The 72,089-nt window shown below is 33.5% G+C and overlaps 1 non-coding gene across 1 annotated transcript; it reads left to right on the top strand.

Annotated features, from left to right (window-relative positions):
• The first annotated feature begins 54,288 nt into the window (after window positions 1-54,288).
• LOC126002970 (small nucleolar RNA U3) lies at window positions 54,289-54,501 on the top strand. Its single transcript, XR_007493538.1, has one exon. It is a non-coding gene; the product is annotated as a small nucleolar RNA U3 (small nucleolar RNA).
• The last annotated feature ends 17,588 nt before the right edge of the window (window positions 54,502-72,089 follow it).

Below are 72,089 nucleotides of genomic sequence, written 5' to 3'. Positions count from 1 at the left end.
CTTTCATCAGAATATATCATGTTAGGGCTTAAATTTCAGTCCCTACATACGTGGTTGCCAGAAGACTTGAATATTATACTCATGTGAACAAACATGATTCTATGTAGAATATCACCAAAATGATTCTTTTCCCATAATCCCATAGTCCTATAGTACCTTTCCCAAACGAACACTTATATATTATTTAATAACATTATGATTAACAAACCCATTCTGAAAGTCATATTACCACATTTACAACAACGTTAGTTCATGTATATTTTGTGCTTTATAAGAGGCTTAGATTTTAAAAATACAGCAAACAAATAAAAATCCTTCAATTATCAAAATATTTAAAATGCATTGAAATCAATTTTAAGCCCCCTATTCTGTTGGGTTGTTGTGAGGGTGAGCATGTAGAGAGATGATTAAAATAGTTTTCTTCATTTATCCTTCATTTACAATCTGGGTTTTCAAAATATGCAATTATAGCACTTCTCTAAGGGAAGAATTAAACTTCATTCATAAACTTGTGGAGAAGTAGAAAAAACAGATAAAAGTAAGTTCTTTGATTACAAAATACTATATTTTCTTTTTTAAGATACTTTTTATTGTGAATTATGAATCTTTCACAGTAATATTTAAGGTACATACTGACAATGAATCAGAGCCATTCCCACCATGAATATTGTCCTTATCCTTATCCACCCCTGTTCAAGGCATGCATCCCATATCTCCCACATTTGCATCCTGGACTGTTAGTGTAACTGCTCCTCTCTGTGAATAGTTTGTTGTAGATTGAGTATCGATTCTGTTGTCATTGACTTTTGGTTTGGTGTTTAAGTTTGATCATTTTTTATTTCCACTTAATGTTCATATGACTGTTTGATCCTGGTACCCTTGATTTTTTCGCCCCTCAATCCATGAGACAGATGATTCAAGTTATGTTGTTATGTTGAAAAAAAAAAGCTGGGAGGATTTTGTCTAGAGGTTATAAATATGAATTTAAAAGAAGAAAGGGAAAATAGAAGAAAAACCAAACCAAACCAAACCAAAACAGAAACTACAATAAAAGCAACCAGCTACCAAAAACAACCACCATCATATAATAAGCACAAGAACAAAGGAAAAAATTAGAAAAAATAGAAAAAAGAAGGTAAATAAAAAATAAATAAAAAGAAGAAAAAAACACCAAAAAATGAAGGAAGGAGGCTGGTGTGGCAAAGTTTTGTGCTTCTTCTTTTTCTTTCTTCTTTCTTTCTTTCTTTCTTTCTTTCTTTCTTTCTTTCTTTCTTTCTTTCTTTCTTTCTTTCTTTCTTTCTTTCTTTCTTTCTTTCTTTCTTTCTTCTTTCTTTCTTTCTTTCTTTCTTTCTTTCTTTCTTTCTTTCTTTCTTTCTTTCTTTCTTCTTTCTTTCTTTCTTTCTTTCTTTCTTTCTTTCTTTCTTTCTTTTTCTTTCTTTCTGTCTTTCTTTCTTTCTTTCTCTTCTTTCTTTCTTTCTTTCCTTTCTTTCTTTCTTTCTTTCTTTCTTTCTTTCTTTCTTTCTTTCTTTCTTTCTTTCTTTCTTTCTTTCTTTCTTTCTTTTTTTCTTTCTTTCTTTCTTTCTTTTTGCATATGCAGAGTAAGTATTGAGGAAATTAGAAAGGAAATATCCTTGGCCTAAGAGATACAGGGTTTCTCCAACCTTGAAGCATATTGTCATGGGAACAACTACTAGCTCCATACACGCTCATTTTCATATCCCAAGGTCTTTTTATGGTGACAGAAAAATTTCCGCTCAGTTGTGGATAATAAAATCAGGCCTCTGTAGCTTGACATCTTGGTATTTGTACAGATCATAGGATCAATCCTAGGATAGAGTCTCTATGGTTCTAGAAGCTCTGTTCCATCACTCTTGTTGTAATCAGTCTCCTATAATTAGTGGACTTGGTTTTTGCTCAGATCCTAGGACAAAGCCTAGGATGCAGTCTTTCATTATGACTCCAAAAGTTCTGCTCTGCCGTAGTTGTCATAGTCAGACCTCTGGAATTAGAGATATTGGTTTTTGTACAAATCCTAGGCCAAAGCCTAGGCTAGTATCGTTCTTATTAGTTCCATGATAAGTTTTACCCAGTCATGGTTGTCAAAGTCAGTCTTATGTAATTAGTGAACTTGGTTTTTGCACAGAGCAAAGGACGACTTGTCTTCGATTTCATCTTATGGTTAGGTGATGAGATAGGGCATCCTGCTCTTAGATCAAGTTGTTCCTGTTTCCTCATTGTAATGATGTCATATCAAAACTAGTGGAAATTGGTGCCAGAGCAGTATTATTAATTCACAGGGGGGATTTGGTTCCTGGTGCTTTTGCAGGGAACTGTGTCGGTTCTACATCTTGGATCTGGGGCATAGTTCTGGAGTCTAAGTTGGGTCCACATGACACATGTTCTGGGTGGTAGGTGCTCCTGTATTATAAAATGTATGACTTCTTATCCCTAGTAGATAAGAACTTGTTTCTGTTCATAAGATTTCCCCTTTTTTAGAGTGCTTATGCAGAAGGGAGGGTGACACATTATATTTCTGGTGCATTTGGGAGTAAGAATGACAGGCTACACAATTTCTGTGCCCTGGTTTTGACCTGAGCTTTTATCCCAGACAAGACTTTTTCTTACAGGTTTTTGTATCAAGCAGAACCAAAACAGGTGAAGTTAAAGAAAGAAAATATATATAAAATATATAATACATACATAAAAATAAATTAAAAAAAGTAATTTAATAAAATAAGTGATGGGGAAACTACATTTACATTTGGGAATAAATTCACTAGGAGGTATTACTATAAAGGTATTAAACATACATAAAAAAATATAGGCATCCCCATTAAGTCTTTTGAGATATCCTTGTAAGGAGGTGAAATCCAGGGCACATTTTCATCCCACACTGTGGTCTTGTTGAGTTTGAGAAATGATTTGCAGTAGTAAGGGATCAGGTAGTGTCCTTGAGCTGGCAATACTTCTGGTGCTGAATTTGGTAGCATGCAACAGGTATCATGTTGGGGGAAGGTGTGAAATAAAGCCAACATGAATGAGTCAGCAGGAGTGTTGGTTGTAGTTTCTCACCAGGGCATGAGATGTGGGACTGAGAGGGTGTCCTTTCACTTCAGGAGCTGTGTGGTGATTTATTTGGGCAGGAGGTGGTCTTGGTACCTAATAGGTTAAGAAATGAGGGCAAAGAGGTTTAAATAAGGAGAGATAATTTGGATTAGGATTGGGGAATAAGAGGATAGAAGAATTTAAGATGGGGAGAAGTATAATATATAAAAAGGGCTATATACACTATACACTATAGGCATGGATTGTTTACAATTTAGTTTGGCAATCAGAAAGGAGTCCACTGTATACAAATTCATGTCCATCCACATATAGACAAATATTAGAGATCTATTCTTAAGTTGTTGTTGGAGGCCTGATCCTCATAGGATGGGTCTGAGCTCTTAAGAAATACTTAAAATAAGAAAAGATAAATAATTAGTAAAGATATAGAGTAGGAGAGAAAAAAAAGGGAAAACAGAAGAGAAAAGAGAAAAGAAAGATAAGCAAATACAGTAAAAAATAAGTTAAAAAATATATTGGGCCAGTGCGCTGGAGTTGAAAGCTTTTCCAATTTCTAAGCACTTCATCAATGCTGGTGGTGGACTTTGCTAAGTGAAGATTTAAGGGTTAGATAGTGGCTGGAGCATTTTAGGATTGTATAGTTTTCACATCTAAAGTACTAAGCAATATGATAGTGAGCACTATAAGAGTTGGCTACCTATAAAGTGTAGTCCACTGCATCTTATGTATCAAGGTTCCTTTACTAAAGAGAAACTTCCAATGTGGGCTTTATTTAACATATACTGAATTTATGAAGAAGGAAGGAGAAAAGAAAATATGAAGTAGGAAGAGAAAAAACAAGAGAGCAAAGCAAAAAACAAAAAGGAAACGGTAATTTGAAGAAACATTTGATAAGTAGGACTTGTAACTTGTAACTGTGGTGTGCTGTTGACTGTTTCAGTGGTCTGAATATGTTTTAGATGCTAAGAGAAGATATAAAACAAAAGGAAATGGTTAAGTTGGAGTATTTTATGGAGACATTTTCATAATGAGAACTGTATATGGTATCCAGTATGATTGAGCACTGAGGCATAAAATAGGGTGTCTGCCCTATGTTTTCAAGAAGCTGAATGGTTAACTTTATATCTGATAAAATTAAGGCATTAAAATGTATTGCTAGTAATCACTGCAGCAGGAGGCCCTGGCTTCCAATCATATTCTGCACCTGGTTCTGTGGATAAATACATTAGGATATTATTAAGGCCTTTGTAGTTAGAGGTTGGTTGTATACCTGTTCACTATACACCACTATTTCCATTGTTGCTGGTTTCTTTATGTTATAATGGATAGTGGAGACTTTGTGTTGCCCCTCTTGCGCTTGATTTGAACACGTTTTCTTACTATATGTAGACACCTATTGTATTTGAAGTTTCTACCCTTTAGACCATTATGATTCTTCATGGAGTATTATGTGTATATATGGTATATATTCTAAATACCTCAGATAAGTGCTATCATTCTGTATTTACCTTTTTTCTTTAGACTTACTTTATTTAACATAATATTTTCTAGATCCATCCATGTTGCTGCAAAATCCATGATTGTATAATTTCTAACTGATATGTAATATTCCATTGTGTATAAGTTCAACATCTTCATGATCCACTCATCTGTTGTTGGACTTCGAGGTTGATTCCAAATTTTGGCTATTGTGCTGAGTGCTGCTATTAATAATTGAGTGCATACATACTTTGGGATGAATGTCTTTCTGTCTTGGAGATAGATACCCAGGAGTGCAATTGTGGGGTCATACAGCAGCTCAATTCTGAGTTTACTGAGCACCTTCCATACTGTTTTCCATAGAGGTTGGACCAGGCAGCATTCCCACTAGCAGTGAATGAGAGTTCCTTTCTTACCTCATCCCTGCCAACAGGGTGTGTGCCATCCTCACTAGTGTAAGGTGGTACCTCATTATTGTCTTGATTTGAATTTCTCTAATGATGAGTGATGGTAGGCATGTTTTCATGTGGTCTTCCTCACAGAAGTGTCTATTCATTTATTCTCACAATTTTTCTATGGATTTCTTAGGTTTTGTGGAGCTAACAGTTTTTCATCACTAAGAATAATGTTGGCTGTAGGATTCTTATATATAACTATAACTATCTTGAGGAAGGTTCCTTCCACCCCTATTTTGCTAAGTGTTTTCATCATGAAGGGGTGTTGGATTTTGTCAAATGCCTTCTCTGCATCAATTGATATGATCATGTAATTTTTGTCTTTCTTGTTGTTGATGTGGTGTATAATGTTTATTTATTTGCATATGTTGAACCATCCTTGCATCCCTCAGATTAAACCCATTGGTCATGGTGTATAATCTTTTTGATGTATTTTTGGATTCGTTTTTCTAGGATTTTTTTGAGGATATTTTTATCCATGTTTATTAGTGAAATAGGACTGTAGTTTGATTTTTGGTGGTGTTTTTGTCAGCTTTGGGTATGAGTTTGATATTAGCATTATAAGAAGAATTAGGGAGGAACCCTGTCTTTTCAATATTTTGGAAGAGCTTGAGGATCAATGGTAATACTTCTCAGAATATTTGATAGAATTCACCTGTAAAACCATATGGTCCTGGACTTTTGTTCTTGGGAAGTTTCTTAATTATTTCAATTTCCTTAGTCTGTTTAGGGTATCTACATCCTCCTTATCATGTCTTGGAAACAATATTTTTCCAGAAACCTGTAAATTTCTTCTGGGTTCTTTAAGTTAACTGAGTACAATTTTTTATAATAAGCCCCCATGATGTCTTCAATTTCTTGAGTTTCTGTTGTAATATCTCCCCTTTCATTTGTGATCTGATTTTTTTTGAATGTTTTCCTTTTTTGCTGTTGTTGTTGTTTGGTGAGTCTTGCCAAATGTTTGTCAATCTTGTTTATTCTTTTGAAGAGCCAGCTCCTGGTCGCATTGGTTTTTTTGTATTGTTTTCTTTTTTCTATATTGTTCATTTTGCTCTGGTTTTTATTATTTCTTGTGTTCTTCCTGTGTTTTGTTTCATTGCTTCTGTTTTCTCAGGTCCTTACAGTGTCCCTTTAAGCTGTTAATTTTGTAATTTTTGCTCTTTCCTAACATAGGCCTGTATTGCTATATACTTTCCCCTAATTACTGCTTTTGCATACCCCACAAATTTTGACAATTTCTTCATTGTCAAGAATGTTATATTCTCTTATCAATTAACTCTACCATACTTAAAAGCTCCTAACCCAATTTTACCAACATGTTTACCTGTTACCCAGCATCTATTACCACTGCAGTTAATTTAGTTTTTAGTTATTATTAAAATAAGCTATTTAAATGAAAGTGACTTATAGGTAGATAGGTTTTCATTACTCCAATTAGAATTATATTTCTACAATATTATGAGCTATATCATAAGCTCCACCATTTCTACTGTAGTTTATATATTTTAGAAATTAAATATTAACATGTTTTAATACTTATAATATTAAAATATAGCTTTTATATTATATTTCTGTTTGAAACAGAAAGTATCTGGCAGTATTGTTTACATATAGAACATTTTTTTTGTTAATCTTGCAACTTTGAATCTTTTTTTCTTTTGGCAACAATGAGAAATAATCACAATTCATGTCAGGTTTTGAGAAACATTTGGGAAACAATAAACATTCTCTCCTCTGTGCATTATTGTAGTCTCAAAACACATCGCTGATATTTATAAAGTTGTTATAAGAAGAGCACCACAAAAAACTGAAAAATATGAAAAAGATAAATATATTAAGTATAGCTTATATTTTATTGGTATCATTGTGGTAGATTCCTCCTATAATACTTCAAACTTGAGTTTTGTTATACTAGATTCCTTTATTTAGATTCAAGAGCTATTGTCAGTATATGTATTTTATTATTATTTTTTTGAGCCAGCGCTTTCTCCTTTCTCTGGGTTCAAGAAGCATTCCTGATGATACTAAATTGTTTTCTCCTGTAGGGATCAAACCTGGCCCAGCCACATGCAAGTTAAATGCCCTACTTGCTATACTATTTTTGTGTCCTAGTAGATTTCCTTTAAATTAAATCTATGCCAATTAAGTTCTTTTTAAATGCTTTAGAGCTTTTTATATTCTGTTGCAAATTGTCATATCCGAGGCTGTCACTATAATGCTTTCCAGGATGTTCAACATTTCTCACTTTTTGGTATGTTGCAAGTTCATGCTGAGTTCACATTTCTGGTCCATGCTCCTATTGTTCATATTGATTGTTCTTTCCTTGGTATCTTCCCAAAAAGTGACCCTGACACATTCCATGGTTATAATAGTATCTAGTTTGAAAATGTCTGCATCTTTAGATTCATATTAAAATTTCAGTACTAACATATTAAGAAATTGATTCACATCAAACATATTAATGTATATCAATGGCATTGAATCTGCTTTTCAAATGTCAGATTGACTACAGGTAATCTATTAATTTTTCTGTAACAGTGGGCAAAGGTAAAGAGTCTGTATTCTCTGTTTGTGTATAGAATCTGTCCTTTATTCAAAACAGGAATTCCATAGTGGTCTTTACTCTGTTCTGTGGGAATGACACTTCTTAATATTCTTCAAAACTTGTTTCTTTTTAAAATTTAACTTAGTTATTGTTGAGATAACATGTTTACATTAATGTTAATATGGATTCATTTGGCATATAAAATTATTGCACCGCTAAAACTCTAGTGGGAAAAATCTACCTTCCTTATTCCTGCTTTTCTTTTAATTGGCCCCACTGCTCCAACTCCACCCACACCTCTGCTTAGTCACTGAAGTTCTTTAGGCAGTGTCCAAGGGTTTGTCTTTATTTCACACAGCTCATTATCTTGTTTGGGATTTTTTCATTCTAATTCACTAAATTTGTTTTTTGTTGACTTATCATATTTACATATCATATTTTTACTGTGATCAATAGAACAATTGAGTTGTGTTACTGGGAGTGATAGGGAATAATGATGGAAATATAATATCAGTCTTGTATTGGCCCTGGTTTAATAGCACTAGAATTAATCAAGGCCTTTATGGACATAGCCCTGTAATATCAGTCATTTAAGGTTTGAACAGCATCCATTTTGCAACTTCATTTCTCCTTCATTTAGCTAAGATCTCCAATTTAGTTGCAGAATTTTTCTCTTTCAAATTGTATTTCAGATTCATTACTTGATCCTTGATCAAAGGATGTTTTTACTTTGATTGTCCACTTATGTGGGGATTCATCTTATAAAGTGATAATATGGTAGCAGTAAATATAATATAGCATTAGAACTATAGTTTCCCTTCTGATTTTCTTGTTGAAAAACCCCCTATATTTTTATATAAAAATTCAGTAAAATATACACATATGTCATCCAGAATATGTGAATATAGTTAGTTATATTATTTAGCTTTCTGATATATAACATCTCTTATGAGTTAAGAGGTGTTTTGTGGTATTTAATTCCCATAGCTCCTTATTTTTTAAGTATCATATATATTTAAAATATTTTTCAAATACATTGCAACTTTATTGATGAGCAATGAATGAGTGTCACTCAATATAAGGCCAATTTCCTATACTGAGGTTGATAATTGTGGTGTTTTCAATTTTTAAAAGACCAGAAACATGGAGGGTTGGCACAGCCTCTGGCTGCCAATTTAGAAGCACAGTTATGATAGTAATTCAATAAATTGTAAAATTTATCACGAAGTTATTAACTGCTGTGAAGTGTTAGTTTAATATTCAAATATGAATAGCACTAAATTTGCAATAACTACATTAGTAGTAGCTGTAGATTATTTTGTGGTTTTCAAAATTTTTGTACAACATAAGAAGAATACAATTGCAATGTCGATTATAATTACTTGTAATATTTACTTGGTACTAATTATGTGCTAAATACTCTCCTATTGCTTTCATTCTATGTCCATTACTCACCACAATATTATTTAAAGAATGTTTTTATAATCCCCACACTCAGTTAAATAAACTGAGAAAAAAAAAGATATGAAAGTAGAAGATGAAGTTATTTAGTTGTGACTGCAACTTGACCATTTGGTGATTAATTAATATATAATAATAGATAGTTTTATATCAAATATATTATCTTTTTGAACATTCAGGTGTTTTACCACCACTGCCTGTCCTGCTTAGCAGTCGACTAATCCTGGGCCCACAGTGCACATATGTGGGATGTGCCACCACATTCTTTGACTTCCCTCCTTTTCTGTCTCTTGACTCCTCACAATCTCAGGAAAAGGTCCTCAAATTATAGATGACCAAAAGCAAGTCCATAATTTCTATTAAAATACTAGTAAGCTTATTAATATAGCTTTACATGTTTATTTTTAATATTATTCTTTTTTTTTTACTTTAAACAAGATATATGAAGTGTTCATAGGAATTTGTTCATGTTTTTTTGGTGGGGGCCATACCCATTTGACGCTCAGGGGTTACTCCTGGCTATGAGCTCAGAGAACGCTCCTGGCTTGGGGGGACCATATGGGACGCCGGGGGATCGAATGGGACTCCGGGGAATCGAATGGGACGCCGGGGATTGAACCACCCGTCCGTCCTACGCTAGCGCTTGCAAGGCAGACACCTTACCTCTAGCACCACCTTCCTGGCCCCTGTTCTTGGCTGTTTTTTAAACTATAGTCCAGCTGTCCAATGAGGGACAGTGAATGGTGCCTGTTTAAAAAGTTGAGGACTCCTGCTTTTGAGTATGAATTATGTTTTCCTTGTTTATGGCAGAAGCCTCCCAATGTTTTGAGTTCAGGCATCTCTCTTGGTGATACTGTAAATGGCTGATGGTGGATTCTGAGATGACTTTTTTTTCAAGCCCTGAACTCTCAGAATTCATCATAGCTACCCATCTCACTAACCATTACAGCTATCATATGCTGGACATGGGAGACTTAAGCACTCTGCCTACAAATGTTTGTGAGAACATATTTTGGCTAAAATCAAACCAGGATCCCACTCATGCAATGCTTGTGTTCTAATTCTATGTTGTCTTCTTAGCCCCCAATACAAATAATATAAATATGAAATAATATTGGATGTAATGCTCATTTATTAGAAATATTGATCGAAGTAAATCAATCCCAGATTATGGAATTCAGCTGGCAAAATGGTACTACATAATTTCATTTCATTAGATTATTCACTATTCCATTACTAATGATATATTAAAGATAAGAAAATATAATCGTTGTTACATTTAAATTGAGCAAATTGACTTATTGGCTGTATGGGTTATTTTCCATATAATGGTTTCATTAATAAATTCAATATTATTTATTGACTTTTTAAAATACAAATAGCATTCTTTAGTGAAAAAGCTATTGACTTTGAACAATATACCAGACCAAAAAAAGTAGTGGAAATAGTATTTTTCAGAGATTGTTTGGGACATTTTCTTTTTTTCCTTTTTCTTTTTTTAGCTTTTCTGTACATAAATGGCTTTCAACCCACCCAATGTCAGATTGTCTTCTGTGGTGAATATTCTGACTGTGAGAGTTTTCAAAGCATAAAACCAGGCATAGTAGCATTTAGACGGGGGCGTTACTGTCCACCAGAGGAGGTTAGCATTCTTTGTGTTTGCCTGACATAAATCTCTGTGCAACAACAAATGAGTCTCTTTCCCTGCTGTTTTTCAAATGCAAGCTTTGTTCCCCTTTGCTATTTCTAAGGCAGATGTATCACATGAGGGGGTGGAAAGAATGGGTGAAACCTCCAAAACACATTCTTCGAGTAAATATTACTTATGCTGAGACAGACACCACAGCTATATTGAGACAGTAATTCGAATTTTCCTGACTTTTCATAAGATTCATGAGTCAAGAAATAGAACAGCTTACTAAAAGCTAATTTGAAACTCCACACTGATAAACATCATTTTAGTCATCTATTTCAGAAAGTTACATTTAACTGTGTTTTATTTTTTTTCTTAAATAGCAAATCATGTAAAAATGGTCCTAAGTTTTTATTTTCTATTTGGTATTGGATCTTTCTTATCACTGATATAAAATGTCTGATATGTATATATGCACATATACATGTGGTAAAAATACATGATTATAATTATTTGATTATTGGATTAAAACTTTAATTTGAAACAGAAATTGAGCAATGTACAAACATTTATTACTCTAGTATTTGGTTGCATTTTAAACTAATTTATTTAATTATTTTTTTTAATATTTTCTTCTTTGATTTTTCTAAAGCATAATTTTTGTGCTTTCTTGCCCTCTATATTTTCATATATATTTTTTTATTTTTTTGTTTTTATTGGCTTGGGCCTGGCTATGTTTAGGGATTACTCCTGGTTCTGTCAGAGTTCTCTTCTTAGGGCTTATTTTATCTTATGGGGGCATGAGTTAGTGACATGTAACACAAGTGTCCTATCCAATGTATTATCTCTCCTCAGGAATTTTCAATATGCTTTACAAAATTTTCTTAAATAATATTTGATTATAAACTGGGGCTAGAGAAATAGTACAATGGTAGGGCATTTGCCTTGCATTCAGCAGATCCAGGACTGATGGTGGTTTGATTCCCGGCATCCCATATAGTCCCCTGAGCCTGCCTGGAGTTATTTCTGAGTGTAGAGCCAGGATTAACCCCTGAGCTCCACAAGGTGTGACCCAAAAACCAATACACACACACGCGTGCGCGCGCATGAGCACACACACACACACATTGCATTGATATATATTTAATGGAAAAAGTTAAAAATATACTTTGAGGCATATAACTGCAATTGTATTTTTTTTGTTTGTTCGCTTCTTTGGGTCACACCTGGCAGCGCTCAGGGGTTACTCCTGGCTCTACGCTCAGAAATCGGCCCTGGCAGGCTCGGGGGACCATATGGGATGCTGGGATTCAAACCACCATCCCTCTGTATGCAAGGCAAATGTACATCTTCCATGCTGTCTCTCCGGCCCCTGCAATAGTATTTTTTAATTAACAAGATTATTTAGCTATATTTTTATAGAAAATTCTAGAATTGGGTTTTAAAATCTTTTTTGGGGGGGGGATCATGCCTGCCAGTTCTTAGGGCTAATTCCTGGCTCTGAGCTCAGTGATCACTTCTGGCATGAGTAGGGAGACCATATGCGGTGCAGAGGACAAACTCAGGTAAACTCATAAAAGGCAAATACACAACACACTGTGTTCCAACCCTTCAAATTTATTTTAATGAAAACTAAAACAATTATTTCAAACTTATTTTAAGCTCAAATTACATTTTTATCATATAGTCTGTTGTTCTTATGAGTTACCTGACTACTTACCTACTCATATCTTGACTTTAATGATAGTCGAAATTGTACTGTGCTATTAAATTCTATGCATTTTCCCTGAAAAATCTAGTTAGTGCTTTAATTAAAAAATTCTATTAAAATTTTATTTCTGGCACAAAAGAGCATTCAAAAAATAATACACTTTATAGAAAAAGAATGAACCCTGCACTTCTTTGCTAATTGTGTTTCTATGAAATGGGTAAACTGCATTGTCCAAATTCTAGAAAAAGTGGTTTTATGATTTTTTGTTTGTTTGTTTGTTTGTTTTTTGGGCCAGTCAGTGGCTCTCAGGAGTTATGACTGGCTCAGTGCTCAGAAATTACTCCTGGCAGGCTCGGGAACCATATGGAATGGCAGGAATCAAACCCGGGTCAGTCACGGGAAGGTTATAAGCAAGACAAATGCCATACCACTGTGCTATCTCTCCAACGCAGATTTATGATTTTAAATAGCAAAAGAAAAAATGATGAAGTGTGTTTCTAAAACAAAATAAAAAATATCAAAAATAATAAAATATAAATAAATATAATAAATAAAATAAAATAAAATAAATATAATAAAATAAAAACTGTCAAGTTAACAAATGGTATATCAGACATTGTTGTGCATAGAATATTTTGTAAAGTGGTAACTTTCAAAAAAGGTGGGCATAATTAAGGTAGATATTAATCTTTATAATTAGTACTTATTTAAATTTGGATTATCAAACAGAAATAAAATAATCTTTATAATTAGTATTTATTTAAATTTGGATTATCAGGCAGGAATAAAATAAAATTTGTGATCTCATTGTACTTTTTAGAAAGATCATTTATATTGCTTCTCATATCAGATGTATTTGTGTAGACTAAATTAAAATGAATTTATGTATTTAAACTAGACTATTTTTAATTTTGATAACATTTGGGACTTGGGGTTTGAGGTTATTGATTGTGTCAAGCTGGGCAATATACTCAATACTGATTCATACTCTGTGCTCAGGAATGACCCCTGGTGATACTCAGGACACTATATAGCACCAGAGATTTGAACCAAGCTGTGTCTGATGCAACCACAAGCAAAGCCAGTGCCTTAATTCTTGTACTTTCCTTTCATTCCTTGTTTAGATGCTTTAAATGGTATTATCTTTAGTGCATATTTCAGCTTTTAATAAAGTTTGCATTTAATTTTAACATCTACTTAATTTTTTGATAATATCTCATCAAAATAAGGTATGGACACCTGGATCAACTGGTATAGTTGTAATTTTTTAGTTTCTACCATTTATATTCTAGAACCCTAAACTCTAGTAGATATACACAGTCTTCACTTCACATTGTAGAGAAATTGTTAAAAATTCAAACCCCCAACAAATCAAGATATCATATTATACAAATGTATATTTTAAAACAATTTTCTTAACATCATGTCACTGGTTACACAAATATCATCAAATTGACAAATAAAGTCTCCAAAGTAACATGAATTCACAATATTTTTTTTTACTTATGCAATCATTCATTTTCTAACATGTGTGTTCTAGTTCAAGATTATAGATGTTTAAAGCCAATTCTGAAAGCTCAGAGATAAAGGTAGTACACAAATCCTGGAGGAGACACTCTATCTTATTTGGGTTAAATCACACTCGACTCTGACTTGAAAAATTAAAACACTCCAATTAAACTAACATGATGAAAATGTTCTAGAAACCTAAGGCCCTACCAAAATTCCAGGTAAGCATAAGGAGAAATTAAAATTTTCAATTGATCACTGTATAGTCATAAGTCAATTGTTGATAAAATGTTAATAAAATGGGAAGAGGGTGAATCAATAAACATGTTAAGGAGGAAATCTTTAATGACTCATCACAAGATGAATGTATCTTTAGAAATACATCCAGCCAACACAAGCAGAAAAATTTCAGAATTATTCACAAATCACACAAAATATATGACACAAAGAATGATGATCAGATTAAATACTAATAACTGTTCAATATTGGGTTGCTGAGATACATATCATTAAATTACTCACAAATCAGCTTTTAGAAACATAGATTCTTGCAAATATATCGATTCCAAAATAGACATTTTACAATAGAAATTTAAGTAAATCAAGTATGAAATATTAGGTTATTTTTATTTACATTTTTACATACATTTTATAAAGGAATTAGTACATTTTTATTAGTCAAAACCTACAATGAAGATGATATTTTTATTAAAATTGTCACTTTATATTTCTATCTTATTTGAACTTGTTTAACAATGTATTAAAGTAAATAAATACATAAATAATTTTTCATCTATCATTAATATTTACTTATCAGTGTTTAAAAAAAACATTAAAGGTAGGGACTATGATTATGGCATCACACAGTCCTCTATAGTATGTGCTTCTCTCCAGCATTGTTCCATTGCTTCCCTCATTCTGTTTTTCCCAGTTCCAACCCATCATGCTTCAAATAGCAAATCATTGGAGTATCAAGGGATTATATGTGGTGCTTAGACTGGGTTACTGTATTTAAGACAACTATCTTATCTGTTACAGGATCTCTTTGGTCAACGCTTCTTTATAGTCAACGCATAAGAGGGACCATTCTGTGTTTTTTTCACTTAATTTCATTCTTCATATTCTCTAGATCCATCTTTTATTCATTCAAATGACGTTAATATATGTTTAATTATAAGTTAGAATAGAATTTTATGGGTATGTTATTGGTGGAAATGGAACTAAAACATTGAAGACAAAAGAGTTTTAAATAGCTGCAAGTAACTGTGAATTAATATAAATTGTGATGAGCTTGATTTTATTTAGCTTTTTTTTTTGTAAGTTTGCAAATGAAAAACATGCTGATGGATATAGAATGGCTAAGTAAATGTCTAACATCATTTGACCTTAAGAATTAATTAGTGTATGGTGGGAATTGAAGTTTAGTGGTGAGCATTTGACCTTCACTGAGTGAGTTTCTGAGTTTAATCTAAGGTACTGAAAAACAAATGAGAGACTAAATATTTAAATATTTTAAGTTACAACAGTATTTGTATCTAGTTCTCATCAAGTCAAAAACAATTACAAAAAAGTGTTTCTGAGCTACAATGTTAGAAGAAAAATATTTTGACTATAAATGCATGGACTCTTTGTCATGTAATAAACATATTTTTGAAGTTTTCACACACAAATCCTCAGACTCTCTTTCAAAAAATAACCATGTATTTATGTATTTTACAGCTATAGATTAGAATAATACTTTGTTTCAGAAACATAAAAATACATATACTGTAGAATGGAACAGAATAAAATTTACTGCATCTTATAAGCTTTGTAATTCTTCATTAAACTCTTGTCCAGAGTTTACTCTATATGGGCTATCTGTATACTTGTTAGGCAATGAATTTCAAAATAAAATGCTTGATTCACTCTGTATTGTAATTGAATTTTGGAAATATATTGATTTAATCAGATTTCCTGTGCCAATATATCCAACACAATAAATTATATTAATTTTGTTTGTGTATATAAAATTACAAGATTCTTCGAAAAGGAATTTTATTTATTGTTTGGTTTAGGAAGTGTGTGTGTATATAGATATAGATATAGATATAGATATAGATATAGATATAGATATAGATATAGATATAGATATAGATATAGATATAGATATAGATATAGATATACAGTTACATACACACATATATTTTTTTGAGGAGAGGCATACCCAGTGGTGCTCAGGATTTATTCTATACTCTGTGATCAGAAATTACCCCTGGCAGACTTGGGGGAACATATGGGATGTCAGTGATTAATTCGGGGTTGGCTGCATGCAAGGCAAATGCCCTATCTTCTATTCTAATAAGTGGTTCCAGGAATGTGGATTTTTAAATTAATGAATAAATTTTTTGATCATTCAATATTTTATAAGGAAGAGAATATTTTTTATTTTTTTAATTATGAGAACAAAGATGAAAAGAAAGAGGACAAGGTAAAGGTACAGTGGAAGAACTCACCCATAAACAGAATTCTCAGAAGAAGTCCCCTTGCTGATATATTAACATTGAACTTTCAGCCAGATAAATAAAACAGAACCCACTTTGTCCCTCAAGTCCCCAGATTGTAATATTTTATAATATTTCTTAGTGGCACAAAAAGCAATCTAAAGCCATAAAACTTATGTAATTCCTTAAACATTAAAGGCATAGTTTTTTTTTACATTTCCATGCACATGCATGATAGTTTAAGTTAACATCAAAAGTTTAAGTGGGTTTTTTTTAAGGATTAAAGTCAAAGGAGCACAGTAAAAATGGTGTTAGAGTGGCAATTATTGTTTGCATAGGCCCACCAAAATATGAGGGACATGGAAAAGAAAAACCTTGGCCTAATACAAGGAGACCCTACCCCTGAAGTTTCCTGGCATAAGACCAACTCTAGGCTCTAGGCAAGCTAGTTTGTCCAATCCAAGACATTGTCTGTAGTGTAAGGGAGAGAATATTATTATTATTTTTAATATAATTTTTATTTTGATCATAGTGGCTTACATATTGTTGACAATAATATTTTAGGTACATATTAACTTAATATCAGGGGGATTCCCATCACTGAATTATCTTCCCTACACCTCCGTTCCCATCCTACCTCCCATTTCCTCCTCCCTCACCCCTGGGACTGCTAGAATACGTGGTCCCCTCTGAGCCTAGTTTACTACTTAGTGGTCGTATACCTGTTTTGGTCTTGGTACCTCCCTTGTTTCCTCCTCTAACTGGGAGGTGGTACTAGATAGTTCCAGTTATGTGGTTTTGTTTGAAGAAGAGAAAAGTGATAAACTGGGGTAAAAATCAAATGCGTCGAAAATGGGCGGAGTCCTTCTAGAGAGGCTCTCATCATCGGTTTTAGATACAAAGGGGAAAAAGAAGGTGAAACACCTCAACAGTACAAAAGGAAGTGTCAAATAAAATATTCAGTGAGGACTTCAACAATAAAGATAAGCACCACATAAAAGCCATGGTCTTGAGATAAAAAAAACATGGCATAGTACCTAAAAAAAAAAAAAAAGAAAAGAAGAAAATAAATAAATAAATATAAATGGAGACAACAAATTGAGTAACCATACCAAAACGAAGAAATCGACAAAAACTTAGATGGATATAAAAAATTATTTTGTGCTTTTTTTTCTTTTCCCTCCTGCACAGGCACATTCGAAAAGGAATTTCCTTGGCCTAAGAGATACAGGGTTTCTCCACCCTTGGAGTATATTGTCATGGGATTAATTATAGACTCCGTTCAGGTTCATTTACTCTCCCCTTGGTGCTTTCGTGGGGTTTGGAAGACTTCTGCTTCGTCCTGGGTGATAAGATCAGATCTCTGTATCTAGAGATTTCAGTTTCTGCCATGGTCAAGGGGTGGAACTTACGATGAAGCTTTTCTTTGTGGTTTTTTGAAGTTCTATTCCCTCAGTGTCATTTTAATCCATTTTCTGTGTTTGGTGGTCTTGGTCTTTGTGCTGATCTTAAGATGGAGCCTATGATAGCATCTTTCGTTGTGTTTCCAGAAGACCCATTCCATTGCAATTGACTCAGAGGAACCTTTGGAACTGGAGATCATGGTTGTTCTGCAGGTGGTAGCTCAAACCTTAGTCTAGGGCTTTTTTTTTTTTATTAGTCACAGGATACATACATTCCGGTCATGGTTCTATCATCCAGTAATCTGTAAATTGCACTCTTGGCTTTTGGACTAACCAAAGGGTGACAAGTCTTCTGATTTTCTTATTGTCAACCTGCTCTTAGGTCAAGTTGTTCCCATTTTCCTCATTGTCAGAATATCATATTAGCGATGGCACTTGTTGGTATCCGAGCAGTATTGAGGATGTCCCGGATGGGATTTTTTTCCTGTAGCTGTCATGAAGAACTGTGTCGTTTCTATGTCTGGGATCCAAGGTTCAAGGCTGGAAGGATGGTGTCTAATCACCTGGGGTCTAAGTTGGGTCCACATGACATATTTTCAAGGTGGGAGATGTATAAGTTCTTAACCCTAGTAGATAAGAGCTCGTTTTTATATGTAAGATTTCCCCCTTTTTTGGGTGTCTTTGCAGGGGGAAATGGAGCTACATTATATTGCTGGTGCATTTGGGGGCGGAAAAAGAAGAAAACAGAAACAGGTCACACACCCAAAAAAGATAAAAATAGAAATAAAATATATGTGCTCATATATATAAACGAACAAAGATTTAAAAAAATGAAATAACAAAAAATTAAAGGAACAAAATGGTGCAAGAGACTATCTTACATTTGGGTAATAGCAGGTAAAGAGGTAGAGCAATACAGGTCTTATACTTATTATGGAACTATAGGTTTCCCCATTGTCTTTGGAGATTTTCTTCTGGTGTGTGGGTTCCCAGCCGCCTTTTCAACACACACCCTGACCTTCTTGAGATTGGCAAAAGCTTTGCGGCAGGGATGTCTTGGGAAGAGTTCTTGCTTTGGGGATACTTTTAGAGCTAAGTCCGGTTTCAAGTAACAATCCACGTTAGGAAGAGTTGGTAAGGAGGGCCACACAGCATGAGTCAGCAGGGGAGTTGGTTGCCTTTTCTTGCTGGGAACGAGGTGTGGGTTTAACTTGGTGTCCCTTCGCTTAGGTGCTGGATACTGGTTTGTTGGGGTAGGAGGTCAGTCTTGATGCCTAATAGATTAAGAACTAAGGGTGAAGAGTTTTAATAAAGTGGGAAATCTAGATGGGATTGAGGGGTGAAGGAATAGTCAGATTTCCAAAGGGGGAAAGAGGAAAGTATATGTAAGAGGAAGGAAAGAAGAGAACAGAAAATACATTAAAAAGAAAAAGAGAAGAGAGAAAGAGGAGAAAGAAAAGAAAATAATAAAGTAGTGAGAAGAAAGAAGAAAAGGGCAAGGGAATGCTAGTTTGCTTGAATATGTTCGATGAGTAAGGCCTGCAGAATAAATCTGTAGGTCACAGTTGCTGCTTCGGTGTTCTGGCTGGTCCCTTGCTTCAAGTCCTAAAAGAAGGTATAACCTAGAGATAAAGTGTATGTTAAAGAGTTTTCTCTGGACATTCTCGTAGTGCAAGCTGGGTATCGTATCTCGTGTGACTGGGCCCCAAGATGCCATCTTAGTTTGTCCACCCTTTGTATCCAAGAACGCCTGTGGACAGAAAAGCTGAGAGGTTATTTTAAATATAGTAATATTAAGGCATTAAAACATATTGTTATGAGATGTTCCCTTTGGAGTCAGTGATTTCCCATAGTATTCTTTACCTGTAATCCTGTATAAGATACCTAAGGGATTATTATGGGCCTTTGTAGTAGAAGGCTGATTACATACCTGTTCTCTCTGTGCTGCTGCTTCTACTGTTGCTGGTTTCTTTGTGATATAATGAGTAGTCAAGAGTTTGTGTTCTTCTTTCATGTGTTTTGGGCATTGCTCCCCAGTGTATGTTGACTGTTACAGTGTTTGGAGTTTCTACCCTGTTAAACCCTGTTATTTGTCCTTCTGACTTGGGGGTAGATACCTAGAAGAGCAATTGCTGGGTCAAATGGCAGCTCAATTCTGAGTTTCTTGAGCACTCTCCAGACTGTTCTCCATAGGGGTTGGATTAGGGGGCATTCCCACCAGCAGTGGATGAGAGTGCCTTTCATACCAAATCCCCGCCAACAGAGGCTGTTCCCATTATTTTTGATGTGAGCCATTCTCACTGGTGTAAGGTGGTACCTCATTGTTGTTTTCATTTGGATTTCTCTGATGATGAGTGAAGGTGAGCATGTTTTCATGTATTTGTTGGCCATCTTCCGGTCTTCCTCCGAGAAGTGTCTATTTATTTTATCTTCCCATTTTTTTATGGCTTTATTTGATTTTGAGGGGCTCAGCTTCCTGAGTGTTTTGTATATTCTGGATATCAGCCCTTATCTGATATGTTGGGTGAAAAGATTTTTTCCCAGTCAGTTAACTGTCTTCTTGTGTTCAGTAGGGTTTCTTTTGCCATGCAGAAGCTTTTTAGTTTGATGTAGTCCCATTTGTTTATGTTTGACGCTAAAGTTCTTGCCATTGGTGCTCCATCCTTTTTGATATATAGGTCTTTGAGTGTTCTACCTATTTTATTCTCTATAAATTTTATAGATTCGGGTCTAATTTCGAGGTCTTTAATTCATTTTGAGTTGATTTTTATATAAAGAGTGAGGTATGGGTCAATTTTGAATTTCTTACGTGTGGTTTTCCAGTTGTACCAACACCATTTGTTGAAAAGACTTTCTTTGTTCCATTCAAGTTCTTGGCTCTTTTGTCAATAATAAATGAATTTTAATGAATCTTTGCAATAACTTGTATAAAAATCCATGCAGACTAAAGACCATCATTCTCTTTTTTTATTATTCAGTGTGATTGATAATGTACTTAAATAATTTAATGTGGGGCTGGAGAGAGAGCACAGCAGTAGGGCATGTGCATTGCACAATGCCTATCCAGGACAGATGGTGGTTCGAATCCCAGCATCCCGTATGTTCTGCCCTGCCTGCCAGAAGCGATTTCTGAGAGTAGATCCAGGAGTAACCCCTGAGAACAGCTTGTTGTGACCCCAAATCAAAACAAAACAAAACAAATTCAAAGTTTACTCAAAAATAACTTTCCAAGATAAAATTGAGGCAAATGTTTTAATCTCAGATGTCAAATAGAAAGTTTCTCAGATTTAATTTAAAATATTGTATTATAAGGCATAAATTATTCACTGCATTAACAAAAGTAAAAATTTAGTTTTTGTATTGTTTATGTGTTTATAATAATCTAAAAAAGAGAAAAAAAGATACTCTGAGCAGAGGGGAAATGTGTTAAAAATGCTGCAGACACAGATCTATAAGAGCTGGAGCATACTCACACCAAATCTAAAGAAAGCATAAAAAAGGCACTTGGCTTGAAACACATATTTTGAGTCTTATATACTGAAATAGGCAAACTGAACTTACTGAGCTGGCTGTCACTTAGCCAGTGTTAATGAGGGCTTGCTAAGAATGGTTTTTCTCCTGAGTAGTTACTTTTCAACTGAAGAAGATGCTTTAGCTGAAATCCATTTTAATATGTCTCATAATGAAATAAACACTTATGTATAAAATCAAAGTTCAATTTAGTGGTCACTAAATTACAGATACAAACCTCAATTTCATGACTTTCTTATTAACACCTTGTAATTAGAAGGAAAGATTCACTATGTCTGCATGATTATTTACTAAATAGTTAAACCATTTTTTACTATTGAACAATTGTTATCCAATTTTAATTGTATTCAAAGTGTCTGGATATCATAAAAATAACTGTCTTCTGAATAAGTGAAGTACATTCTAAAGTATAATAATTTTCCTTGTAAATGAATGTCAAATGTGATAAATTCCTTTAGAAAATTGCTTTTTCACCTGCATAAATTCAGTTATTAATTTTCAATTTTTCTAAAAAGCTTACTGTAAGTTTTTACCAGAGAACTGTTATAAGCATGAAAGGTTTTATTTGCTACATTTTATTAATCAAATGCATATATGTTAATCAAGTTTGTATCCTGATAATATTTTTAATATTAACAAAGCATCCTGAAAACCTCAAAAATTTCATGCAATAATTCAGTATTCATGTTATACAGAATAAATTGCATATCTCTAACCCCCACTAAAGTCAATTGCAATTAAATATTGTAAAATATATTCTAGAGGGGAGTAAATATTTTTCTTTATTTTATGAGTAATTTTTTCTTATGTTGCTTCATTTTAATATATTTGAATGAACATTTAAATGTATTTAATTAATTGGGAGAATGCTTTATTCTCCCTAAAAATTGCATAATAAGCAGCATGTTATTTTTTTTGGGGGGGGGGTCACACCTGGTGATGCTCAGGGGTTACTCCTGGCTATGAGCTCAAAAATCGCTCCTGGTTTGGGGGATCATATGGAATGCCAAGGATTGAACCCAGGTCCGTCTTGGGTCAGCCAAGTGCAAGAAAAACACCCTACAGCTGCGCTATTGCAGCTGTTGCTATTCTTTTTCTGCTTTTTTTATAGAAATTTTTTATTTAAGCACAATGATTAAAAAGATGATTGTAGTTGGGTTTCAGTATTAAACAGAAAAACCCCTTTACCAGTGCAACATTGGCACCACTAATGCCCCCTTCCTCCTTCCCATCCCCTGCCTGAATTCGAGACAGGCATTTTACTACAGTTATATTTTTTGTTTAAGTTTAATAAGCTGATTTTGTGTCTTTCTTTCTTAAAGGGTGTTAAAAAATACAGTAGTAAGGGTGCGGTGTGAGAGTGGCAATCACCATCGTTTGCATAGGCCCAGCAAATATGGGGAAAATGGAAAAAAAGCCTTGGCCTAATTACAAGGAGGCCTCACCCCTGAAGTTTTCTGGCATATGACCGACTCTGGGCTCCAGAGGCCTGAGACAAGTTATTATGCCAATGTTCAGGGTATAAGGCCTAACTGCATTACAAAATTTGTGTTTCCATCTCTATTAGATAAGAACTTGTCTGCATAATGTAAAATTTTCCCATTTTAATGTGCCTATGCAAAAGAGGAACAAAGGCAGCATGTTCTTATTTCAGCTATCACCTGTATCTCAACTGAGAAGTAGCCATAAAGACTGTATAAATGTGCAAATTATAAAATAAAAGACTGTTAAAATGTACACTGATTTCTTTACCGAAAGCAATATTTAGCTATCAAAATTCATGGATTTTATAGATTATGAAAAGTTATACAATACAGAATTAATAATATGTATTTATTAACATTGTGATTTCAATAAGATTTCTTTTAATACTTAGTATACAGGATATTTTACAGAGTATATAAAATAATCCCAGAAGCATCTTATTTTTTCCTAATTTTGCTTTGATGTTTTTATTAATGAATACTTTAAATATTTTGTTACAGAACTCTTTAAATAAAACTAGTTTAAAATTGCCTGAGCACAGTTAAAGGTACTGTGAGCTAACAATATGCCTTGAATTTAGCATCTAAGGAAATAAGTTTCCTGTATCTTCTTTGTGTTTACAAAAGTTAATGGAGGGTGAAATTTGTTTCTTTAGATAATTTTCAGTGAACTGATTATGGTTACTGTCATCAATTTTATTTCCATGATTCTAACATTTATTCCTGATCTCTTTTCTGTAAATCCTTTCATTTGTCATTGAAATATCTCAATCACATAACACTTTATTTCAAAGGAATTAGAAAATGGAAGTCAAACTATGTGTTCTTTAAAATCATCTGCTGATTTTATCCACTGCTTTCAGTAGTTCAGAGATAAATAAGCTAGTTCTCACTTTGGAGCTGAAATTATTTAGTTTACAAATTTAATATAGATAAAGAAATGATAACTAACAAAATATAATCAAATTATATTTATATCTGTTGGAAAAATATAGTATATCTTTTATATTTATATATCTGTTGGCAAAAAATTAAAGCATGCTTATAATATGTTCTCTGGAAAAATGAATAACAGAATATTTTATCATTTCTAATTTCAATAACAAAATTTATTTTGTACTATTGTCTTAAAACCTCAAAAACCTATTAATGGGATAGACAGAAGCCAGTATAATCTCTATGTCTAGGTAAATCTTTTAAGTGTAAATAAGTGAGTTAACAGATTTAAAGAACTTAGTGATACAGAGTTAGCAGTTTGTATGGCAAATTTAGATATAACAATTCAAAAATAAAAATATTTTAGTCCTTTTTGAATTTTACCTCAAATATACCAATTCTATGAGAGACTCTCACAAAGAATTTATTTTAGAATATATGCTTAAAGAATGAAGAAATACAGAATATACAAATTCTATCTGAGATCAAATATTTATTTAGTGTCAATTTAGTTGTTAGCCTTTTTTTCTATATATGATATAACTTTTTGTCATGTTTTCTTCTTAGAAACTTTGTAAGAGGTTTCAACTGTGATTATTTTCAAGTCAAAGGTGAGAAAATGTGAACTAGAGCTTTGAATAAATTTCCTTGGAATCACAGAGATAGGAAAGTATAAGCCAAATTTCACAATCTAGTTTGTTTGGAAACTCACCCAGCCATTTTCTGGTGTTATTCTCAGCTCTGTGCAGAAGTTACTCATAGTGATGCCCAGAGAACCTTGTAATACTGGGGACCAAACCAAATCTCTGCATGCAAATTATGTTTTTTATGCACTGGTATCCAGTCCAAATTTCACTCTTTTAACCATAATTAGGTATCTCATTAGTAATAGTTAAATTTTTATAATATGTTGAAGTAGGAAATATGCCCATTATTTTATATTCCTTTCATACATATAAAAATCAGCTATTGAATCGTTCAAAAACAAGTTATATATACAAAAATAAGTTTTCTTCATCAATTATATTTGCATACTATAACTTGAAGATTTAATCACATATTCTTTAGTTTTGTTTTGTTTTTGATTCTTTAGGCCACAATCTGTAATGCTCAAAGGTTACTCCAGGCTATGGGCTCAGAAATTACTCCTGGCTCTGGGGACCATATGGGATGCTGGGGGTCGAACCAAGGTCTATCATAGATTGGCCACAATCAAGGCAAATGCCCTACCGCTGTGCTATCTCGCAGGTACAAAGATCATATATTCTAAAGGTGGTATTCTCAACTTAGATTATAAAGAATATTTAATTATTATAAATGAAAAAATATGTTTTGTACTTTAGCCAAAATAAATTAATAAAAACTCTCTTTTTAATTGGGAGAGGGGGGGCACACCAGACAGCATTAATAGGTTGTTACTGACTCTACACTCAGGAATCACTTTTGGCAGGTTCTGTGGACCATAAGGAATGCAGGGGATTGAATAGGGTCCATCCAGGAGGGTTGGTCACATGCAAGGCAAACTTCTTACTGCTGTGCTATGCCCCAATTTAATATAAACTCTTTAAAACATTTTTCTACAGTATGAATAAAGAAAATTGATAATTAATATTTAAAATACTAAAATTATAGGAATATTCGTTTTCACAAGAAAAAACTATTTCTATTTTCATAAATGTTATCTGAATAAAAATATATGCATGATTTTGATATTTTATTTAAAAAAACAAATTTTAGTATAATATACAAACTGCACTAGGGATGTTTTGCTGTTAACCTAGACTTGCACTTCATGTGAAGTACATTTCTGAGACTCAAAGTAAGTGTCTCATAAACTAAGTATGATTTGTAAATATTAAAAATTATTTTTAAGTTTGACAATGATAAAGAGTAAGTGATAGTTTTTATATTTATTTATAAAGCCTTGGACTGGAAATATGCCGCATATTACATATACAGAAATATCAAGTATATTGATTTAAACATCAATCATCCAAACATGCCATTTGTAATTTGTGATATGAATTGGTTATATATATTTTTCCATATCATTTGACATTTATTGACTCTTAAACTCTAAAATCTATTTAAAATAAAGCAGCTCATCATTTTATTTATTTATCTTATTTATTTATACTTATTATTTGGGAGGGGTTGGGCCACACCCAATGATGCAAAGGGGTTACTCATGGCTATGCTTTCAGATCTCACTCCTAGCTTGAGAGGCCATACAGGGTGCCAGGGGATCGAACTGTGATCCACTCTGAGTCAGCTGCATGCAAGGCAAATGCCTTACAACTGTGCTATTGCTCCAGCCCCATATTATTTTTAAAACACATTTTCCATAAAAATATTAAATTAAGTCAAATATTTCGTTAATAAATTTCTTTCTAATTTCTGCTATTTATGCCGTACTAAGCTACACAGGTTTGACAATGTGCCTGGCATATATTATCTGTAGTAAAACTTCTGATTTTTTTTTGTTTGTTTTGTTTTTGTTTGGGGCCACACCCATTGAAGCTCAGGAGTTACTCCTGGCTATTTACTCAGAAATCTATCCTGGCTTGGGGGGGCTGGAGGGGTGAACCATATGGGACGCTGGGTAATCCAACCTCGGTCCGTCCTAGGCTAGCCCTTGTAAGGCAGACACTTTACCTCTAGCGCCACTGCTCCAGGTCCCTGGCTTTTTTTTATTGTTGTTGTTCAGGGGATATTTTGGGGCCTACTCTCCACATATTTTCTCCAGATCCTCTCCCACCAATTGGATTTTAGTATTCTGCATGAAAATCCTTTGCTCATCACTTTGTATTATCTCTCTGATTAAATATTATAGTAGATTTAAATTTATCTTATTTTATTGAAGAGTTGAGAAGAAATACACACAGTCGTCTATATAGCTCTACTCACAACTCCCAATCCAACCACTTCTGTTATGCTATAACTTTATGAGACATCATGGATTCAGAAATATCAATTTATTATGCCACAAAAGTGAGATATTAAAGATTTTATTTCTATGTTAGAAAATCATCAAGTAGCTAAAAATCAATAAATTCTAGTTTTTAAAAGTATTAAAATAAAACCAAACACAATTATTCAAGTAAAATTTCAGTAATAATATATTTACATGAAGGAAAACCACTATTTATTAATATGCAAAGCATATAATCTTCAGCTATTGATATCAGTGTATTATACAAGTTGACACTTATCAACAGTATAACTGGATAAGTTATGGGAAGAAATAATTATCCCAACTTAAGAGGAAACAAAATAATAGATTCTGACAATTCAGAAAATAATACCACATTGAGTAATAATTTTCATAGTTTCATAGACTTCAAGGTTCTCTAAGACTATGGAGTCTCATCAGACTGAGGGAAGACAGCCACCTTGGGTCCTACACTACTTCCTGATGCCCCAACCACCATAACCACCTACCACAACCACTGCCATGTCAGGTCACAAGTCAGCTCCATTTATTCTCAATATTCTCTGAAGAGATGCAGGCCAAACCAAAAACAATTAAGGTCAAAATCCAAATTCTTCAACCCTGACACCCCAGATAGGTGCATTCTAAATTATATGTGAAAATAACACAGATTCCTACTTGAGCCCAACAAACAAAGCCACACAAAACACACAAATAACACTGGTTTAGTAAATCTTCAGACAATGATTTAATGACTTCATTATGAGATATTATAATTTTCACAATTTATCTGTTAATGATGTTTCTGATAATACCAATACAATTTAAGTATAACAAGCACTATAATGTAACTTTTTTGTGATTGCCAAGTGGGGAGGTCTGGTGATGAATGGGAAATTGGGGACAGTGATAAAATAAGATTACACTGGTGGTGGGATTGAAGTTGTAATACTAAATGCCATTAACAGCTGTATAATGAGCAACTTTAAAGTTTTAAATAAAGTAAATAAAAAACTAACAGTTTCATAAGAGAAATCTCAATAAACACAGACATACAAAATGCATCTTCTTGGAGACAGAGCAATAGTACATAAGGTAGGGTACTAACCATGCACCTAGACAAACTTGGTTTATTCCTGGCACATCATATAATGCTTCAAGCCATACCGGAAGTAATTACTGAACAGAACCAAGAGAAAGTCATAAGCACCAATATGACTGGCCTAAACTAAAATAAACAATATACATTTTTCTATTTGACATGAGGTTTACTACATCTGACCAATATTATTTATTTTAATTTTTGGAGGGGAGCACACCAGTGATGCTCAGGCATTACTCTTGGCTATGCACTCAGAATTTGTCCCTGGCCTGGGGGACCATATGAGATGCCAGGGGATCGAAGTAAGATTCGTCCTAGGCTAGTGCTTTCAAGGCAGACGTCTTACCGCTCTGGCCCCAACATCTGACCAATATTATGTCAATAATAAGTAGTCTCCAAAGTACTAACATCACCCAATGTGTGGAAAAATGTGTCAATGCATATGATGTTCTTTTAGGATTAAATAACTATAATCACTTAAAGACACTATCAAAGTCATTCTTTATTTAGGGATTTCTGCATGTTTGAGAGAAAATTAATTTAAAATACAATTGAATGCTAAAATATAACCTATATAATTATTATTAACTGGGGCTTTGACTCTTTTGTTAACCGAATCTAATTCAGACTGATCTTGCCTTAGCATACACACATTATGACTTTTTTAAAAATAACAAAACTTTTCAACACTAGTCAAAATTTAAAAAAAATATATATGAGAGTATAAGGATACAATTTGAAGTATAATTTATTATTTTATATTCTTTTTCTCCAGGAACATATAAAGATAAGTGCATATTATATAAAGAAAAACACTTTACATCTCTAATTTAAACTATACAATAAGGGTATCAACTCAGCAATATATCATACTCAAAGATACACTGTTCTTCATAGACTATTTATTGTTTAAATAATCAAAACATAGTCTCATTTAAACACAAAATATTACTGGAATAAATTAAGCTAGTTGTCCTATGACTTTATAGACTAATTCTTTTGTGTATAGTGGCATTATATCAATTTTTATTAAATAAAAACACTGATATTTATCACATGGAGTGTATTATTCTATGAAGGAAGCAACTTTAATAAGAATTCTTATGAAAGGACATTGTTTTAAAATATATATATCATAAGGAAATTCAAATATTAATATGAATGGTTGAAAGTTTTTCTTTATTCTGAGAGAACATGGGAAATAATCAGGTTGCAAAATCCATGGGATTAACACCAGGGAAGACTGGTGATATCAGATCATTTCATGGATATTTTCAAAAATTCACATGAGAAAACCTGAATAACAGGATTAGAGTTGCATTATATTAAAAATTTCACCAGGGAAATTTTTTTCTAGGTTAACAGATGATATGGCTAGTTCATGCATCAATTATGTTCAACATAATTCTGAAATAATGACAAAAGTAGAACATGAAAATTGCCCAGAGGGACACTTACAGAATGTACAACTGAATTTTATACAACTACTTCTTCATTGTGTTATGCATATGAAATATTTGATAGTGTTTTACTTTTGCATGTATATTAATAGTCTCACTTAAATAAATCTAAGTAAATTTTTATGAATTATCCAAATATTTAAAGAATATATGTGATCTAATTTTTAGTAAATATTTTAAATGAGCTTTCTGAGAACATTATTTTCTACATTATTATTCATAAACATGAAGTTGTAAAACAATGTATTGAAAAAGGCTAGTATTTTCTTATTTTTATATTAGCAAACAAATAGAAACAATAATTATACTGACCTGGTAGAAGAGAAATTAATAGCCATAGTTTAACATGCAAAGAATAGTTGTTCTGGGGCTGGGGAGAAAGCATGGAGGTAGGGTGTTTGCCTTGCATGCAGAAGGATGATGGTTCGAATCCTGGCATCCCATGTGGTCCCCTAAGCCTGCCAGGAGAGATTTCTGAGTATAGAGCCAAGAGTAACTCCTGAGCACTGCCGGGTGTGACCTAAAAAAAACAAAAACAAACAAACAAACAAAAAAGAATATTTGTTCTTTGTGCTCTCTCTTTCCTCTGAAATTGTTAGGTACAAAGAATTATTATTAACATTTTAATTTTTGGCTGCATGGTTGGAGAGAGTTTGGGCAAATACTGGTGGTGCTCATTAATTATCCTTGGTGTGGTACTCAAGGACCCATCTGATGTTTTGGATCTAATCAGGGTCAGCAACATGCTGTGTCTAGCCCCTGAATTACTAAAACAGAAATGAAAAGTGCATTCTATATATAAATAAAAGAAAACTGCAAGTCTAGACATAATGTGAGATTTAAATGTAGATGGTACATATACGTAAATTATATTGTGTGAATGTTATTTTGGGGGGGACACAGATAGTATAACTGATAGGGATCTTATTTGCATGTAGCACACCTGAAACCACACATGGTTTCCTGAGCTCCACCAGGAGTGATCTTTAAGTCAAAACCAGGAACAAGCCCTGAACTCTGACAGGTGTAGCCCTAAGATGGAAAAACAAATTAATACATATTCTTATTTTATTTATCAGAAAACTGCTTTATGGGAGAAGCCACAGTAAACTGAAAAATTATTCTGCCTTAGAATTCTTAAGTGTTGCTTTTCTACGTATTCCTCTCAAAATTGATCCATGTTTAAATTTGGTGCACATGTATGTAGGCCAGAAAAATAATAACACCAAAAATAACACTGATTTCAAAGGAATGTTGCAATATGGCTGTGCTTTACTCTACTATATATTTTTGTGCCTTAAAGTTCTTTCATGCTGAGTATATATTGTTATGATAAGTGGAAAATGTAAGGAAATGGTAGCAAATCTAAGTATACAATTTTTGATATTGATTCAAAAGAATCTTAGGTTTATAAATTAATGTATTTCTTATTTTCAACATTAATGAACCAAGTCAGAAAATATTTAATATTATATTATATTATGCATTAAATGCAATTCTCAATTATAGCAAGTGGATAATAGAGTAAAGAGAATATATATATTTATAAACATATATATTTGCAGCTACTTAAGTAATTATAGGGTAGTAAAAATGTGCTATGTAGTCTCAATCAGCCAAAATTTAAACATATAATTTTAAGTTTATTTGACTTATTTTGATAATGAGCAGGAATTTTTTATATTTTTCTTTGTGTTACTAAACTTCATTAATGATAAATTTAGATAATAATACCAGAAAAATATTTCTAGTATGGAATGCATTCAGATTCCTTAATATGTCTAATAAAAATGATTGCTAGCTGCTTACCAAAAATACTTAGATGGGAAAATTCTGATACTTGAGTTTTCAGGTACTTATAAAATAAATAAATTTCTATGTTTCTATAAGGCAGAGGATGTAAATTAACACATTGATATATTATAAATTTATAAATAAATAACAACTTTAAACAGTTAATACAAACATATTCATAGGACACAAAAATGCTTATTTTTGTGAGAGAAAATATAAAAGGGATTAACTTTTGAATGTCTATATAAGTGGATGTGTTTAAGAAAAAAAGGGAGAAAAATACCATATGGAGTGGGGGGTTCTGAGAGAAGTGTTTATAGGTTCTTGTCTGTTGGATTACTACTCTCACCCTAATCAGTTTTCATACTCCACCCTAGGGTGAGATCCTGTGATGGGATTAACTGGATCCCTCCCTATGTGGTATTCCTTTTTCACCCTAGGGTTTGGCCTGGTTCTTGCTAATAAAATCTGGGTTTCAGGAAGGAAGGGCTTGTTCTTAGATCTTCCTCAATTAAGCTACTTTTCTTCTTAGGAGCCGAAGCTTAGGAGCTTGGTGGTATTCCTGGTTTGAGTGTTAGAATTCCCAAACCCTTTCTTGCACCCTTTCTCTGTATGGATTATTTCCTGCATTGATGTTTGCTTCCAGACCCGCATCTCTCCAGATCCTAATTTTGGAGCCTGGTGTTCTGGTTATACATGTCTAATGGGGTCAAATAATTCTGAATGTAATTACACATGATGGTGGCAGGGTACATGTATTGGTGACAGTTTGCTAGTGTTTGTAGTGGTGTTATTCACTACACTTATGAGTAAAAATTTAACTGTAAAAAAAACTGTGCTTAACATTTAAAAAATTCTTCCTCCAAATATATTAAAGTTTTATTTTATAATTTTATTAAATATTATTATTATTCAACTCCTAGAATAATAATGTCTGGCTTGTATTATTGAGGGGAATATATTTTGTAAATAGGTATATGGACAGAACAAATATTCTATTAGCTTTAAAAGATCAGAGTATAAAAACTTTGGTGAAGCAAAATTAAGATCTCTATGGTTCTCAAAATGTATGACATCCTTTTAAAGTATGACATGCTGACACAAAAAATACAGCTTAATTTCAGGACACTTGCCTTCACTCCTGAGACCCAGAGTTTGATACCTGATATCAAACTTATTAAATTAGCAAATAAAGTATTATATGTTTAAATGCTTATACCAAGTGAATCCCGGCACTTCTCTAAAAGATATGTTCTTATTTTTTCCTAAAAATCTGACAAATTTTTTAAAACATCTTATATTTCTGATGTCTGTAAGAAGTCTTGTGTATTAGCTTTCTGGGAACACACAGTTCCCTGTACATATTTTCTACCATAAACTTTACTGTATTTATTGGAATCATATAGCTACAAAATTCCATGCATGTTTATATAATTTATATACTATATGATCTGTATTTCTTGATGCAGAAACTTTCTCTTCATCTTTGCATTCTCAGCAAGTACAGAACATTCAAATATGTTTCTTTGAATGAATGATGAATGACTGAAAATACTTCCACAGAACTGCTTTCATGGGCAGAAAGATTAGTAGGCATTTCATTTTTCACTAAGATTTTTCAAAAATATAATCTTCCCTGAGTGCTGGTAATTTCAAAGTAAAAAGCTCACTGGTTATCACAATCTATGTCCCATATCATAAATCAGAAGAGTCAACATTCAATCATAAACTTTGGCATAGTAGATATAATCTCGAACAGAGTCAAACAAGTAAAAAAATAAATTTTAAAGTGACTGATGGAATTGTAGCCATTTTAAGCACAAAATAAATAAAAGATATAGTCAAATTAATTATTTCCCAAAGGTTTAAATTCTATGAAAAATAATTCATTTTATTTAAATTGTGAGAACAGAACTATTACAAAATATTACGAAATATTACAAAGGATTATTTTCTCATATTACAATAGCCAAATATTGATGCCTGTATCTCAAATCCAATTTACCTATTAATTTTATTTATAAATATCCTTTTAAGTTATAGTACATATGTATCTTATATAGTGTAGGATTTCATTAAAATTTTGTGACTATTACATATACTTATATGACATAAAGGTTAATTAGGAAATTAAAGATAGGAGCTGGAGCACTGGTGCAAGATGTAGCTCAAATGTGGCATCAACTCATGCTGTAAGCAAAGGACATAAATTCACTATATAAGGGATAAAATAATTTATGTAGTAAGTACAGATATATGTTGAATGGAAGATGAAGTAGAAGCTTGTACAGAAATATATCTGGGAGCCAGAGAAGTGGCGCAAGTGATAAGGTGTCTGCCTTGTGCGCGCTAGCCTAGGATGGACAGTGGTTCGATCCCCCGGCATCCTGTATGTTCCCCCAAGCCAGGAATGATTTCTGAGCACACAGCCAGAAGTAACCCCTGAGCTTCACTGGGTATGGCCCAAAATTAAAAGAAAAATTAAGGATAAATTCTATATATATTTTGTAATTTCAAACATATTAGAATACAGGATAAGTAAGTGGAGTCTTAGAAATACTCAAAAAAATTAGATTGCCTAAATGAAAATAGAAAAATATTTTTTAGAAAGAAATGTACTGAAAATAGAAAGGGGGTGTGGGGAGGAGGGACATTTGGAACATTGGTGATGGGAATGTTGCACTGGTGAAGGCGAGTGTTCTTTATATGATTGAAACCCAACTACAATCATGTCAGTAATCATGGTGCTTAAATAAGATATTAAAAAATAAAAAATAGACTGCATTATCTAAAATATGAATATAATTGGTTTAAGATATATAACTTAAGTGGCTGAGCATATTAGTAGTGTATGTGATGCCATTAGTTTGATCTCTGATAATGGGCAACACTATAACCACCACTGTTTAATATTAACCAGGTATAGTCCCCAAATACAAACAAAACAAAATGAATACTTATTTCAAAAGCATATTTGAAAAATGCAGTATCAAGTACTTTACAACGTCCAAATGTGCTATATAATTTATAGCATGTGTATAACTAAAATATAACTATAAATTATAATATATTAATATTAAATATATTTATATATCATGGTAAATATTATGTTATATATTTATATATGATTATTTAATAAATATAAATGTATACTATATATTATAACAATGTTATATAAATAGGTGTGTATTGCTTACCACTATAACTTTTATAGGTACCAAACATCAACTTCTACTGAGAATTAGCATAAGGTGTAAGTGTGATTGAAAAAGAAAGCATTACATCGACTAGGTTTGAGTAAAGATTTAGGAAAGCAAAAGAAAGTGAAATAGAATTTTGGTCAAGTGTTTACAATTGGTTGATTTCATTCACTCTCTTTTAGATATTTATTCTTTTGTGATGTTAATAAGTACTGCCATAATATATGATACTTATGTTACTTCACTTGAATACTATAATCAAATAGCAATCTATAAGTACTCTTTTTAATCTATGGATTCACAATAATATATACAAATTATAGAAGGTAGTTAAACAAGGCCTTACTAAAAGAGTTTTCTTCCTGTGTAATAAAATAGTTTATTTTAATGTGTGTATGATGATGAAATCTGTATGTTTTAGATTTCTAGATGCAAAATGACAGCATATAATATGTATAGTACTTACTATTTAGGAATTTTATTATTCTCTGAATTGAGGATTCAAAGACATGTAGAAAAATTATAGTTATGTAATTTCTCATATGAATAGTTTGATGATCTTCATTGTGTTATCTAAACAAAGCAATGTGCTCTGCATTTTGTCCTTAGCCTTTCACCATGAGACTTTCTATACACAACATGCACTTTAACCTTCTAATCTAACACTTTTTTAAATTTAATTTTTATTTTGATCATAGTGGCTTACATATTGTTGACAATAATATTTTAGGTACATATTTACATAAAATCAGGGGGGATTTCCATCACCAATTTGTCCTCCCTACACCTCCGTTTTTGTCCTACCTCCCATATGCTCTTCCCTCACCACTAGGGCTGCCAGAATATGTTATTCCCTCTGTATCTAGCCTAATACTTAGTAGTCTTGCACCTGTTTGATCCTGGTGCCTCCCTTATTTCCCCCTCTAACTGGGGGGCAGGACTAGCTAGTTCAATTTACATGGTTTTGTTTGCAGAAGGGAATAGTAGTAAACTGGGGTAAAGGTCTAATACGCAGAAAATAAGAGGAATTCTTCTAGAGGGTCTCATCCTCAGTTAGAGAGACGAAGGAGAAAAAGGTGAAACACTCCACCAGTACAAAAAGAAGTGTCAAATATCCAGTGAGGACTCCAACAATAACGCTAAGCACCACAACAAAACAACAACAAAAAAAATCCCTCCACGGTCTTGAGATAAGAAACATGGCAGAGCATATAATGAAAGAAAAGAAAAGAAAAGAAAAGAAAAGAAAAGAAAAGAAAAGAAAAGAAAAGAAAAGAAAAGAAAAAAGTGTAAATGGGGGCAACAGCTTCAATAACCACACCAAAACAAAGAAATCAACCAAAAATAGATAGGTAAATATAATAATAATTATAATAAATGAAGATAAAAAATAATATATATAAAAAGATAAATAATATTTTGTGTTTTGTTTCTTTCCCTCCTGCCCTGGCACAGTAAATATTGGGGTCATTCCAAAAGGAATTCACTTGGCCTAAGAGATATGGGGTTTCTCCGCCCTTGGAGGATATTGTCACGGGATCAACTATAGCCTCTGTTCAGGATCCTTTACTCTCCCAGTGGTGTTTTTGTGTTGTTTGGAAGACTTCTGTTCCGTCCTAGGTGATACAATCAGACCTCTGTATCTATCGATCTCAGTATCTGCACAGTTCCAGGGATGGGATTTATGATGAAGTCAGTCTTTGTGGTTCTAGAAATTTTGTTCCCTCAGTGTCATTTTAATCCATCTTCTGTGGTTGGTGGTCTTGGTCTTGGCACTAAACCTGGGATGGCACCTAGGATAACACCTTTCCTTTGTTTCCAGAAGCCCCATTCCGTTACAGTTGTCTCTGTCAGACCTTTGGAACTGGGGATCATGGTTGTTGTGCAGGTCGTAGTTCAAACCCTAGAGTAGGGCTTTTTTATTGGTCCCAAAATATATACAGTCTGGTCATGGTTCTAGCAGCCAGTCATCTGTAAATCGCGATCTTGGTTTTTGGACCTACCAACGGGTGACAAGTCTTCTGATTTTGACTTCTTATCAATGGCTGGTAAGGTAGGATAACCTGTTCTTAGGTCATGTTGTTCCCATTTTCCTCGTTGTCAGGATATCATATTAGAGCTGGCACTCGTTGGTGTTCCAGTAGTATTAAGGTTGTCCCGGATGGGGTTTGTTTCCTGCAGCTGTTGTGAAGAACTGTGCTGTTTCTGTGACTGGGATCCAGGGTTCAAGACTGGACGGATGGGATCTAATCTCCTGAGGTCTAAGTTGATTCCATATGACATATTTTCAAGGTAGGAGTTATCCCTGTATTGTAAACAACTATGAGTTCCTATCTCTAGTAGATAAGAGCTCTTTTTTATGTGTAATATTTCCCCTTTTTTTAGTGTGCCTTTGCAGAGAGAAATGGTGCTACGTTATATTGTTTGGTGCATTTGGGGGTGGACAGAGAGGAAAGCAGAAACAGGTCACATACCCAAAAAAGATTTAAAAAAATAGGATTAAACATGTATGTGCTCACATATGTATATGTAGAACAGACAATTAAAAAATGAATTAACAAAGTATTTAAAGGACCAAAGTGATGCAGGAGACTACCCTTACATTTGAGGAAAGGCAGGTAAAGAGGAGGTGTAATACAGGTCTTATGTTTATGTTGGGAATACATGTTTTCTCATTGTCTTTTGGGTTTCTCTTGTAGTGTGTGGGTTCCCAGGCACCTTTCCATCACACCCCCTGACCTTCTTCAGATTGGCAAAAGATTTGTGGCAGGGAGGTCTTGGAAGAGTTCTTGTATTGGGACTACTTTTGGAACTAAGTCCAGTTTCAAGTAACAGTCCACATTAGAGGAAGATGGTAGGGAGGGCCGCGCAGCATGGGTCCGCAGGGGAGTTAGCTGCCTTTTCTTGCAGGAGACGAAGTGTGGGTTTGACTGGGTGTGTCTTAGTTTGGGTACTGGGTACTGGTTCATTGGGGTAGGAGGTCAATCTTGATGCCTAGTAGATTAAGGACTGAGGGTGAAGTGTTTTAATACAGTGGGAAGTCTGGATGGGAATGAGAGGTTAGGGGTAGTTGTATTTCCAAAGGGGGAAAGGGGAAGGTATATGGTAGGGGTAGGAAGGGGAGAAAAGAGAAAATACATTAGAAAGAAAGGGAAAAGAGAAAAGAAAAAAAGTAGGGGCCGGAGAGATGGCATGGAGGTAAGGCGTTTACCTTTCATGCAGAAGGTCATCAGTTCGAATCCCGGCGTCCCATATGGTCCCCCGTGCCTGCCAGGAGCAGTTTCTGAGCACAGAGCCAGGAAAAACCCCTGAGCACTGCCGGGTGTGACCCAAAAAAAACCACAAAAAAAAAAAAAAGAAAAAAAAAGAAAAAAAGTAGAGAGAAGAGTAGAAAAGAAATTATAAAAAAGAAAGTAGTGAGAAGAGAGGAGAGAAAAGTAAGGGAATGTTAGTTTGCTTGAATGTGTTCGATGAGTAGAGTCTGTAGTTTAAGTCTGTATGTCACGGTTACTGCTTCGGTGGTCTGACTGGCCACGTGCTTCGATTCCTAAAAGAAGGTATAACCTTGAAATAAAGTGTATGTTAAATAGTTTTCTCGGGACCATCTCACAGTGCCAGCTAGGTATGGTATCTCGCGTGGTATTCTGAGCTGCCATCTTGGTTTGTCCACCCTTTGTATCCAAGAATGCCTGTGGACAGAAAAGCTGAGAGGTTATTTTAAATATAGTAAGATAAGGCTTTAAAACATGATGTTATGGGATGCTTCCATTGGAGTCAGTGATTTCCCGTGGTATTCTTTACCTGTGATCCTGTATACGATCTCCAAGGGATTAATGTGGGCCTTTGGTGTAGAAGGCTGATTACATACCTGTTATCTCTATGCTGCTGTTTCTGGTGTTGCTGTTTTCTTTGTGGTATAATGCAGTCAAGAGTTTGCGTTGTTACTTTTTCATGTATGTTGGGCACTGCTCTCGAGTATATGTTGACTATTACAGTGTTTAGAGTTTCTACCCTGTTAAACCCTATTATTTGATTGTTGAGTGTTAGTTGTGTATAAGATGTATGTTCTAAGTGCTTCAGAATAGTGCTATCATTTTGTGTTTATCTTTTGTCTTCTGACTTACTTTGTTTAACATAACATGTTCTAGGTCCATCCACGTTGCTGCAAAGTCTGTGATTGTATCATTTCTGACTGCCATGTAATATTCCATTGTGTATAGATACCACATCTTAATGATCCATTCATCTGTTGTTGGACATCAAGGTTGGTTCCAAGACTTGGCTATTATACTGAGTGCTGCAATAAATAGTGGGGTGCATACATATTTTGGAATGAATGCCCTTCCAACTTGGGGGTATACACCTAGGAGAGCAATTGCTGGGTCAAATGGCAGCTCAATTCTGAGTTCTTTGAGCACTCTCCAGACTGTTCTCCATAGGTGTTGGACTAGGGGGCATTCCCACCAGCAGTGGATGAGAGTTCCTTTCATACCGCATCCCCGCCAACAGAGATTGTTCCCATTATTTTTGATGTGAGCCATCCTTACTGGTGTAAGTTGGTATCTCATTGTTGTCTTGATTTGGATCTCTCTGATGATGAGTGAAGGTGAGCATGTTTTCATGTGATTTTTGGCCATCCTTCTGTCTTCCTCAGAAAAGTGTCTATTCATTTCATCTCCCCATTTTTTATGGCTTTATTTGGTTTTGGGGGACTCAGCTTTCTGAGTGCTTTTTATGTTCTAGATATCAGCCCTTTATCTCTAATCTAACACTTTTTACTCACCTTTTTTAAATGCATAATATCCATAAGAAAATATAGTATATATACCTTTACAACAAAATAATTTCTGTGAGCATTTGACTATTTTAAGTAAAATGAATATCCACAATTTCAGATGCTTATGAAGTTATTAGGAATTGAAAAGCATTAAAACAGTAATTTCAGAGAACTCCAGTGGATAAATTTAAGTCTTTTGTTCCTTGCTGGCTTCTGTGCATGATAGCCTTGGTCTATACTGGTCTTTGACAGAATTTGTCCTGCAAATTCCATAGTTGTCTTCCTATCTGTGGTTGGCCTCTCTTTCTAGTATTTGTTACTCTTTGACTGAGACTAACTTTTTCTTGATTCTCAATTACTGGCTGTTTTATCTGTGGTCAACCAGTCATGAGCATAGGGTCTAAGAAAGGCTGCTATCTCTTCGGTGGGAGGGAGAAATTAAAAGGAAAGGACCTGAGCTGTGTTGTCCTTGTAATTGTTCTTCTTCCTGTCTTTTAACTGTTTGTCTCATTTGTCTTCTGTCTATTTTCATGTTGATGAGGTTGAAAATAACCAGTTGAATGTAAATTACTTGGCATCCCTTCCATTCTGGTCTAGCCCACTATAACATTTACATCAATTTTGTGTCCAGTAAGCATCATGGCATGGATGAACCATTCAAAAATTTGCAACATTATAAATTTGAGACCAGTAGAAATTGCTACATCCCTGTGAACACCCAGGCTGTTTGTTCCATGGGATGGCATTCTTTTCCATTTTGTGCACATGTAGGTTAGTCTCTCCTACTGCTCAATCTCTATTATAAATGAGACTATGCAAAAAGATTTTTTTAAAATAAAGATTTTAGAATGACTAAAGTAAGTATAGCTCCAAATTCTATCTGAGGACCTTATTTATGTCTTTTTAAGATGATGCTTTTATCAACACTTCTCTAATTATTGATATTGATGCATACTATAATATATCATTTTATATTTGTTTTTTATCATTAAATATATTTTTATTTAAGTAACATGATTATATTTGGGTTAAAGTCATAACCAGAACACCCCCCTTCACCAGTACAACATTACCTCCTCCCCCCTTCCCATCCCCTGCCTGTATTTGAGATAGGCATTGTACTACAGTAATTTGTTTTTATGTTCAGTAAGTTGTATTTTTTTCCTTAAAGGATAAGAGTAAAAAAATATAGTAAAGGTGTGATAGTGGCAATCGCCAATATTTGCATAGGTGCAGAAAAATGGAGAAAATGGAAAAAAAAATCCTTGACCTGATTACAAAAAAGGCCTCACCCCAGAAGTTTATTGGCATAAGACAGACTCTGGGTTCCAGGCATACCAGTCTATCCAACTCCAGTCATTCTCAAGGTCCCTGTGAAACTTTTTCACACTTCTAGATATTGTTGGTATCAGACTCTTATATTTAAAGACTCTGGATTCTGTGCATTTCTTTCATCGATGTCAGGCTGATGTGGAGCATCCTCTAGTTTCAGCATATCATTAAATGCGGAGTGATCTGCCCTGCATGCAGACTGTTGCTGAGTCGCCTGGGTATTGGGAGCACTCTTTGGAGTAAGTCAATGCCAAAGCAGTAGTAGGTCTTCTCTGGTAGAGGCCTGATCCTGGTAATATTAAAGAGAATTGTGGTTGTTTCCATAGATGGTATCCATTGTTCAGGTGTGTGTGGGCGATGCCCATTCTTCTGAGGCCTGAGCCAAATCATTATGCCAATGTTTAGGGTAAAAGGCCTAATTACATTACCAAATTTGTGTTCCCATCTCTATTAGATAAGAACTTGTTTGCATATGTATTATTTCCCCCATTTTAATGTGCCTATGCAAAAGAGAAGCTATGCCACAAGATATTGTTGGTGTATCTGGGGGCCGAAGAATAAAGTCCAACATTTCCTGTAACTTGGTATAAACGTGAAATCTATACAGAGTTACTTTTATACCAATATTTCTTATAAAACATATCTCACAGGGAGAAAATCAAACAATCAAATAACTAATCTAGTGGGCAAAATTGTCACTATATGAGGATATTCTAAAAGAGTTATAGATGTTAAGGCAATACATTTGAGATATACAAAAGAGATACATGTGACCCTTTTATGTTTAAAAAAAAAAAGAAAGAAAACAAGGGTATTTGAAGACAACAGGCGATAGTTGAGTTTGAGACATGTTTTGCGGCATTACGGAACCCTATATTGTCCTTCAACTAGGGTTTTGCTGGGGGGAGTTCGCAGTTGGACCCAGCAGAGCGCACATTTCAGGAAAGCCGTCCCTCTTTTTTTTTCTGGTATGTCAGGGTCGCTGGCTGGACAGCGGCTACAGATCTTCTGGACTGAACACTTGGTCCAGGAGACTGGGACCCCCATGCCAGGCGGGTCTTCATGGCCGGCCCTGGCAACTCGGGCCCTGGGGGGCGGGTGGAGAAGGGAAACCCCTCCCCTATGTATATTGGACCCCCTGGTTTTTTTGCTAGTAATACTATTTTTTAGAACCGGGCGGGCACATTTTTAAGCATTATCCAAAAACATTCCTGATCCTAGACTGTTCCTAGAAATAGATTCAGGATGCCCAAGATTTTTATAAAACACTCAAATTGACCTTTTTTGTCTAGTCTTTTATGTATTGCCTCTCCCCTCACCCCTGTGTCTCTCCTACCTCTTCATACCCAAACCCTGAACCATTATCTTCCCCTTATTCAACCCTCCTTATCCTCAGTTCCTAATTGGGTAGACACCAAGACTGACCTTCTGCCTCAACACCACCATCCAGCTCCTCATTGAAAGACACCCTCTCGATCCCCAGCTCATGCCTCTACAAACAACTAAAACCAACACGCCTGTTGACCCATGCTTGGTGGCCCTTCATGCCCCCATCAAACTATGGACTATTGCATGATACCAGAATCAGCTTCAGTAAAACCCCTAGTTTATTTAATATTTGTATGATATGTTGCTTTCAAAATTTTTGAACAAAGTTAACTAACATTGAAAATTTTAAAAGGCCTATTTAGCTCCTTTGTTAGTCATAAAATTGATTTTAATGGTATTAAGAAAGAACAGGCAGCAGATAAATTATATATATTAAAATTTTGCCTCCATAATCATTTAACTCATGGTATTCTAAAGCATACCTTATCACTAAACCATTAGAAATCTTTTGTTTTGATAGTTGATTGTGCAGTGAAATCAAAATGGATATTCATTTGTTTGTAGAGGACTATTGTGTTATAATAATTTCTTACTTTTTTTTTCAGAATGATTGAAGAAGTTGAAAAGGGACAATGCTAAATCAAATCAGACATCTGCTGAGAAAATCATAGATTTGTTATTTTCCCAGATTCCCATTTCAAAGTCTGTCAGTGATCACTTGTAGTAGTATCTCTGATCATAATGTTAATTTAAAATCTTGTAACAGGAAGCTTGGTATTGTATTTACCTGGTAAAGATTTTTTAAAATGCCATAAATTCAGTACTTGTCTGCATACTCAAATGTTCATCTAAAGCATTTCCATAACTATGGCATCTGGGAACTCAAAGAGCTATAATGAATTAATGAGCTGCTTAATTCCTAGCAAGGAATTCTGTTGTTTTGCTTTGCTTTTTCTTGAATGTCATTATCATGGAAGCTGATGTGATTTCATCACCCATTCAAATTAGTTTTCTTCATTGACTTACAAAATATCCAAATATTCAGATTAACCAATATCTAATAAATTGCAGATGCCTTCAAAAAGCAATAACTCTACTAATATATAGAATTATAGAAACATAAAAAGGAAAGCGCCTTTTATATTTCTCTCATTAGTCTCCCATATTGATATATTTATTTTAATTGTTTCACTTTGAGACTTCAAAGCTTTTCTCAATTTTAGAAATCTAATGTAAAATGATATTTGATTAATGTAAAATATCTTTTTGGATGGTGTGTTGGGCCACACCCAGTAGCACTCAGGAGTTACTCCTGGTTCTACACTCAGAAATCGCTCCTGGCAGGCTCAGGGACCTTATGGGAAGCCAGAATTCAAACCACCGTCCTTCTGCATGCAAACCAAACGCCCTAAGTTTATGCTATCTCTCCGACACTAATTAATGTAAAATATCTTAATAATTCTTATAAAACATACAAAAATAACTATAGCTTAGAGAAATACACTATGTGTATGTGTGTATGGTGAGATATATTATATAACAAATAATTAGGGTTAATATTTTTTCAAAGTAATGTAAGATATTTTTAATTAAAACTTATTTATAAATAGTTGAGGGAAGAAAGGGAAGAAATGCATTCTCGAGTGAGTTCATGGGCTTCTCCAGAATATAAATTATGGAGCAAAGAAACAAGCAAATGTGATAGATGTTTAAAGGAGAAGATGGTCTTGAAGATCAAGCTATATTATTTTGAAGTTTGAAACTTACATAATTTTTCTTGCTTTGAAATATTTTTACATAATAAGAAATGATACTGATTTAATATTTTATTAAAAGAAAATATAAAATATGATATAATAAAGTGACAACAATCGATTTTTAAAAAATAAATTTAGGTCACCCAACATTGAATCCACTGGGAATAAAAAAGGCTTTAGGATACCAAATTCCAAGGGGTAGCTCCTACTAGTGCGAATAAAATTTCTCCATGGTTTTTGGGAAGTTCAATTATAGCAACAGACAAGAAAAGGGTTTCAGACAATTTAAAACTCATTCAATATGTTTGGGAGAGAAAAAGCAGTTTGCACAGATAACATCAGCTTGAAACTTAAAGTTGTTGCCTTAGGAGGGAGGGAGGAGAGAGAGAGAGAGAGAGAGAGAGAGAGAGAGAGAGAGAGAGAGAGAGAGAGAGAGAGAGAGAGAGAGAGAGAGATCCAGAAACAGAGACAAATGGGCTTTATAGTTTGGTTTCTGAAGAAAGAGGATATTGATAAAGATTGATCCACTACAGTGAATTGGAACTACCTAGGTAGTGCAATGAACTTATTTGCTTGTTTGTTATAATGGATATGTAGCAAAATAAATTGAGAACATTCAAAGAACTATGATAATATAACAAATGTTAAAATTGGTAAGGTAATAATTTACATTCTAACAGCGTGAAACATATATCTTTTTATTAAAATTTATATCATAAATATATTCCTTCATATCAATGTGAAATCCCATATTTTATGTTACTGATCAGCATTCGTTTCGCTAAGGTCTATTATCAGTATTCAAAATGTCCAAGACTGGTTCTAAGTATTCCTTGAAATAATATTATTTAGGGCCGGCAAGATGGCACTAGAGGTAAGGTGTTTGCCTTGCAAGCACTAGCCAAGGAAGGACCACGGTTTGATCCCCTGGCATCCCATATTGTCCCCCACAAGCCAGGAGCAATTTCTGAGTGCTTAGCCAGGAGTAACCCCTGAGTATCAAATGGGTGTAGCCAGAAAAAAAAGAAATAATATTATTTTAGAATCATAATTTTACTATTCTAAATTAAAATAGTTAAAATATTTACCAATGGAAAGATAGAAACAATAATATACTCTTTACTGTAATGTGTTGCAAAGAAAAGTGATTCTTTTGCTATCAATAATCATTCAGAATATATTACACTAAGGGATAATCACAGATTCTAGTGTCTTTAAAGTTCAAAGAAGAAGCCCTTAGTGAATGATATAGTAACTCACATTGCAATTAGCTACTGTTGAAACAACTAAATAATGGAATTTAAGTGACAGTAAAAATAGCCTGATTCTCCATTTTTATGACATGCAGTATCATAAACACGTATTTTGAGTAAATTACATTTCCACATTGTACATAAGAGTACCATAGAAGGTGGTTTGTTGACAACAATATTCTTTATTAGGAGTGAGTAATGCTAAAAATGTCTAACACCATGAGTTATATTAAACCTCAATCTACTGAAGATATACAGAAACAGTGAATATCCTACAGAGGAGATGGGAAACAAACCTATCACTTTGTAAATCTAGAACTTTGGAGATAATTAAATAAGTTAAGAAAATGCAGTTTAAAAATATTAAAAATGTCTGAAAGGCCAAGTTGAATCAATTTAAGGTGCTGATTTTCAATAGGGAGCCCAATATGTCTTACTATGGTGATTTTGGAAGATTATTAACAGCTACAGACAAATACCATGTAAGATACTATTTTCACATAAGTTATATCTGAGACTTTGAGCAGATAACCTAATTCATTCCCACCTAGCCTTATTATCTCAGAATCAGTGATATGAAAAATGTGTGTGCTGGTTTTAAGAGATAGTATAATAGAGAGGGAATTTGCTTTGAATGTGGCCAAAATCAGTTTGATCTTGGACATTCAATATTCTCCCAAACCCTGCCAGGAACAATATTCCTGGGCATAAAATCAGGAGCAATATTTGAGCATTTTGGGATATGGTCCAAAAACATAGACAGAGATAGAGAGAAAGAGAGATATGAGTTGCTTTAAACACTTACATTTGTCTCTTTTTATAAACTGGCACTGAGTGGGTAGAAATGAGAAACTGTGATAAAACTGTGATAAACTGAAATGCACAGAACATATTTCAACAACAAATTAATTGTATGCCATATAATGATCATACCAAGATTTAGAAAATATGACTCTGTGTTAAGCCAAGATAATCCTTCTTTTGCTTTTCTCATGGAGTTATGTCAGCTAGATCAACTGGGAAACAATTATGGTGGCTAAAGAATTGATGCTTCCCCTACACACTTTCTTACTTACCCAAATCACAGAAACTAAGGAGTCTGGAAGGAAGAGCACTGGATACAGCCAGGGTTCACCCAGGTCCAAGTTGCCTCATTGATCATCCAACCTGCCTCATTGATATTTGTGCTAGTTTGATAGATAGCACATCTTAATTGTCAAAATCTGAAATTATTTGTCAAAAGAAGCTTGCATATGTGATTATATATTTTGCTGGGAAGATTATTCTATTATCTCAGCAGCCCAATATAATGACAAAATTCTTTACAGAAGAGTTACTATGAAGGATTATTTGGGGGGGGGTCACACCTGCTTATGCTCAGGTGTTACTCCTGGTTATGTGCTCCGAAATTGCTTCTGGCTTGGGGGATCGAACCGAGGTCCGTCCGTCCTAGTTCAGCCTCATGCATGGCAAATGCCCTACTACTGCACTATCGCTCTGGCCCACTATAAAAATTTTTGAATAAAAGGATGCAAATGAACTCAAGACTCTGACTACAACTGGGAAATACATTTTCTCTAAAGAATCAACCCAGGAAGCAATACTTTATGGTCATGAAGGCTTTAAATCTCTGTAATGTAAAATACAAACACCAAAACTCCAGAGCTCCCATTTAAATATTAGTGTATGAAACTAAATTAGTGAAAATTCGTTACAGATGTAAAAACTAATATAGGTTCTCCCAGGAGAGTCAACAATAAAAGAGATCTTTTTAAAAGACTAGAAATCAGGTGGCCAGTCTTAGAAACCTTAAAATAGCGTGCAGAGGACAACAATAGGAGGAAAGATCATTTCCCTGAAAACACTGTCTCAAAGTATGATACAATCTAGAGGCTATAGAAGAAACACTAATTACCAAATTTCAGCACCCAAGTACTACACAGAGAAAACTAACAACAGGAAGTTAAACAATTTAACTTACCATGACTGCCTAACTGCCTCTCTGAACCTTAGTATAACATCTCTTGATTGGGAGAATGATGATTCAATTTTTCAATTAACAATTTATAGATATTATACAGAAATACTAAATATCTGTTCCTCTATATCATGTGCCTGCAATTAAGAAATATTCTTTTGGAATGCAATCTTTAAGGCTTACTTTCTAAATTATAAATTAATTTGATCAAACTCAAAGAGAATTCTCTTCTTGCCTACAAAGCCTGCATGGCTTTAAAAAGTTTCAAGGGTAGCAAACTCAATATCATGTCAGGATCCCATAGATCCCATAATCCTCACTCTATTTTTAAGTTTGTAACTAGTCACAAGAGGAAAAAAATAATCAATATTGCCTCTTTCTCCAAGACTCTACCTGAGACCAGGCTTTCTTCTGTGCCTTCTAATAAGTTTTATTTTTATTCATAATAAATGCAGCTGCTCTTTGAATTTGGAATATTACACACTTGGAGATATAACTGGATCACTGTCTTCCTAGAAACTATTCTCCAAAAATAACTGATTTTCTTTATTTTACACATATGAGAAATAAACAGATATCTAGAAATCTTTATTTTAAGTAGAAAATGAACTTTAGGATTGAGTCTATGCACCTATCTCTCCATCTCTTCTTAAATCAAATTAATGACAATAATACAAAGTTTTATCTGAAGGAACTGGAAAAGAGACAGTAGCAGATTAAGTGGTTCAACACAATTTTATATTATGGAATGCAGACAGTGCAATTGATTGGTCGAAATAAACAGAAGAGAGGAAGTGTCAGTTTAAATCCTTCAGGTGAAATTGGTACTGAAAACAACTCACAAACAAGCCAAAAGCAAAAGTGTCACAAATTTTCAATGACTCATAGTCATTCCTTGGTGTGTCTCAGGTTTTATAGATAATCGACAGTAGAGTGCAAAACTCAGGACCATTGATTTAAAAATAATTACAATGTAATATAATGAGTACCTTAGCAATTTTAATCACCAATATGTATCATAATTTTTAAGTCATCATTATATAATTTCTCTGATACCTAGACTGCAATACGATACAGACTAGTTAAGTGTTTATGGTTTCTTCTTGGCATATTTATGTATTTATCCTTTGCAGCCACACCAAGTGGTGCTCAATCATTACTAAGAAATAATTCCTATCAGACTCAGGGCACCATATGTTTATTAGAGAATTGAACATGGGTTAGCTATGTGAAAGGCAAATTCCTTAAGTGCCCCATTGACATATTTATTATTTCTTATTTTTAACAGGAGATATTGCATTTAAAATATCTAAGCATGGATCCTCACTCAAAACAGAAAACCAGAAAAGTTTCCTCAGGGTCAGTTAAAAAATGTTCCTAGTGGATGAAACCATCAAAGAAGACATCAATCAGGCTATAAATTCATCAGGGCATAACCAATCCTGTGACTACAAATCATAGCAAGGCTTTAGTAATAATAAGTATCCTGTCCACTATCTGACCTTTTTGTAGTAATTAACAACTCTGTCATTTAGTGAGGGTCTTCCTCAATGTATATCACCTGCAGTGTCATATGCTAGTTTTTGAAATAGACAATGGAGTTGCCAGACTGGAAGATTAAAGCCCCTGATCTTTATTCATTTGAAGAGTCATGGAAAGATAATATCTCCTCTGCAATCTCCACTGTTTCAAGCAAAAACCATCAGTGACATTGTGAAGTAACATATATGTGGCCTCAGATTCAGTTCTTTTTAATATTTGGGCCACACTATCATTACTATCATTACATCTATCATTACTAATTCAAAGATTACATCTATCTCTGTACCAATGGATCATTCTGGGTCAATAGACTGGGTCAATAAATGCAGTGCAGAGGATTGAACTGAAGTCTGTTTCTTGAAGGGTCAAGTATTTTAAATCCTGTATGTAATATTTCACAGGATTCTCCTATCAATTTATGTTGTATGAATAACCAATGAAACAATCATCCATCAAAAAAATTAAAAAAGTCATGGTAACATGGAAATTGACTTTTTGATCTATCTTAACAATCCTTGACTTTTCCCTATCCCTAATCTTAGATCCTTATGAAATTCAAAAATATGGTAAATTCTTCAATGACAAAATATAATGTAAGAAAATAACTATTTAAGTCTCATACCTCAAAAATAAAAATCACTTAACTACATTAGCAAAAAGCTTGTAAGAAAAATAAAAATCAATATGTGTTACTATTTATTACTTAAAATTTGATTTATTTTGTTGAGTTCACAAGAATATTTTTATTTTTCAGTTTCCATTTATATTTGAAATTCACTCAATTATCAATGGAGAAAAAATTATCACAATAACTTTATTAAGCTTTGTCAAATACTTAGTCATTGTATGAAGTCATATGATTCAAAACTATTTGGGGAATGTGGGATCTACACCTAGTAATTTTCAGGGCTCACTTCTAGCTCTGCACAAAAGGATTACTTCTGCCTGTGCTGAGGGGACCGTAAGTGGTACCTGCTATTGAACTAATTTGGGCTCTGTGCAGTCAAACTTTTGACCATATCCTATGTAGCACAAACTCCTGTGCTATCTCTCTCTCGTGGTTAACATTTTTCCCCACAGCATCATGTTTTTTCAGGTGTAAATCCAATGTTATAACGAAATCATTTTAGATGTCCAAATAATTTTTTTTCTGAAATTCAGTTATATACTCTATTCTCTACAGGGAAACTAATATTCACTTTGCCACTAGTCAACAAAATATTATTTATGTTTATCAAATACATATGATAACCGTAAAATTCAATGTTACCACAGTATAGGGAGAAAATAAGCTTTAATTCAGAAGAAAAATATAACAGAATTACCCAAAATGAAATGGTATATTTGCTATTGCATCACACAGGAGATCATTATGTAATCACATTTACCTAGTAAAACTTAAAAAAAACCTATTTGGTTATTTATAGTAAGTATTTAACAGAAACATGCTGTGAGAACATGAACCATTGATATTATTTATATTCATTTTGGCTATTCATGCTGACTTATAATTAGCTTCTACATGGGTTTAAAATTGTTGCAATAATTGAACTGGAAGTAGGAGTTCACTAAGTTCTTTAATGATAATCAGAAAGCTTTATCTATAATTCAAATAAAAGGGTGGTGACATCATTGAGATAATGAAAATATAAATCATTATTAAGGACACATAATGATACTTGTGTTTGGAAAACAAATGCGCCCACTAAAAGTTTGGAAAGATTGCTTTATCTCCATTAAAGTATCCTTGTGTTTGAGTAGGCGTGTTTTTGTATAATGTTGGAATTTAAATGATGAAAGAGTCACTTGGGTTTGTATTATTTACAACATTAATAACTGTTAACAAATCAAACAATTTAATAAGTTTCAAAGTCTGCAATAATTTGAATGATCAATGATAATTTCATTATCACTTAATCAAATCATGCTCTATGTATAACAATTAAAATAAATGCAATTAATTTTGTTAATGCATTTACTATTTTCAGTTGTCTCCCTTTAGCTTGGAAAGCATCAACGTTTTATAGGAGTTTATAATTTTCTTTTGAGAAGCAAGATATAAAGAGATTTTTAGAGTAGAATATATTTGTATTTGAAGAAGTTTATCCCTTTCTTTCTTGGCAAATAACCTAAGATAAAAAGTTCTTTGATTTCTGCTGTCTTAATGCATGCTTGTTTATAAGAGAAAAAAGAAATATAAAGAAATAACTAAATGGGCCGGAGAGATAGCATGGAGGTAAGGCGTTTGCCTTTCATGCAGGAGGTCATCGGTTCGAATCCCGGCATCCCATATGGTCCCCTGTGCTTGCCAGGAGCAATTTCTGAGCCTGGGGCCAGGAATAACCCCTGAGCACTGCCGGGTGTGACCCAAAAACCAAAAAAAAAAAAAAAAAAAAGAAATAACTAAATTACATTTAATTTCATAAAAATGTTAAAGTAGTAATTTATTTTGCATGTGCAATTATAATTTTAACACATATCAATATATGGAAGTACACTAATTCAAGTGGCAGAAATAAGAATGATTAATAATCAAAACTGAATGAAATTTAAATTATATCACACATTTAATAACATTAAATGGTGAACTTTTAATATATATTCAAACAGTTTAAAACTAGTGAACATGTAAATTGACAAGTAGGACCATATAGGAAAATATTATAACAGAAAAATAAAGATTGCATTGTGGAATATTATTTTGTCTCATTTAATATAAGAACTATCTGATTGGCATTAAGAATGTACCTGGTTAGGGGTAAAGCAATAGCACAGCAGGTAGAGATTTGCCTTGCATGCAGCCAACCAAAGACAGACCTAGTTTGATCCTCAGCATTCCATATTCCCTGAGCTTTCTAGAAGTAACTTCTGAGCTGAGTTCAGAGCCAGAATTAACCCCTGAGTGCAGCTGAGTGTGACCCCAACAAGAATGCACCTGGTTATATTATTTGTGTTTATACAGTTATGATTGTATGTGTTGGTATAGCTATATATATACATATACATATGTATGTATAAATAACTGCAACCTTTTAAAATATGTGAGACTTACTATAATGAATTTTTCACCTGTAATACAAACAAATTTATATAAGTTGCTGTTTGGTAGAAATAATATTAGATCCTTGGAACAGTATACTACACATAACTGCATAACTTTGACTTGAAAATATTTGTATAAAACATATGTCCTAAGATGATTATAGTATAGAAGGATTAACAAACATACGATTTCTTTCTACAACAGTATGTCAACAAAAACTAACATTTCCAAAATAAAATTACTAAATAGGATATATAGGACTAGAGACAAAAATCCATTTTTCCTCCCTTGCTCTCCTCCTACCCACAATCCATCTTTCCTTCATTCTTCCCTCTTTTCATCCTTCTCTTATATTTTTCCGTCCTTTCTAGCCTTCCTCCTTTCATTCTTTTTTCTTTCCTTTTTCCCCTTCTCCCTTCCTTCCTTTATCTCTCTACTTTCCTTTCTCTCTCTTTTTATATTTTTCTCTCTACTTTTCTCAAAAATCAATCATATGTTGGGATTCAAAAATAAACTATTCACAGCATCTCTCATATACTGAATATAATAAACCAAATTAACTGATTTAAATACCAAAACTAAAATAATTCCTAGATTCTTTAAAATGTTTATAAGAGTTGGAACAGAGATATAGCAATGGTATTAAAGTAAATGTCTTTTACACAGTTGTCAGATTCAGGATCATTCCTCAGCATACATATGATTTGCCATGCATCTCTTGGTGTGAAACCTGAGGACAGATCCAGGAGTAAGTTCTAGGCATAGCTGCATGTGGAGGATCAAAGTACAAAAGAGAAAAAAGAAGAAAACATAATGGTGATTTACAGAGAAGCAAAAAGTTGCAAGAACCTGTAGATATTTTAAACTATCTAGGTGTACATTAAAATTAAGCATTAAATCTGCTTTTATTTATTAATTATTACTCTGAAACAATTACTTAATGAAACATTTATTATTTATTCCATTTGAATTAATTACACATTATGGAATCCTGTCTTATATCTTGTGAAATTTTAAAAGGTTAAAATATGAAGAAGAAGAAGAAGAAGAAGACGAAGAAGAAGAAGAAGAAGAAGAAGAAGAAGAAGAAGAAGAAGAAGAAGAAGAAGAAGAAGAAGAAGAAGAAGAAGAAGAAGAAGAAGAAGAAGAAGAAGAAGAAGAAGAAGAAGAAGAAGAAGAAAGTGGAAAATTTAAAATAAATTAAATGAGAAGAATAAGGTAAGGCAAAAAAGTTAATAAGCCCAATTGAAAATAGTGGTTTAGACAGAAATATCAGTAAACATTTTTAAAGGAGAAATTAGGATAGTTATGATGAGAGAGATTGATACTTGGGGAATGCTTGTTGAAAAATAAAAAAATAGTATTTAATTTTGTGATTTGAAAATAACTTATAGCTTTTTAGCCATATTTTGATAAAGAAAACACAGAACAGGGGATAACATGAGAGTTGGAAAAATAATAGTTATAGTAACTTCCATTTAGTTAAGTTTGATTTTTCTTGGAATTTTAAGTATATAAGCAGATTTTGTGCTTTATTCTATGTTTCACAGGTCAGATGACCAGTCTGGAGTTGATTATGGAGTCATGAGTACAATAGTATTGCCTAACAATTGGAAATTGTTGAGAAAAAAAGATTTTATAGCTGACTAACTTTCTACATTTTTTAATTTCATAGGAACATAGTAACAGAGGGAAAATGTTTAGAAATTGTAGCACTGGCGAAGAATGGGGTATATTCTATAGCTGAAAATCAACTATGAACATTTCTGTAACTGCAGTTTTGAATTAAGAAATTATTAAAAAAAAGAAATTGTCACAAACTGCTTACAAATACAAAGAGAAATAAGATCAAAGGATACATATTTGAGGACCATAAAGCAAAGAGAAAGAAAAGTAAGTTTACTTTATGAAGTTTATATATAAGAAAGTAAAGAAATAAAAAAGCTTGTGAGAAAGCTCTTTAAAAATAAAATATTCAAAACCTAAGGGGAAAATAGGTACAAACACTAAAAATTAGAAATGAAAGGAGAATAATGTTTCCTGAAAGAGGAAATTAAAAGTACTATAAAACCACTTTACAAAATCTCATGCAAGTGAATTTTAATATCTTACTGAAAGAGATGATTCCCTGGGAAAATGTAAATTACAAAAATGTATCTCGGGAGGGATTCCAAACCTCCACTGATTCTAATAGTGAAAAATTTGGGACAATCATCAAAGTACTATTTTCTAGACCCTTACCCAAAGGGATATATTTAAACATATTCATGGTGAATTATTATAGTCTTCTAGGGAAAGAAACTGATACTATACATATTGTAGCATGGAAAGGTGTCCAGGATTTTGCACATCCTCCAAACTGAGGTTTTCAGCATATATTTATAAGGCAAGTTTAAAAATTTTGCTTTGTGTTGATTTGGTCATTTTATTGTTTACTACTAGGCAGAGGGTGATTCTGTCTGCTGTCCAGCATATAAAGATTACAGCTTCAATCTGAGTCAAACAGTCGCCACATGATCTGTGGCACACTGTAAAAAACTGTAGTTTTCATAACTGCATATTTCAGTTATCACACAGTTTCTTGCATAAGTAACCTCCCTGTGACCTACTTGAAAACACCACCCTCTCCTCCATGGACTTTAGAAAGTGAAAATAAATCATAAAAGAAAACTTTCTGCTGACATACTTTTTATTTTATTTTTGTCACAAGAGTGTTGTATCTCCTTATAATATATATCTGGTATATATTATATAATATAATGAAAATTGAGAAATCCAATTTTGGGAAAACTCCAGTCTCTTACAGTATGCCACAGACTATGTGACCACTGTTTAACTCAGATTGAGCTATAGTTTTTATATCCTGGACAGTGGACAGAATCACCCTCTGCTTAGCAGTAAACAATACAACAGCCAAACATGAAAATCCTGGAACCAATCACCCAGCTCTTTATAATCCCTCATTCTGTCAGCTCTTACTAATTTGATTGTTTCATTGATTTGACAATTAAAATAAAGTGTATTTTGTCACATGTTTCAACAACTACGAATCTATAGGATTTACCCAAGTCTCAGAACTTTAAAAACACACAATCGACTATACTTTCAGGGATCATTTCTATAGTATGCAACTAGAGAAGTTTCTCTGATTGTGCAGAGCACCCGAAGCCATGAGGAGGAGCCAGAGCCTCCTCTCCTGAGCGTGAAGCCGGCTCTAGGTGAAGATTCTGCGACTGTCTTTTGCAATTGATGATCGTTCATCCCTTTCTTCCTCTCCCTAGAGGGAAAGGATGCAGTCTGATAGGTACACACACACACACACACACACACACACACACACACACACACACACCAGAATCCTAGCTGAGCTGTTCACCAAAACAAATCAATATTTAGACTATATGTATAATTTGGGGGGACCATTCTCAGCTGAACTCATGTCTTACACCTGAATCTGTTCCAGGTATCCCTTTTAGTGTGTTCAGGGGACCAGATGGAGTGCTGGTTTCTAACTTTAGTTGATCATGTGAAAAATAAGCACCATTCTCACTGTACTATTTTTTCAGCTTCTGTATGTAGAATTTTTGAGCCATGAATGTACTACTCCAAATAAATCAAGTTACTAATGCAAAAAATAGTGTTTTATCTTTTCTTTTTATTTGAGCACTTCCTAGCAGTTAACTTGTTACCTAAACAAACATGCATGTTCTTTCATCCTATCTTGTACTTTTCTTTCCTTGTCTCCTTCGATAGTACCCTAGGACCTATCAATTTAGACTAGAGTCATAGGCTAAATGATCAAGTGCATGCTTAGATCTGGAATATTTTATATTGGAGCGTATCACAATAAACTTTCTGTGCCATCAGTTATAGTTTAACTTGTATTTGCTTTTATTTACTTTAATGTTTCATTATTAAAAGCATTTAAAAATGAAAAGCAATGCAAATGATCTGAAATGTGTTTGATATCCTGGTTGATTTTTAGTGGGTAGAGAGTAAATGGTGTGGGTGAAGTCATGAGCTTATGGAGGATAAACAAGGGGTGGGGAGGACAAATCCAGGTCAGTCCTAAGTGGTCCCTGAGAGAAATCTAACTCATTGAATGAGTTTATAATACGTTAGCATATTAAAATCACCCTGGCAGAACCATAACAGCTTATAGTTACCATAGCAACCCATGAAAATGACCAAATGTCAACAGGACTTCGGATTTCCCACACTGCTGGGGAGGAAATAGGAAAGGTAGGGAGTCCGAACCATAAAAGAAGGTAAAAGAAACAAAGCTTCGGGTTTGCATCTTTCTACTATTTTTTTAATTAAAAAATAAAAACTGTTATATTAGTCTAAATTTTCTCTGAACCCTTCACTTGACTTGACTTCACTATAATAACCATTAATGAGAATATGATAAAATAAAATTAGTACTTTAAATAATTGCAGAAGCAGAATTCAAAGGAAAACAGGCTTGGATAGTTTACTTGACTAAATAAAAGTTTGAGAATATGAATAAAATCTACTATCAAGTGTGTATTAATATGAAAATATTTTCATTATAACTGTTATTTTAAAGTTCATAGACACAGTGAAGAGTTTATTTTCAATTCATAGTTCTGTTACGAAAAATCTTAGAGGATGGAAAACTACCACAAAAATGATAACAAAAATCCCAAAACACCAGCTGAAAATTATTCACAGGATTATAAAGAGAGAGATAAAAATAAAATAAAAAAGTATGTATAAGCACAGATAACTCTAATGTTAATGGTCCCAAATGCTTTTACAGAAATGGCTTTTCGTTTTACATCCCCAGAAGAATTTTCTATAAGAGATCTAAAGATAGTCCTTGAATGATAATAGATGCGGTAGTTTCGCAGTGCACATGAGGAAGAATACATTCCTAGAATTCAGAAAGGACAGTTTTACATTGCCATTACTTTAATGATTCTAAAGCATTATGTACTCCTCCACCAGATGGAGAAAGTGCTGGATGTAGGCTAAGATTGAAAGCTTCAGTTATGTTGAACAAAAGCTTTGCCTTTTTTTGTGTGTGTACTTTGAAAAGCCAGTTCTTACATCCTCTAAATTATGGGTCTCAATTGTGTTGACATTTTTACTCCTGTTTTCTTTCAGTATTCTGGATTGTTAAATAACTTTACCTGCACTTTGTTATCAGAGTTTACTGGTTACTTTTGAAAAAAACTAAGAGTAAAAAAAAAAAATCAAGGCTAGATATACTGTATACATAGAAGAATGTATTTTATTGTCATAGTTGAAAAATTCTTTACTAATAACAGAAACCACCTTCTATTTGATATTCTAATTCATTTTAAGACTAATATAAAATTAAATATTGAAGCTTACAAACTATTTTTCACTGTTAAAATTGCATATTGTGAATAGTAAGAATAATACTAAAAGTTAAATATATTTATGTAAATGCAAATCTTCCAGATATTTTTGGTGAAAATATTGTATCAAAGTTAAATTTTTACAAAGTAAAATATTTTAAGAATATTGGTGATTATGTTTTTAAGATTCCTGTCTGGTTCCTAAGAAAGACTGATTTGTTCAAAAATGCAGAAAGGCCCACACTATACAATATGTATGTGTGTCATCCAATGGAAAATCAATGTAAACACAGCAAGACTGGCATGCTGTTATCAACATTTTACAGAACCTAAAATCAACTCAAAAGATAAGCATTTGAAACCCAGAGGAAAATAGACACTTTTAAATTTCCCAATTATTCTCTTTCAAAGGGAAAAAGTAGTATAAAATGTGTTTAAACTATATGGTTCCTTCTGAATCGTTTCAGAATGTGTTTTCTTTTGGAAGAAACTTTTTAGCCAAAATAATACAAGCTTTGGACTGATGTGAATGACAAACATGACACCACATATCTCAAGATTTATTTCAGATATATAAAATTCCTAATTTATCACTCCTAATATTGATAAAAAAGACATAATATCTTAAGATGTAATATATATTAAATATCATTCCATCTTAAAACTATATGAAATATTTTCATTTGTTTAACAAAAGGGTTAAACATCTGGAAGGATAGTACTGCTGTGTGGTTAGACAATTGCCTTAGATATAGCCGACTCTGGTTCCCATTCCCAGAATCAGATATGAATTTCTGAAAAATACTTTACTGCCACGTGTGATTCTGAGAACAGAGCCAGAAGTAATGACAGTGCATTACCTAGTGTGGCCAAAAGAATGTTTTGTTTCTAAATAAGGTTTGAACTATGAAAATATAAATGATCTTTTTATTTTCTTGTCTTGTCACATCAACAATTTTGTTCTGGCTCCATCTTAACATGTATGCTTCAGGGAATCAGCCTAAAGGAATTTATTGAATATCCTCACATATCGTTTTACAATTTCAATTTTTCTAAAAGATACTGCCCTTACCTGTCCTAGATCAGCTGGATCTTAGGTTCATGCAGACCAGATGTTTCTTTTGGATAGGAAAGTTTATCTCTGGACTATAAGGGCTTGCTGTTGACAAGAGCCCTTTTTCTACTTGTCAAGCTTGTCTCTGCATTGAGTGGCTTTTATCGAAATGACAGTGGAAACAGAACTTTAGGGTTTCACAAACAATTATTTTTTTTCAACTCTGGTAAAGGTGGGGCAAATTAATTTAGAAAGGCTGCTCATTTTTATCTTGTTACCCTTTTTTATGCATGGTCAATATTTGTAAGCCTTTTGTTCTTCCTATTTTTCTTACTCTCTCATACATATATGCATACATACTTACACACAGATATATATATATATATATATATATATATATATATATTATTTCTTTGAATTTTTAAACCCCTTCTACTTTGCTTAGAAAGACATATAACTCATTTGTCTAACTGCCAAGTAGCCTCATGACCTTTTCAGGGCTTCACTTTATATGAACATAAAATTATCTCAAATTTATTTATTTAATTTTAAGGACATACCACAGTTGGGAATTTAAATAAGTAGAGGAGATGTTGAGACTATGAATAAAAATATTAAATGGAAACTTGGGTGATCTCATTTTTACTTTGGGTGATTGTTAGGTTCAATTTAGGCCAGTATAGGATAAAATGAGAGATTGGCACACTGGGCCCTAACTTCCAAGGGAATGTAATTAAGTTAAATTGAAGTGTTAAATAGGGGTAGGAGGAGTTGACACACTCAGATTTTTATAAGAAAAATTTTGTAAGTGATTTTTATGAGAAAATATTCAAAAATGGGGCTGGAGTGTTGGTGCAGAGGTAGGGCATTTGCACGTGGCTGACCTAGGATGGATCGTGATTCAATCCTCCAGCGTCCCATATGGTCCCAAGCCAGGAGAAATTTCTGATTGCATATCCAGGAGTAACCCCTGAGCATCCCTGGGTGTGTCTCCAAAATAACCAAAACAAAGAAAAACCATGAAACTATTTAAATGTTAGACAGGGTATCAAATTAAGTGTGGATATTTGTTAAAGTAGAAGTGTATATAGCATATAAAATGACTGGGCATATAAGACAATGTCTAGCTTTTCCTGTTAAAATATAGGGTTTGGGCTATATTTGCTGTATAAGACTACCTCTCTTTTAATGCACACCAAATGGAAATTAAAAAAATGTAAGAGAAAAAGTGTAAAACCATGAAAGGTTCACAGTATAGGTTTAATAAAGCTAGACTTTGGAGTGCCAACAGTTATTTTATATTTGTCATTTGTAGTGAGTGACTGATTTTTTTAATTGTGATCTACATTGAGAGTGGGGAGAGGAGAGGCTGGGGTGAAGTGATTAATAGGATAGCTAGAGGAAGACAGAGTGCCTCCTCTGTGTCCCATAAAAGCTGAACAGAGGACCGAGCACCGGAAAGCCACATACTAGAGATAATACTTGGCGACTAAATGGGATGCAGCACTAGGTAACTCAGCTCCTCTGTGTGCCCTGAAAGATGAATCAGGACAAGCAGAGGACAGAATGATGACGCCTGGCAGCTGGGTGAAATGTAGAGGTAAGAAGAGGGCGGATCACTTGTCCCTGAAGCTGGGGTAAGTTTCAGCATGCCGTATACTGGCATATAAGAAGAACCCTGACTTTTAAGAAGTTTTTCATGAATTTTAAAATTCATCTTATGGCAGGGCCAGAGCGGTGGCACTAGAGGTAAGGCATCTGCCTTGCAAGGGCATCACTGGCTGTGGCCCAAAAAGAAAAAAAATAAAGTCGTCTTATACTCAGGTTTGGAGCCACACCCATTGATGCTCAGAAGTTACTCCTGGTTATGCGCTCAGAAATCGCTCCTGCTTGGGGGAACCATATGGGACTCGGGGGGGACTGAACCAAGGTCAGTCCTGGGTCAGCCAGGTGCAAGGCAAACGCCCTACCCCTGTGCTACCTCTCAGGCTTTGGAATTATATATTTGAGAAGTGAGTGTGAGTGTTTTCAATGGAAAGTTGGACCTGCTAGGTATTTGGGATCAGGATTTTTAGGGGTAAGTGAAGTTATATAATATATACTGACTTAGTTGATTAGTGCACAATGACCTGGGCAGTGCTGGAGTTCTACACCCATAATATGATTATGTACTTATTTATTTCTTGCATGTCTCATTAGCAAGTATTTATACAGCTTGAGGGAGGAAAATGTTTTAATACGCACTTGACCTTAAAGAAGGAGAAAGATGAAAACAGGATCAGAGTTCTTTAATTTAGGCATGCACCAATAATCAGCTAAATCAGGTTCATCAGACTTAACCGATTTTCAAAAGCAAGTAACCTAAAGAGTCATAAAATATTAATTTGATTATTTCTAACTGAAAATAATTCTCCATTCTGTCACGATTTTAAAAGGTATACAAATGTATCCCACAGAAAACATAAACTATATGTGGGTGTTTTTTTTTGTCATTAACCTTTAATCTGAGGTTAATTAGGATGAAGTAAATTTTTGATGTCTAGGCACAAAGTAAAGCAACACTGAGATGTTTCCAAATGTAATATTCAATATAATAACATGTTTTGGAGAATTTCAATAGCTGTAAATCAAAAAGCAAAATGAGTCAGGAGTTGGTTTGGGGTCAAATCTCTTACTTGCGAAAGATCTTTGTTCAATTTCTTGCATAAATACAATCCCATGGTTGTTGCTGGACATAACCCTGGAGAACACTCATACATTGCTTCATAACCCTCACCCCAAACAATGTCGACTTGAATATCCTATGTTAATAGACCTCAAGAAAAGAGAACAAGGGATATGTCATAATTACAAAGGGATGTCTTCATATTTATTTTGGTAATGAAATGATGAATCTCTCAGGTTGTGGATACATGCCCACTGATATACATACATCCAAATGATAGCTTGCATACTTCCTAAGAAATTTATTCAATATTGCATCTTTTAACAGGAAAGGGAAAAAGGACCAAGAAAATAGTATGTACTTTCATTCAGTTTCTAGGTGCGTCATACCATAAACTTAATTTTGTATTTATTTTACGTTTTATGAACATTCACCCAAACACTTGGCCCTCGATGTCTTTATTAAAGTTTCATCCCTCATTACAAGGTGATATTTAATGCAAAAGATATAGTTGTATATTTTGAGATATCTGATACTTTATGGAAATTTTATCCAATAGAAAAACAAAATTATTACTTATTTTGTATATATGTAAATATAATAGTGTCATAAAGAACAGTCTAATAAGAAAAACATTAAAGATCATCTTATTCTCATTAGATGTTGAAGTAACAAGGAAAAAAGTTAATGCTGATTATAATATATAAAAAAGGAGAGGCTGGAATTACAGGGGCAAATTTGCTAACTTTGCCCTGTTTCAATCCCAGGCACCTCATATGATTCCCCAAGCCTTCCAGGAATGATTCCTTAAGGCAAGCACATTAATAACCCTGAGAACCGTTGGAAGTAGACTCCCCCCTGTCCAAGAATTAAAAGGTAATGGAATTTTTCTAAGCATTGTAAGAATATTTGAAAAACAGTCAAGCTAGAAACTAAGAAAGGAATCCAAGAGAATCATATTGAACTGTGATAAAAATAAATACCACAATTTTTGAAGGGTATGTCCCACCTTTAAATACACCAGATATTTACTTGTTCTAGTGAAGATGAAGTTTAAGAAGGTTTTTCATAAATAACAAAGTTGAAGAAAAGTATTCCACACAGTGATTTAAATACAATCAATGGCAATTATTTAAATATTTTTGATATATCCTATTAGTCCTTTTTAAATCTTTAGTGCTTTAAGGTATTTGGATATTTAATTGTCTATATTAAATGGTTCATGAATCTAGAACATCCCATTTAGCAAAGGGAAAACTCTCCTAAAAGATGTACAATATGAAAGGTATTTATATGAAAAAGTGTATCCATATTTAGAAACTCTAGAAAGCTATCCAGACTGTAATTATAATATTTATAAACAGTTTCTTCCTTCCTCCGTTCCTTCCTCTCTCCCTTCCTACCTCCCTCCCTCCCATCCTTCCTTCTTTTCTTCCTCCCTCCCTGCCTCCCTGCCTGCCTTCCTTCCTTCCTTCCTTCCTTCCTTCCTTCCTTCCTTCCTTCCTTCCTTCCTTCCTTCCTTCCTTCCTTCCTTCCTTCCTTCCTTCCTTTCTTCCTTCCTTCCATCCTTTCTTCCTTCTTCCCTCTCTTTTTCCCTCCCTCCTTTCCTCATTTATTTATTTTTTCTTCTTTATTTAATATTTTAATCCCTAATCACAACACATGAATACATATCAAGTAAATCATTTTTCTAAGGTAATGAATTCAAAATTGAAGCATAAAATCAGTACTGTAGTTAGTGCTAATTATTTTTTTAATTTTTACTATATACTTTATGAGATGATTTAGGAAACAAGACCAAAATGTTTACAGTTAGGTCAGGAGAGATATTGCAAAAATTAATTTACTAGCCTTATATTTGGTTGGCTTAAGTGTGATCCTGCACACTGCTTAAGGACTCCTGAGCACTGCCAGAAGGAACTGTGATAACATAACCAATAAAATAAGTCCTGAGCACTACTAGCTGTTTCTCTATAACAAGAAATAAAAAATAAATGGATTTATTTATATTATAAATAGGTATGGAATATTTATCAGGTTAAACCAAGGGCTGAGAGATGATACATTATCTAGGTTCATGCATAGTAAGCACCAAATATAGGCTATTTCCTTGAATACTGCACAACCCTGTGTGCAACCCTAGATATCAGCAAATGCCACTGGGTGTGGCCTAGGAAATTTTTAACCACTGAAGTCACCCAGTTATATGAGAAACTATCAGGATGAACCTCAATTAATTCCTCAGCCTTATGCTAAGCCAACAAACAAAAAGAGAGAATCACTGTTAGTGTCCGGAGGCCTTCTGTGAACAGCTGTGGACACAATACACACACTCACACAAACCCGCAACACACACATACATACAATGTAAAAACTAATATGTGAATGCATAAAATAGAAATATGTGATATATATATTTTGGCAAAAACAATAAAAATAAATGGGTAGCAAAAAGAATGTTTACATTGCAAATAAAAACATGTTTAACATTCTATAAAATGATCATAGTTTTATTTACTATAATTAATATTTGACTCATAACAAAAGTGAAAGTGGTATAAGGAAGAACATTTGACAAGAAATTAAAGGCAGAAGAAATTGTCAAACCCAATTTGCCTGTCCCCCTGAAAAGAGCTTTAGGAACAAAGATTGGAAAAAATTTAAGGTAGGAAATATTCCAACATATTGCTGAAACAATAATATGTAGATTAGATCAAGTTGGGCCCTTGAATTAATATGCTAATTTCCTTAGGGCTCAGTTTATTGTTTGAAGAGCTTGTCTCTTGAAGGACAAAACACAAGTAACAATTATATATTCAAAACAACAGAGGGATTTTTAGCAATAACGTGGAAACTACACAAAATAATACTCAGAATATCAAAGATCTTATGAAGTATGGTAACCAGCACTAATTGAGGGAATCATAAGCATTATTTATTTATTTATTTATTTTTTATTTTGGTTTTGGGGCCACACCCAGGGACCCTCACGGTTTACTCCTGACTATGCATTCAGAAATCGCTCCTGACTTGGAGAACTATATGGGACGCCTGGGGAACAAACTGCAGTCTGTCCTAGGTTAGAGCACTCAAGGCAGATGCCCTACCACTTGCACCACCACTTTGGCCCCAAGAATCATAAGCATTATTGAGACCACAGTGATTAATGATGAAATTTCAGCATGGTATCAAATCCATTTCAACAGTGTGTATAGATGGACATCTATACATGCCAGATATTCTGTTATGTATGTGAGAAGAATATCAACATCGTTAAAATGATATCTTTATTAGAACAAATTTACATTGTGAGTGGTTATTGAACTGACAAATTCATTCTTATAAATCTATAAATAAAATGACTAAAATGTTTGGTTTGGAATGGGAAAACATGAAATAAGGTTTTATTTAACTATACTTAAGGGTTATTAATCTTCAAATTTTTAAAAGATAAGTCAAGTCCTATTAACAATTTAAAATAAGTTTGAATAAAAATCATTTTGATTAGCAACACCAAATTGGAGTGTTTAGAACTCTGTAAATATGGAGTTGGGGGAAGATCTCCCTGGTATAATTATTAACATTTTATTTTTTATCTGTAAATTATAATAATTCATATTTTTGACCAAGTGCAGAACTATACTGACTCTCCTGACCTCTGTCACAGCATACAATGGTCTTAAAACACCGAATTTCAAATAATATTTACACATTTCACACTAACAATGTTTTCATGGTAATTTTAAATACTAAGACAAAATCAGTATATCAAATGTCCGATTTAAACTTTTGCTTGTTATGGGTAGAAACAAAAATTATTTTGTCAAACTGATTAAAAAGAGGGAAACTAAAACAAAGACTTAAAAAAATAATCACATTACAATGTTCATTGCAATACTCATCACAATATCAAAAAGATAGAAATGATCCAACTTCCCAACTGTCCATGAACAGATGCTGGATAAATAAACTACATATATAGACACAATAGAATAAATAGTACTAGGCTGTAAGAAAAGATGAAATCATTACCACTACATACATGACTGAATATGGAATATATAATGATGAGTGAGGTCACATAGAAGCAGAGAGATAAGTTCAGAATTAGCTCTCCCTCAGGAGGAATTTAAGAAAGTATAGCAAGAAAAATCAAATGGCCAAAGGCAGCAAAGAATAAAACAATCTACAGTCTGTAGAGTTGTGCATTCAATGGCCAGAATATGGGCAGAGTGGGGCACTGAGTGGTGGGACTCTGAGACAGTAATGGAGAGAAACTGAAGCTCTGAAGTGCATAATTTTGAAACACTATGCATGAAAGCTTCACATTAACAATATTGTAAATCAAGATAGGGTTAGTGATTATTATTTGGAAGATTCTGGAACATTTTTTCTTAGGGGAAAAAAAGCTTTAATTGTGTTCCAATAACTGAGCAAACATCTCAGTCTGGTAAATGGATATTTTTTTAATATCTGGTAATATAATCCAGTTTTGTTTAAATCAAAACCAACAGTTGTGTGAATCTCTTGTATATAATAAGAACCTGACCAGGGCTCTTCTTGAGTGAGGACATAATGAAAAATTAAAAATTTTATGATTTTTTCTATGACTTTGTTCATAAGAGTCAGATATCTCTGTGTATACTGAGAGTGCCAAAGTCTCTGACATGACACAATACAGGTCCTAATAGAGAAACTCTATATTTTCTTTTAAGGATGAAAATTATACCCATCTCAAAAAATTCTACCTGGGCCTGTTTACATAATATAAGTGTGTTAATTTTAAAATCTAAATACTTGATCATAGAACACCTAGATAAATTATTACATATGAGTCATAATGTCAGGAAATTATGATCAGTATTATGGTCTAACTGTATCAAAGGCTCTGTGAAATATTTTATAATCTGTACATTCCAAATATGGATACTTCCCAACCCCACATTTCTACAGTGAAACTTTAATATTCACCAAGATTGTTTAAGAATACAGGCCCTCTTGAAAGTGATTCAATAATGAGGATGATATTGAATGAGTTGGAAGCATTTCAAAATGGTCACTTATCCCTTCCACTGGGAACAGCATAGACACTGCATCTTTCCAATCTTTAGAAATTTTGGACACTTTTATTGTAGAACTAGTCTATGGAAAATCAACAAAAAGTCCCAGAATCATTTAGCATGTCTAGCTGTTTTATTCACAAGTCTGTTTTTACTTAGGTAATATAGCTTCATGTTTTATGCTGCAGACCAGTTGAAAGAAGGTGGTGTTTGATCCACTCTTCAGTGAAACTAATCATAAACATATGGATGAGTATTTAACTAGTTCAAATGTGGCATCAACTCATGCTGTAACCAAAGGACAGAAATTCACTATATAAGGGATAAAATTTTTATGTAGTAAATACAGATAGATATTGAAGCAAGATGAAGTAGAAGCTTGCACAGAAATATATCTGGGGGCCAGAGCCCTGGTGCTTGGATAAGGCAGACTAAGGCGCATGTTAGTTTAGGATGGACCACAGTTTGATCCCCCAGTGTCCCATATGGTCCCCTAAGCCAGGAGCGATTTCTGAATGCATAGCCAGGAGTATCCCTTGAATGTCACCGAGTGTGACTAAAAACAAACAAACAAACAAAAGAAATATATTTTGATGATCTAAGCAAGGAAGTCTGGGAAACCACATAGTTGGGTTATAAAGATAAAACATTATGGGTGTATTGATGATTCTGTCTATTAAATATTATAGAACATAAACCACAGAGAATATGTGCTAAAAGTAAAATAAAAAGACCTAATTAGTCTTTCAATGATTAATATTAATCATCTCTAGCTTTGAGGTTCTTTCTTTGATTACATGGAATATGTAGGGGCACAGTATAAGGGTCGTTTTTAAAATAAGGTACCACTCAGTGCACTGAAATCTCAACCTACTTACTGCAATTTCATCTTTTCAATGTGTTCTCTAGGAATCACACTTTTAATTAATCTACTTTTGTGCAAAATTTTCTACTGGACTCATTTTTATGATTATTGAAATTAAGTAATTAGTAGCATGAAAATGAAAACAATAAGGACAGTTTTGAAAACAGTACATATGAGAAACTAAAAATAATATAGATTGATGTTCAATGAGCTACTAGCATTTAAAACAATGAATTTATACACTTAGAAGTAATAATGCTATATAGGACGTTATAATGTCATGAGGTCAATGTTTTACTTTTTTTTTTTGGTTTTGTTTGAGCAGTGAAGCAGTACGTGATTGGATTCCTTAGAAGTTCAACATATAACTATTAGGTAAAAGACGAGAAAAATGTAAAGAAGAAAGAAAAGGGAGTACAAATGATGAGAGAGACAGGAAATGTTATTGTTCTGAAAAATAAATAAAATGGAGAAAATATCTATTTACAGTAAGTCCTATCAATAGGCCAAATATATAAGGACTGAAAACAGCACATTACCTTGAATGGCTTATAAGTACAATTAAAATACATTATGTTCTAGCTTAAGCAAAGAATATAAGTGATGAACATTTAAAGCATATTGTTTGATTTTGAAAAAATGTTGGAGGGTTGAATAGACATGCCTTATTAAGGATTATACCTGGCTCTATGCTCAGGATGCCTGATGGAGCTCTCAGGACTGTATGAGGAACCAAGCGATAGAAGAAATGTTTAAATCACTTGCAATGTAAGCACCTACCCACTGTAATATCTCTATGCCCTAGAAAAAATATATTAAAATAAAGCTAAAATATGCATGACTGATGGAAGAAAGAGAACTGAAAATTATATTTTGATATGATAAAGTTAATAGAATGGTTGTAGGTTGATTGAACTAAATTTGTAAAGGAACAAATCAATACTTCATGAGTTGAAATAATTACTACAGTAATGAGAGTAATTACTTTGACTTAAGGGAAGGACTTTCATTTGATTTCGAGGAGAAGAAAAGGAGAAAGTAAGAGATCAACTGATTTTGACTAGAAGACACATACCTTTACTATTCATTTTTATCATTTTGATACAGGTTAAAGCTAAATTATAAGTTATGCTTAACTAAACTCATAAATACATACAACATAGATCTGTTTAGTTAACAATAAAATATTTAATTTTATAAATGAGGACAAATTCATTATATTTAATGGTCTATTATTTGAGTTGCCTCTAATATCATACATATATTTCTATGTGCGCATATGTATGTTTACGTGTGCACATAGTCATATGTAGTCATATATATGAATTGTAAGTTGAAAACTAAGCAGCTAAAGCCAAAATTATGAAGAGAAACAACTCAAAATACAGGAGCATTTAGACCTTTTATTCTGCCATCAAAAAAAATAATAGAGTAACTGTTGCAAGAAGATTGTAATATAGGAAAGCCTCAAGCATTCTATAGTTTTAATTGACTTCTAATTGCTAAGTCAATAACACAGTAGAAATAAACTTGCTATAATTTTCAGTACTTGCAAAAATATTGCCCTATCACTTATATCTGTTCTCTATATTGCCATACCAATTCTATTTAATTCCTCAATTATAGTAAAAAATGAGAATTACCTGTCATCAAGTGACTTACCACCTTATTTTAAGAAAGTGTCCTCTTTTTATGATGTAAACTATGAATGGTCAAATAATTGATTTTTATTGTAGGCAAATGTGTAACAATGAATTATGTGTTGTAATTTAGAAAGGAAATTTGTAAATTTATATTATTTTATCCGTAATTATTATATTAAACTATTTAAATTAAAATAAAAACCCTTTAAAAGAATAAATATGTCCACCTGTAGGAAGAGAACTTCTCTTGCTGATTGAAAGATTAAACTGCCATGTTTTAAGAGGACCTCAGAGACAGAACTGTGACAAAGAACAGTGTTAGCTTCTGAAAGCTGAGCAATTTCTAACCATTGACGAGGAGTTGCCTGGACCCTTAGCTATAAAACTACATGGAAATTAACTTTGCCAACACACTGAGGGAGTTTAGAGGCACAGCAGACTGGAGACAGTCTTACTGAGTAGAATCAGACCAACTAATCCATCAGCCACAGTCAAGGGAATTCTTAAATTGTAGTCCCAGTAAAACTAACTTCTGACCGTGAAAACAAAATATTAAATAGTTCTATAGTTCCAAAAGTATCAATGAAATATTATATATACATTGTATGCCAATTTTAAAATATGTCATTGTTGAAACTGCATTTCTCATGAACTTGAATGATTCAGCTAGAACGTGATATCACTAAAAATGAACAGTCATAGTTTTTCTCTCATTTCCATATTTTGTTCAAAATATGCATTTTCTTCAGCAATTTTTTAATTGCTCCCAGTAAAAATCTTAAAGTCAAACCATAGACCTTTTTGCAATTTAAAGTTCTTAAAAATTAATAAAATAAAGGCCTTATTGTAATAATACACAAAGACAATAGAGATGAGGGCTGGAAAGACTGGCCATGAAATGAAGCTTAGCACAAAGAAGGGTGAGTTCAGTTAAAGCAGTGCCTCTCAAATAGTGGGGCACGCCCTTCAGGGGGCTTCGAGGCTCCGTAAAGGGGGGCGCGTTTGACCTCAGCAAACACTGTCATAACAATCTAAGCCCCGTGTTTATGTCTCTGTATGTCTCTGGAGCTGAGAGTTGCTGTGTCCTGCTTCAAAACCTCTTTGAAAAGGTATGCATTGCAAACCGTGCTCATTGTAGTCATTAATCCAGGCATCACCTCTGATTAAAAAATCAGCTCAAATTATTTTATATATTTTTGTTTTTCAGGTTAAAGTTTTTTTTTAATAAAGATACTATTTACAATCGAGCGGGGGGGGGGCACGAAAAATGTTTTCTTCTTCCTAGGGGGGCATGACAAAAAATAATTGAGAAGCACTGAGTTAGAGAAATAACTACACTAAGATCTATCATGAAAATAGTAGTGAGTTAGAGAAGTAGAATCCCTATCTGAAATACAGGCAGAGAGTGGGGGAAGAGGGATTTTAGGGGATTGGTGGTGGGAATGTTGCACTGGTGAAGAAGGTGTTCTTGGTGCCTGAGAGGTGTTTGCCTTGCATGCAGAAGGACTGTGGTTTGAATCTCAGCATCCTATATGGTCCCCAGAGCCTGCCAGATGTGATTTCTGAGCATAGAGCCAGGAGTAACCCCTGAGCGCTGATGGGTGTGACCCAAAACAAAACAAAACAAAAAAAACAAAGGTGTTTTTTTCTATAACTGAAATCCAACTACAAACATTTTTGTAATCATAGTGCTTAAAAAAGATATTATTTAAAAAACAAAATGGAATTTTTAAAAAAGTGGTGTGGTCATAATATCCAGAGACAATAGACTAAAAAGCCAAGAAGGCCAGTACATGGTAGAAAGCATGGTAGAAAGAGTACTATGATACAGCTAGAGTAAAGAAGGAACTAATATGATAATGATAGTTTGAAATACTCATTTTGTGAATAAGAACTGACTGTTAAAGAGAGTTATATTGATATGCATGATACCCCTTTTGAAAGAATGCTGACAAAATGAATAAAAAAAAGCAGAAAAAGAGTGAGAGAAACTGACAGACAGATGGAGATAGAGATAAAGAGAGAAATAAAGAGAGAACCACAGGGTTTGGAGGAGAGAGAGAGAGAGACAGAGATAGACAGAGGGAGACAGCAAGAGATAGAGAGAGAGAGAGAAAGAAAGAGAGAAGCACACAGAGAAAAGAAAAATAAAAACTATCTGACTAGTGACAGGCAGGGGAAAGTTACTTATATGCACTGGTTAAGGAAACATGCATCAGTGAAGGGTATGGAATATTGTATGAGTGAAACTCAATCATGAACACCTTTGTAACTATGAAAAAAAGTATTATGAACAACTTGTGATCACAGTGTTTAAAGTAATTTAAAATAAAATATATACTTTATTTATATTTAGAAAAATATTACTATTTTTGGGCCAGAGCAGTGGCACAAGCAGTAGGTCGCCTGCCTTGTATGCACTAACCTAGGAGGGACTGAGGTTCAATTCCTCGAGCCAGGAGTTATTTCTGAGCACATAGCCAGGAGTAACCCTTGAGTGTCACCGGGTGTGGCCCTCAAACAACAAAAAAACAAAAACAAAAAAAAGAGAAAAAAATATTGTTACTTTAAAAAATATTTTTATTTATATGATCAGTACATAATATAATCATATAATTATTAATTTATATGATTATGTAATTACTAATAAAATATACTTTTATTATTTTTTAAATAATAAATTGTTCAAAGGAATTATTACTCAATTTTAAGTTGATCTATTTCATCATATGTTTCTACAGTTACAGGATGCTTTTATATCAGTAATCCATATGCGGAAGAAGACTACCTTGAGGCCTTGTTGAAAACTGTTTTTGAAAAAATAAAATTGTAAGTATTTCCTATTCTGCCAGGTCCTAGCACAGGAAAGATGCATTATTTGAAAGTTAGACATCTTAGTGAAGTATTTAAAATGATCATGCCTGGGGACCATATGAGATGTCAGGGATTAAACTTGAGTCAATATCATGGAAGGCAAACACCTTATCCTTTAGCTTTTCAATTTTTTAATAATGAATCTTAAATGATGATGAAAAAAACCTCACAGTATATTGATTTTAGTAATGTTTGTAAGTATAAAGCTCAGTTGAGTAATGTAGATTTAGAACTCAGACTGTAGAATAACAAATAAAAGTGAACAAATCACTTTAGGTAATCATATTAAGAAAGATTGACAAAAAAAAAAACAACCTAAAAGTTATCCATTACATTTCTAACATTAGAACTGGAGTTAGTATTTTTTTTGTACAGTAACACTAATGTGGATTTGCCAACAAACTGAAATGGATTAAAACACAACAGAGAAAACATTGTGTACAAGTATTATATTGCTTTTAGTCAAAAATCAATTTTATAAGTAAAAGCTATATATACTCATAAAAATTGATCCTTCTTCCAGGTTATTTTTCTTTAATGTTCCTACTGTTCTTTCTCTCTCTCTCTCTCTCTCTCTCTCTCTCTCTCTCTCTCTCTCTCTGTGTGTATGCACTTTTGTTTGTGTATGTGTGTGTGTCTGTGTGTGTGTTTGTGTGTGTGTGTGTAGTGTGTATAAGAGCAAAATAACCACAAAACAATGGAAAGGCTTAAAAATTTGGAATTACTACAATTTGAGATCCGAGAAAGTTTATATTCTAAAGTTGCCCAAGTGTTAAAATTAACATTCCAGTAGGAGAACTACTTGCACTTTTTGTTTAAGTTTGGTCAAAATTGTAAGGCTCAATTCTTATTAAAGCAAGGTTAGTTTATCCTTCAAAAACAAGTTATGGTTTATGAAGCCTTTGCTAAAGAAATTAGGTTAAATTTTAACAATTTATACTCCTATACATACTCTTACCTGATAATACTGCTGAGAAAATCACTGCTGTTAGGGAGATGAATATCTAAAAGTTGAGCTGGTTATTTAGTTAAAAAATGTGGAAGTAGAAGAGAAGCAAAAGAAGCATATGGAATCTGGACTGAGAAAATGAAACTGACCTGCTATCCATTTAAGACAGAATGATCTTCGATCTAAATCCCAGTACAAACCAAGGATCATTATGACTTTTAATTTTTCTGTCAGTGAAATGATCTGTCATCTGTTCTGCTGAGTGCTGCACTTTTATAGCAGGTGTTTCGGGGAACCACAATTTTTCACATTAAGCATTTAGCTGCTTAATGGTTTTAAGATCTATTTTTTGGCAGGCCAAAAGCTCTAAGTAAAAATTTTGGATTCACTAAATCTTAGGGAAAAAAATCACTGAAAGAATTATTATCAAATCAAT

The sequence above is a fragment of the Suncus etruscus genome, chromosome 2 (assembly GCF_024139225.1).
Source record: "Suncus etruscus isolate mSunEtr1 chromosome 2, mSunEtr1.pri.cur, whole genome shotgun sequence".
Taxonomy (NCBI): Eukaryota; Metazoa; Chordata; class Mammalia; order Eulipotyphla; family Soricidae; genus Suncus; species Suncus etruscus.
The sequence above is the reverse complement of the archived record's forward strand: the minus strand, read 5'-3'. Positions and strand labels throughout refer to the sequence as shown.